This window comes from Bos taurus, chromosome 20 (assembly GCF_002263795.3).
Source record: "Bos taurus isolate L1 Dominette 01449 registration number 42190680 breed Hereford chromosome 20, ARS-UCD2.0, whole genome shotgun sequence".
In the NCBI taxonomy this organism is placed as follows: domain Eukaryota; kingdom Metazoa; phylum Chordata; class Mammalia; order Artiodactyla; family Bovidae; genus Bos; species Bos taurus.
The window spans coordinates 24,289,102-24,361,190 of NC_037347.1; the positions used below are offsets into that span (position 1 = coordinate 24,289,102).

General features: G+C 41.3%; 1 protein-coding gene and 1 non-coding gene across 12 annotated transcripts; one reads left to right on the plus strand and one right to left on the minus strand.

The window, feature by feature from the left end:
- Positions 1-3,259: 3,259 nt before the first annotated feature.
- On the minus strand, positions 3,260-53,948 carry LOC101908144 (craniofacial development protein 2). Of its 11 annotated transcripts, none has more exons than XM_059878879.1 (6): positions 51,695-51,782; positions 40,646-40,728; positions 38,383-38,494; positions 19,997-37,942; positions 16,621-16,669; positions 3,260-4,745 (listed from the first exon to the last, which is right to left on the minus strand). In XM_059878879.1, exon 4 carries the CDS (start codon positions 30,581-30,583, stop codon positions 28,760-28,762), a length of 1,824 nt encoding a protein of 607 aa, XP_059734862.1. In that variant the 5' UTR covers positions 30,584-37,942; positions 38,383-38,494; positions 40,646-40,728; positions 51,695-51,782; the 3' UTR covers positions 3,260-4,745; positions 16,621-16,669; positions 19,997-28,759. The 11 variants fall into 11 exon arrangements, with proteins under 11 accessions (XP_059734862.1, XP_059734856.1, XP_059734859.1 ...); XM_059878873.1 differs by having other exon boundaries at positions 16,621-18,190; XM_059878880.1 differs by lacking the exon at positions 3,260-4,745 and adding an exon at positions 6,159-12,034.
- LOC112443081 (small nucleolar RNA SNORA43) lies at positions 42,964-43,097 on the plus strand. The gene has a single exon (XR_003031351.1). It is a non-coding gene; the product is annotated as a small nucleolar RNA SNORA43 (small nucleolar RNA).
- Positions 53,949-72,089: the final 18,141 nt, after the last annotated feature.

Here is a 72,089-nt window from a genome sequence, read left to right on the forward strand (position 1 = left end):
ACAGGAAAAACCATAGCCTTGACTAGATGAACCTTTGTTGGCAAAGTAATGTCTGCTTTTGAATATGCTATCTAGGTTGGTCATAACTTTCCTGCCAAGGAGTAAGCGTCTTTTAATTTCATGGCTGCAGTCACCATCTGCAGTGATTTTGGAGCCCAAAAAAATAAAGTCTGACACTGTTTCCACTGTTTCCCCATCTATTTGCCATGAAGTGATGGGACCAGATGCCATGATCTTCGTTTTCTGAATGTTGAGCTTTAAGCCAACTTTTTCACTCTCCTCTTTCACTTTCATCAAGAGGCTTTTGAGTTCCTCTTCACTTTCTGCCATACGGGTGGTGTCATCTGCATATCTGAGGTTATTGATATTTCTCCCGGAAATCTTGATTCCAGCTTGTGTTTCTTCCAGTCCAGCGTTTCTCATGATGTACTCTGCATAGAAGTTAAATAAGCAGGGTGACAATATACAGCCTTGACGTACTCCTTTTCCTATTTGGAACCAATCTGTTGTTCCATGTCCAGTTCTAACTGTTGCTTCCTGACCTGCATACAAATTTCTCAAGAAGCAGATCAGGTGTTTTGGTATTCCCATCTCTTTCAGAATTTTCCACAGTTTATTGTGATCCACACAGTCAAAGGCTATGGCATAGTCAAGAAAACAGAAATAGATGTTTTTCTGGAACTCTCTTGCTTTTTCCATGATCCAGCGGATGTTGGCAATTTGATCTCTGGTTCCTCTGCCTTTTCTAAAACCAGCTTGAACATCAGGAAGTTCACGGTTCAGATATTGCTAAAGCCTGGCTTGGAGAATTTTGAGCATTACTTTACTAGCGTGTGAGATGAGTGCAATTGTGCGGTAGTTTGAGCATTCTTTGGCATTGCCTTTCTTTGGGATTGGGATGAAAACTGACCTTTTCCAGTCCTGTGGCCACTGCTGAGTTTTCCAAATTTGCTGGCATATTGAGTGCAGCACTTTCACAGCATCATCTTTTAGGATTTGAAACAGCTCAGCTGGAATTCCATCACCTCCAGTAGCTTTGTTCGTAGTGATGCTTTCTAAGGCCCACTTGATTCCAGGATGTCTGACTCTAGGTCAGTGATCACACCATCGTGATTATCTGGGTCGTGAAGATCTTTTTTGTACAGTTCTTCTGTGTATTCTTGCCATCGCTTCTTAATATCTTCTGCTTCTGTTAGGTCCATACCATTTCTGTCCTTTATCGAGCCCATCTTTGCATGAAATGTTCCCTTGGTATCTCTCATTTTCTTGAAGAGATCTCTAGTCTTTCCCATTCTGTTGTTTTCCTCTATTTCTTTGCATTGATCGCTGAAGAAGGCTTTCTTATCTCTCCTTGCTATTCTTTGGAACTCTGCATTCAGATGTTTATATCTTTCCTTTGCTCCTTTGCTTTTTGCTTCTCTTGTTTTCACAGCTATTTGTAAAACCTCCGCAGACAGCCATTTTGCCTTTTTGCATTTGTTTTCCATGGGGATGATCTTGATTCCTGTCTCCTGTACAATGTCACGAACCTCATTCCATAGTTCATCAGGCGCTCTATCTATCAGATCTAGGCCCTTAAATCTATTTCTCACTTCCACTGTATAATCATAAGGGATTTGATTTAGGTCATACCTGAATGGTCTAGTGGTTTTCCCTACTTTCTTCAATTTCAGTCTGAATTTGGCAATAAGGAGTTCATGATCTGAGCTACAGTCAGCTCCTGGTCTTGTTTTTGCTGACTGTATAGAGCTTCTCCACCTTTGGCTGCAAAGAATATAATCAATCTGATTTTGGTGTTGACCATCTGGTGATGTCCATGTGTAGAGTCTTCTCTTGTGTTGTTGGAAGAGGGTGTTTGTTATGATCAGTACATTTACTTATAGCCATTCATCTTTTATTATGACCAATACTACAATAAGCATCTTTATACAGTATATCTTTGTACATCTGTCCTATAATTTCTTTAGGATAAACCACTAGAATTAGAAATATTAGCTCAAAGGCATGTACAAGAAATCTTTCAAATTGTTAATAGATTATTTTCTAGAAATGTTGCAGCAGTTTATACTACTAGAAAGTAGAATGAGAGTACCCATTTTTGCCATACCTTTGGACGCTGAATATTACCACTCCAATTGCTCTGAAAGGTTTAAATAAATCTTCAATCTTGCTTTAAAAAATTTGCATTTCTCTGTTTATTATTGAATTTAAGCAGTTTCTTTTCAGATAGTGGTAATCATTTGTATTTTATCTAACTGAGTGCTTAATTTTTGCCCATTTTTCTTTTGCTTATGTTTTATAACTGATAGATAAAAGTTCTATATATTTTATAGATCTTAAACCTTTGTGATATACATTGAAAATATTTTATAATGCATTTTATTAGTTTCTCATATTGAAAGACTTGATTTAAAATTTTATGTACTTCTGTAAAAGCAAAAGTCACAAAATTAATTTTCTGCTTTAATGTTTCTGGCTCTGTGACATGCTTACAAAAGCCCTTTCTACCTCAAAAGTATAAAAGTTTTCTACATTTCCTTCAAGTACTTCTAAATGTAAAAACAAAAGAACTTATGAATATTCTCTCATCATATAAAAAATATTTCTCCAAAATGGAGTTAACATATTTCTTTACCCAGTATATAACCATCATTTCAATGCTACATAATGAAATGTGAAACATTGAAATACTCCAGTTATTTTAAAATTCATCTGTAGGTTTTAAATATAAAAACAAATTATATGTGTGTGGATTTTAACTTAGACCCTATATTCTGTTTCATTGGTCTCTTTTTCCATACTTAATTCAAACCCAGAGTGTTTTCATTGCTGTGGCTTTAAAGTATGTCTTGATATTTAGAAGGACAGATTTCCACTCATTAATTTTTTTGTGTATTTATTCTTTCAAATGAAAGTTAGAATCAATGTAACTGATTTTAACTTTTTGATTCTTTCAAACTGCTATTAGAACTTTATTAGAATTGTGTAAATTTATAAATTAATTTAAAAGGAATTGAAATTTATATGAGATTGAATCTTCCTAAACAGAAATGCAATATTCAGTTCAGTTCAGTTCAGTCACTCAGTTGTGTCCAACTCTTTGCAACCCCATGAACCGCAGCACGCCAGGCCTCCCTGTCCATCACCAACTCCTGGAGTCCACCCAAACCCATGTCCATTACAATATAGAAATCCATTTATTTAAATCCTTCCTGTTTTTCAGTAAAGTTTTTTCTTATGGACATCTTAGGAAAATATAAATATTTAGTAATTCCTAAATTATTTCTGCTATATTAATAATTGTTTGATATTTAAATATTATCTTGCTATATGATTGTCTTACTAAACTCTCTGTTATTAGTTCTAGTTGTTTTTGAGGTATAATTGTATTACAAACAATGACCACTTGTCTCTTCTTTCCTTATATTTCAACTTGTCTTATTGAATTTGTTAGAACCTTCACAAAAATGTATAATATAAATGATCATATTTACCTTATTTCTGATGGAATGTACAACACTAAAAGTAGTTCCTGTTAAGTATGTGTTATCTGTTGACAAAATGTTGTCAAATAAGGAAACTTCCTTCTATATCTGGTTTTAAAAATTCATTATATTTATGTATTTGCAACTGCTCTGTCAGTAAAGAGTCTGCCTGCAATACAGGAGATCCGGGTTGATTCCTGGGTCAGAAAGATCCCCTGGAGAAGGAAATGGCAACCATGCCAGTATTCTTGTCTGGAGAATCCCATGGACAGAGGAGCAGTCTGTGGGATCACAAGAGTCGGACACGACTTAGCAACTAAATACCAATTAAGTACACAGCCCACACATGTATATTTTACCAAGAATAGATGTTTAATTTCACTGACTGTCTTTTGACATTTATCCAGATAATTATATAGTTTTTTCATTCAATATAAAATACAATGAATTCTATTAATTGATTTTCCAAAATTCCTGGGATGAGTTAATTGATTAAGATGTATTTTTAAAATATATTACTGTATTCCATTTCTCATATAATATTTAGAATATTTGCCTGTACATTTTTAAGTGAGACTTAATCTATACTTTTCTTTATCGTGTGCCATTTTTGTCAGATTTTGAATATGTGTTATTCTGCCTTCATAGATGGCTTTGCAAATGACTTTTTCCTTTTAAAATGAATTTTAAAGATTACTCTGGGTCACATCCCAGAAACAAAGTGAGAATACTTTTTATTGAGCATGTAGCCCCTCTATATTAACAAATTAGTGCTTCCCAGGCGGCACTAGTGGTAAAGAACCCGCCTGCCAATGCAGGAGACATAAGAGGCTCGGTTCAGTCTCTGGGTCAGGAAGATCCCCTGAAGGAGGGTGTGGCGACCCATTCCAGTATTCTTGCTTGGAGGATCCCATGGACAGTGGAGCCTGGCAAGCTGCAGTCCATAGGGTGGCAAAGAGTCAGACACAACTGAAGTGACTTAGCATGCATGCATATAACATATTACCCCCAAACTTTAGTGGCTTAAGACAACAAACATTTATTTCCTCACAACTGTTATGAGTCAGGAACTCAGGAGCGGCTTAGCTAGATGGTTCTGGATCATGATCCCTCATGACATTATAATTAAGATGCTGACTTGACTGGAGCTGGAGAGTAAGACTGTTAGCTGGAGCCTCAGTTCCTTGCCATGAGCTTCTCCACAGAAGCCACTTGAGTATCCTCATGACATAGCAGTTGGCTTTTCCCGAGGTAAGTGATCTAAGAGAGACAGAAGCAATATCTTTTATGACCTAGCCTGATAAATTATACACTACCACTTCTGACATATTCTACTGGTCACATAGACAAATCCTGATAATTACACAAGGATGTAATTACAAAAAGACAGGACTCATTGGGAAACTATTTGGAGTCCAGATACCATATTCCATCTCTTGTCTATGTTTTGGTCATCCTTTTTGATACCCAGTGGTGTTAAAATTGTACCACTGTGGATACTAATTGTAACTAAAACTTTGTAAGTAAGATCAGATCTCATCTTTAGTAACAGGGGTAAATATGATACCACTCTAATGGCAGAAAGCAAAGAGGAACTAAAGAGCCTCTTGATGAGGGTGAAAGAGGAGAGTGAAAAAGCTAGCTTAAAGCTCAACATTAAAAAAACTAGGATCATAACATCCAGTCCCATACCTTCAAGGCAAATGGGGGAAAAGTGGAAGCAGTGACAGATTGTCTCTTTTTGGGCTCCAAAATCACTGCAGATATGACTGTAGCCGTGAAATTAGAAGACACTTGCTCCTCAGAAGAAAAGCTATGACAGACCTAGGTAGCATATTAAAAAGCAGAGACAGTACTTTGCCAACAAATGTCTGTATAGTGAAAGCTATGGTCGTTCCAGTAGTCATGTACAGATGTGAGAATAGGACCATAAAGAAGGCTGAGCACCAAAGAATTGATGTCAAACCATGGTGCTGGAGAAGACCCTTGAGAGTCTCTTGGACAGCAAGGAAATCAAACCAGTCAATCCTAAAGGAAATCAACCCTGAATATTCACTGGAAGGACTGATGATGAAGCTGAAGCTGAAGCTCCAATAGTTTGGCCACCTGATGTGAAGAGCTGACTCATTGTAACAGACCTTGATGCTGGGAAATAGTGAAGGCAAAAGGAGAAGAAGGTGGCAGAGGATGAGATGGTTGGATAACATCACCGATTTAACGGACATGAAGTTGGGCAAAATCTGGGAGATAGTGAGGGACAGGAAGGCCTGGTGTACTGCAGTCCATGGGGTTGCAAAGAGTCAACACAACTTCAATTCAGTTCAGTTCAGTCACTCAGTCGTGTCTGACTCTTTGAGACCCCATGAACCACAGCACACCAGGCCTCCCTGTCTATCACCAACTCCCGGAGTCCACCCAAACCCATGTCCATTGAGTCAGTGATGCCATCCAACCATCTCATCCTCTGTTGTCCCCTTCTCCTCCCACCCTCAGTCTTTCCCAGCATTAGGGTCTTTTCAAATGAGTCAGCTCTTTGCATCAGGTGGCCAAAGTATTGGAGTTTCAGCTTCAACATCAGTCCTTCCAATGAACACCCAGGACTGATCTCCTTTAGAATGGACTGGTTGGATCTCCTTGCAGTCCAAGAGACTCTCGAGAGTCTTCTCCAACACCACAGTTCAAAAGCATCAATTCTTCAGTGCTCAGCTTTCTTTATAGTCCAACTCTCACATCCATACAAGACTACTAGAAAAACCATAGCCTTGACTAGACGGACCTTTGTGGACAGAGTAATGTCTCTGCTTTTGAATATGCTATCTAGGTTGGTCATAACTTTCCTGCCAAGGAGTAAGTGTCTTTTAATTTCATGGCTGCAGTCACCATCTGCAGTGATTTTGGAGCCCAGAAAAATAAAGTCAGCCACTGTTTCCACTGTTTCCCCTGTTTCCCCATCTATTTCCCATGAAGTGATGGGACCAGATGCCATGATCTTCATTTTCTGAATGTTGAGCTTTAAGCCAACTTTTTCACTCTCCTCTTTCACTTTCATCAAGAGGCTGTTTAGTTCTTCCTCACTTTCTGCCATAAGGGTGGTGTCATCTGCATATCTGAGGTTATTGATATTTCTCCCAGCAATCTTGATTCCAGCTTGTGCTTCCTCCAGCCCAGCGTTTCTCATGATGTACTCTGCATAGAAGTTAAATAAGCAGGGTGACAATACACAGCCTTGACGTACTCCTTTTCCTATTTGGAACCAGTCTGTTGTTCCATGTTAAGTTCTAACTGTTGCTTCCTGACCTGCATACAGGTTTTTCAAGAGCCAGGTCAGCTGGTCTGGTATTCCCATCTCTTTCAGAATTTCCCACAGTTTATTGTGATCCACACAGTCAAAGGCTTTGGCAGAAACAGATGTTTTTCTGGAACTCTCTTGCGTTTTCAATGATCCAGCAGATGTTGGCAATTTGGTCTCTGGTTCCTCTGCCTTTTCTAAAATCAGCTTGAACATCTGGAAGTTTATGGTTCATGTATTGCTGAAGCCTTGCTTGGAGAATTTTGAGCATTACTTTACTAGCGTGTGAGATGAGTGCAATTGTGCAGTAGTTTGAGCATTCTTTGGCATTGTCTTTCTTTGGGATTGGAATGAAAATTGACCTTTTCCAGTCCTGTGTCCACTGCTGAGTTTTCCAAATTTGCTGGCATATTGAGTGCAGCACTTTCACAGCATCATCTTTTAGGATTTGAAATAGCTCAACTGGAATTCCATCACCTCCACTAGCTTTGTTCTTAGCTTACTGAATAACAGCAACAATATGCATGTGTTCAATCCTGGTGATGAGAGACAAATTTCTACTTGACAAATATGGATTGCTGGTTGTGAATATGACAATTCTAGTACTTTTTAATGACCCTCATCTTCTGTCCAGAAGTTACTTGAAAATATTGTTTGGAAAGGGTGATGTGTCTGTTAAGAATTTCCCCCAGATTCTTCTCTACTACCACATTTTGCTTTAAAAAGAATAAAGAGTTAAATATAAAACTGGGTACTTCAGGGGTGGGACAGCTAAGGTTAGATATATATAAAACTTGTCCATTTTGGAAAAATTGCCTTGTGTACATCCTCATTCAGAACACAGAAAGAAAAGAAGCATTTACTCTAATGGCATGACTTCTGAGGCCAAGTCATAAAAGGCATTGTTACTTCTCTGTCTTGGATCACTGGAGAAGGCAACTGCTATATCACTAGTCTGTGTGTGTGTGTGTGTGTGTGTGTGTGTGTGTGTGGTTGGGAGGAAATTTCTTCAGGGTGAGGGGAAAGTGTCATGCTATTTTAGTTGAACTTGGCATTTAGTCCCATCTTCTTTCCTCTCTCCACTAAAAATATCACAGAATTAGAAAAACATTGTTTATTTTATTTTTTCAATAGTAAAAGATGCTTATCAGTTTTCACAATCAATAGTCAGACAAAAAATAAAAGATAATTGCACTTGCAAGCCATATGGAAACATGATCAACTTAACAATATAAAATAATTACATACAATTTTGGGGGTTAAGTAGAGTGATGCATTAAGTGGAAGTGCATACATGCACATGTTCTCATCTGCCCAGCCAGTTGATGCTTTTTGGTTGGTGCTTGTAATCCTTTTATAGTTAAGGTAATTATTGATATGTATGATCCTATTACCATTTTCTTAATTGTTGTGGGTGTATTTTGTGTAGGTCTTTTCCTTCTCTTGTGTTTTCTGCCTAGGGAAGTTCCTTTAGATTTGTTGTAAAGCTGGTTTGGTGGTGCTGAATTCTCTTTTGCTTGTCTAGAAAGCTTTTACGATTTCTCCATCAAATCTGAAGAAGGGTCTTGGTGGGTAGAGCATTCTTGGTTGTGGGTTCTTCCCTTTCATCACTTTAAATATATCATGCCATTCTCTTCTGGCTTGTAGAGTTTCTGTTGAAAAATCAACTGAAAACCTTATGGGAGTTCTCTTGTGATTTGTCATTTTTTCTCTTGTTGATTTTAATATTTTATCTTCATCTTTAATCTTCATCATTTTGATTAGTATGTGTCTTGGTGTGTTCCTCCTTGGGTTTATCCTATCTGGGACTTTCTGTGCTTCCTGGAGTTGGTTGACTATTTCCTTTCCCATGTTAGAGAAGTTTTCAGCTATTATTTCTTCAAATATATTCTTGGGTCCCTTCTCTCTCTCTTCTTTGGGGCCCTCTGTAATGTGAATGCTGGTGCATTCAATGTTGTCCCAGATGTCTCTTAGGCTGTCTTCATTTTTTTCATTTTACCCCCCTACATTCTGTTTTGCAGCAGTGATTTCCATCATTCTGTCCTCCAGGTCACTTTTTTGTCCTTCTGCATCAATTATTCTGCTTTTGATTCCTTCTAGTGTATTGTTCATCTCTGTTTGTTTCTTCTTTAGTTCCTCTAGATCTTTGGTAAACATTTATTGCATATTTTCAATCTTTGCCTCCATTCTTTTTCTGAGATCTTGGATTATCTTTGCTATCATTATTCTAAATTTTTTTTCTAGAATGTTGCCTATCTCCATCCACTTCATTTTGGTTGTTTTTCCAGAGTTTTATCTTGTCCCTTCATCTGGGACAAAACCCTCTGCTTTTTCATCCTGATAAACTTTCTGTGATGTGGTTTTGGTTTTAGCCACTGCAGGATTGTGGTTCTCCTTCTTCCCATTTTCCATAGATAGATAGATAGAGATATAGCTATATTCCACTTACAAATAACCTCTCTAAGTCTGTGTCTATATAGATCCCTGTATTAGCTTGTTTGCCTGAACTGACATAAAAGATAGTTTTTAAATTAAGTTTTTATTCATTTATTTTTAATGGTACAGAGAAACTTTATCTTCTTCAAATTCTTTGGTCAAATACCTTATTCCTCCAACCATCCTATTCAGTTATTAGTCCAATAATGCAGGAATTTTTCCCACTTTGTCTACATTCTGAGAAGCATCTCTGAATTATTCTTGCATTGTGGAATGTATCCTATTTTATCTTTTTTTATCTCATCTGGAAGCTACTTTTTTTCTCTCATTTCCCTACTTTACCAATTTTGTTTTTACATCTACGTTTTCAACCTTTTTTAAAACACTATATTTGAACATTAAATCAGGAATGGAAGAAAGGTGGAAATTTGTGAAAGGGAGGCTTCAAAGAAGATCTACTGGGTAAGAAGAACTGAGATACAAGTGAAGTTTTCCTATTTTACTAAAATGTCTCCAGTCATGACAAAGGTCCTTTTCAGCTCAATTACTTTTATTCTATAATCTATGTCTGCCTTTGATGCAAAACCATTTTTTCTTGTAAAAGCTTATAAGTAGAGCAGATTAAGAAATATATGTCACTTTAATTGACAAACAATATAGAGTTTAGATTCTCACATACTGTTCTTACCCCAACTCCACACTGCCTTTCACTGTGACGCCTGGAGTTGGAAGAGGGAACTATTCCCCACAACTCCCAACAATCTGCAGAACATAGTTTAAAAATCATTGGACTAAATAGGCTCTGAGCCCTTGCTCTGAAGTTCTGTGTGTCCATAATTCTCCTTACCTTTCTTCTCCCCCTATTTAAATCATACTCAAAGCCCAGTCTACATCTCTGACCTCACCTAAATATATTTGTATCACCCTCTGTGTTCTTGCCCATGTTGTTCCTGCTTTGTCAACTTCCCTCCCCACCTTTTTTGGTCGTGAAGAAGTGTAGAATTTTAAGGCAATAAACTGTATTCTAGTTTGACTGGAGCATGGGACTTCTGAAGGAAAACAGTAAGAAAACTGGGTACGGATCATAGAAATAGTAACTGTCTGAGGTATTGTAGGTGTCTAGCCACTTAGGTCTAGAATAAGAGAATTACACAATATCAACCGACTTATATGACCTCACAGCTCCTTTCCCGTCTAGCATTCCTGACTTCTATGATCAGAGTTGTTTCTGGTCTGGCAGCAGGGGATGGAGTGAACTGGAGCAGGCAGGACCACAGGCACGGACATCATGTTCCATTCCCTGGTCTGTTAGTTCCGTAAATTAAAAGCCATAAAAAAGCAATATCCACCGAAGCATCTTTCTTTTGCCCCTCCTGTGACATGTCTAAGTGGGTCTTCCATTTCTCCACAGGATTGGGAAATCTGAAATCACCTTCAGTCAGCACTTCAATTGGCAGATGGTGTTTTGAACTCCTGGCTTCTCTTGGAATTTCCCTCACAATCTCCATTTCTCTATCCCTGTTTTTTGTTTAAACATTCATGTAGCATTCTGAACTCATTAAAAACATTCCACATCCACAATTTCATTTTATAACAACTTAGTAATGGAAGAAATTATCTTCATTTTACAAATGAGGAAACTCAGTGCCTGGCAGGTTAAATAACTTGGTAAGATCACTAATATTAGTGGCAGAACCATAACAGAAAAGTGATGAACTGGGAGCTAAGAGACCAGTATGACAAGTGTATGCTCATACTGTTAACACGATTTAGTGGGAACAGCTCCCTTCTTGCCACCATGCCCACTGCCAAGTTAGACCTAATCATCTCCGTGATGTCATGAACATCATTGACAATCTAGTCAATGTGAAAATCTCCACACAAAAGAAAATGCTTTAGACTAATCATCTTTGCTTTTCAAGATGTGGATTTGTGGGACACTCAACATTGTGGATGGCTTAAGAGTTGGCACAATTAGGACAAAGTAGGTTTTCAAAGTTGGTTGGAGGCAAATAGGCCCATGGAATATGGTAACCAGATTTTGCACATCTAAAATACATTCCTATTTAAGAAAGAGAAACTTTCTAAATCAGCTCATAGCAGTACAAGATGGAAATAAAAGTCTTATGCCAAAACTCCAGCCACCACAAAATCTGTTCAGTTCTCTCAGAGTCAGATTGGCAATGTGTCAGAACATGCCTCTCATCCCTGCCCAAAGGCTGGAATCCACCATTTCACAGGCAGAACTCTGGCACCTTTCAGAAGCTCAGTGTTTAGAGGGGAGAAGATACAGTGGGCTGGGGGGCTCCATGAGTACTGGGAGAGGGCGTGGGACCTGGTTACTATGTTCAGAGGCACCGCTGATGTCAAACCCTCACCTCCCTCCTGCTCAGACTGGAGCAAGCACACAGAAAACTCCCTTTTGCAGCTGTGCAAACTGTTCCTGTTGAACTGCAACACGCCCACTGCCCCCTACAGTCATTCCAAATCCACAGTTTCATTGGCCATATTCAGAGGGAAATTAAAAAAACCTGTCTATTTACCAGTTGGCCCTTTTTCAATCAGATGAAATTAAAATGAAGCCTGAAGTGTTTTAAATGAAATGCTCTTCCAGTTTATGCTCTGGAGTTTCCATGCTTCTTCCTCCTCTGCCTGATTAGGGCAAGCTGGCCAGCTGAGGGCTTTTCTTCCAGTGTCTCCTAAGGAACATTCTGAAAAGTTGGCTATAGGGCTGCATTTCTGTCTAATATGCATCTGCTTCAGGCTTCATTCTACCTTCCCTGGTGGAATGTGGGACGTTAGGATTGGATTCTAAAGGCTGGCCCTGTAGAGGGAAGAGGGGCGGGGACAAAATTACTCAGATTTGCCACAGATCTTATGAGAGCCCATTGTCCCCACTGGTCCTGCAATACACAGTCTTCCCAGCTCCGTGTCCTACCCCAGTCTGTGGGGAAGAAGGTTACTTTCCTTTGTGGAAATAAATGATGAGATCTGCCCCTTTCAATGGAAGCTCAGGTGGGAAGGGGTAAAACATCTCTTCCAAATCCCTGTAAACTGTACTTCTAAGAGTTTGACATCAAAAGTGGTGTTAGAATTAAGAGGTACAAACAACTGCGTAAATATGAATAAGCTACAAGCATATGTTATACAGCACAGGGATTATAGTTAATATTTTATAATAACTATCAAAGGACTGTAGGCTTTCCTGGTGGCTCAGAGGGTAAAGAATCTGCCTGCAATGCGGGAGACCTGCATTTGATCCCCAGGTTGGGAAGATCCCCTGGAGGAGGGAATGGTAACCCAGTCCAGTATTCTTGCCTGGAGAATCCCCATGGACAGAGGTGCCTGGTGGGCTACAGTCCATGGGGTCACAAAGAGTTGGACACAGCTGAGCAACTAAGCACAGCACAGCATAAATGGAGTGTAAACTTTAAAAATTATGAGTCACTATGTTGTACACCTGAAACTTACATAATGTACTTCAGTAAACAAACTCATAGAGAAAGATAGAAATTTATATTACTACAGGGAGGTGGGGGTTGGATAATTGCATGAAGGTGGTCGAAATGTACAAAATGCCAGATATAAGATAAAGAAGCATTAGGGATGTAATGTACAACACGATAAATACAATTAACACGGCTGCATATTATATATTGAAAGTTATTATGAGAGTAAATCATTAGAATTCTCACCACAAGAAATGTTTTTCTGTTTTTTAAATTTTATATCTGTATGAGTGATGGATGTTTGTTAATCTTATTGTCATCATTTTATGATGCACGTAAGTCAAATCATTATGCTATACACCTCAAACTTATACAGTGCTGTAGGTCAGTTATATCTCAAAACCAGAAGAAAAAAAGTGAAAATAAAATACTACTAAATGAAGATAAATGAGTAAATACATAAATAGATGGTCAAATTTTTTAAAAGTTGTTTTAGAGGTTTGGGGACAGAGGGAACATGGACCTCTTTTGTTACCTCTATCCCAAGTGCAATGCAAATCCCAGTGGTTCTTGGATATGTATTGGAGTCATCTCTGGAGCTTTCTAGAAATATAATTGTCATGCAATGAGCCCAAATATTCTAATTCAGTAGCGAGGGCACTGCAGCATCTCAGCCCTTATGTAGTTTATAAGGTTTTACAGTGATTCTCCTGCAGATGGTTTCATATATTTGCCAGTTTTCTCATCTGAAATGTGTATCAAAACCACCCTAAGGGTGGAATTCTAAAATCACTGGGAAAAAATTCTAAGTGGAAATCCGTAGCACACGGGTAAGGAGACAGCCAGTTTAAAATGACTGGAGGATATAAAAGTAGGAAGATTTATAGGATACAGCAATAAATGCCCCATTTGTAGACAAATGGAGTAAGGCTGTTTTTTCTAGAAAGACTACCTTGGCCAGCAGCAATAGTCACTAAAATTAATTGTGCTCTAGCTGCAGAGGTAGTACCTAGCTGACGGTGGAAAGAATAGAAAGTCTCATCCTTGGAGGTTGGCTTGTTTGTAGTTGTTTAATCACTGAGTCATGTCTGACTCTTTGCGACCCCATGGACTATACCCACTCAGCTCTTCTGTCCATGGGATTTCCCAGGCAAGAATACTGGAGTGGGTTGACATTTCTTTTTCCAACGTATCTTCCCAAACCAGGGATCGAAACTACATCTCCTGCATTGGCAGGTGGATTCTTTATCACTGAACCACCAGAGAAGTCCCAGAGGTTGGGTAATATTAGACTCATCCATCCTCAAGGAGAAGGGATACATGTGGATAATCACCACATGCCTCAGGGAAAAAACATAGGTCAGTTATCTTCAAAATTTTGAGCTCCCATTTCTAGTGGTTTTAGATATCTTGAATATGTTCTGTTTATCAAGACTTCTTTTTTTTTTTTTAACAAGTAATGCTGAGGTGTTTTTTTTTTTTTTTTAATTTTATTGATTTACAATGTTGTTAGTCTCAAATGTACAATAAAGTGATTCAGGTAAACATATACATATATTCATGCTTTTTCAGATTCTTTTCTCATATAGATTTTTACACAATATTGAGTAGAGTTCCCTACACTATACAGTAAGTCCTTGTTGATTGCCTATTATATAACAGTAATGTGTGTATGTTAATTCCAAACTCCTAATTTATCCCGCACTCCACATTTCCCCTTTGGTAACCATGAGTTGGTTTTCAAAATCTGTGAGTCTGTCTCCATTTTGTAAAAGTTCATTTATCAGTATCAGTTCAGTTCAGTCTCTCAGTCATGTCCGACTCTTTGCAACCCCATGAACCTCAGCACACCAGGCTTCCCTGTCCATCACCAACTCCGGGAGTCCACCCAAACCCATGTCCATTGAGTCAGTGATGCCATCCAACCATCTCATCCTCTGTTGTCCCCTTCTTTTCCCACCCTCAATCTTTCCCAGCATCAGGGTCTTTTCAAATGAGTTAGCTCTTCACATCAGGTGGCCAAAGTATTAGAGTTTCAGCTTCAGCATCAGTCCTTCCAATGAATATTCAAGACTGATCTCCTTTAGGATGGACTGGTTGGATCTCCTTGCAGTCCAAGGGACTCTCAAGAGGCTTCTCAACACCACAGTTCAAAAGCATCAATTCTTCGGTGCTCAGCTTTCTTTATAGTCCAACTCTCACATCCATACATGACCACTGGAAAAACCATAGCCTTGACTAGGTGGACCTTAGTTGACAAAGTAATGTCTCTGCTTTTCAATATGCTGTCTAGGTTGATCATAACTTTCCTTCCAAGGAGAAAGCGTCTTTTAATTTCATGGCTGCAATTACCATCTGCAGTGATTTTGGAGCCCAGAAAAATAAAGTCAGCCACTGTTTCCACTGTTTTCCCATTTGTTTGCCGTGAAGTGATGGGACCGGATGCCATGATCTTCGTTTTCTGAATGTTTGAGCTTTAAGCCAGCTCTTCCTCTCTCCTCTTTCACTTTCATCAAGAGGCTCTTTAGTTCTTTTTCGCTTTCTGCCATAAGGGTGGTGTCATCTGCATATCTGAGGTTATTGATATTTCTCTTGGCAATCTTAATTCCAGCTTGTGCTTCTTCCAGCCCAGCGTTTCTCATGATGTACTCTGCATAGAAGTTAAATAAGCAGGGTGACAATATACAGCCTTGAAGTACTCCTTTTCCTATTTGGAACCAGTCTGTTGTTCCATGTGCAGTTCTAACTGTTGCTTCCTGACCTGCATACAGGTTTCTCAAGAGGCATCTATTTTAAAATGAGATTCCACAAATGAATGGAAATATCATATGGCGTTTGTCTTTCTCTGTCCGACTTACTTCACTTAGTATGATACTCTCTAGGTCCATCCATGTTGCTGCAAATGGCATTATTTTGTTCTTTTTCATGGCTAATAGTTCATTATTAAGACTTTCATTTTATTCTTTCACTAAATATTATTGACCACACCGATATGCCAGTCATTCACTCAGTGCTAGATTCTGGAGGGCAATGATATTGCCGTCAGAACTTTTTTTCTCTGATCCTTTCTCTTCTTGCCTTATTGTTACTTGATCTTAGCTTTTCATTTAGACTTTTTCTACATGGTAGAGAAGTTGACTTCTGCTGCCCTTGATTTACACCCTTCTGCTTAGAAACTCCAAGAAAAGGGAGCTTCTTTCTTTCAGCATCTGTCACTCTTAGGGAAATATTTGGAATGGCTCTGCTCGTGTCACATACCCAACCATGGCAGATGATGTTTTCATTGGAGAGATGATGATCACATCAATACATTCATTCTTCATTCTAGATAAGCATCTTACAACATAGTTGATACTCCTTCTACCAAGTGAGAGAAGGGGACAGGGATTGGTGGGGGTTCCTATATTTCCCTTTCTTCTATTTGGGTGGGGACTGTCATGGTTCCAACCAACAGAGTACTTTAGAAATGGTGACATGGAACTCTTGAGGACAGGACATCAAAAGAATATCAAAAAGACGTCAGAAACACTTTATGGCTGGCATCCACGCTCTCTCTCTTGGGATACTCATCTTTTGATCCCAGCCTCCATGTTGTGAGGAAGCCCAGGCCACATGGAGATGCAACATCAGCATCAACATGCAGAGATGTTTGTGAGTCTGCACCTGATTTCAGCCCTAGACTTCAGTTCTTCCGGCTGTGACCCCAAAGACTGTGTAACAGAGATGAGCCATCCTGCTCTGCCCTGTCTAAATTCCTGACCCACAGCACCCATGAGCTATAATAGATCATTACTTATGTTTTAAGTCACAAAGTCTTGAAAATTTGTTGTGCAGCAAAAGGTGCTTCCCTGGTAGTTCAGTTGGTAAAGAATCTGCCTGCAATGCAGGAGACCTGGGTTTCATCCCGGGGTCAGGAAAATCCCCTGGAGAAGGAAATGACTACCCACTCCGGTATTCTCACCTGGAGAATTTCGTGGACAGAGGAACCTGGTGGGCTATGGTCCATGGGGCTGCAAAAGTTGGACATGACTTAGTGACTAAATCACCACCACCATACGACTGATAAGTAAATAGTTGTCCATTGAGCTGATCTCTGTTGCCCTGCGATTGGAACATTATGATTAGGGGAGCAGATGTGTTACTAAAGAGGAAGAGATGTGAAAGGTTGCTGGGTAGACAAGATGAATAGATACCACCACTCAGTATGATCATTCTAGGATAAGTTAATTTCCCATGAGTGTATAAGTATACATGTATATAAACAATTGAAGCCAGAGTCATTATTATAAACAGCAAATGGAAAAGGATCCTGATTTTACTAATTCTATTTGCTACACCATGAGCAGTCTAGTATTATCCAGGTAACATATGTCTGTTTTCTCTGATTTATTACTTAGGCAATGATTCTCAATTCAGTAAAGCTTAAGACCAAAATTTCAGAAGTGTTACAAAGAAGATTTTGGGTACAAGTTAAAGTTCCACCTTGTAAGTTGGGAGACTGAGTTTGAAAGCTGGTTTAAGAAACAGGTTCTACAGTGGCGTTTAAGAAGAGACCACACTCTGGGTGGGATGGGGGATCACTTTCAAGAAAGAATGCTTGTTTTCCAGCACAGCTTCCCTCTACCTGCTTTGCTCTGAGCAATTCAGGAGTTTGTCCATTTGTCTTCTCAGTTCAGTTCAGTTCAGTCGCTCAGTCGTGTTTGACTCTTCGCGACACCATGAATCGCAGCACGCCAGGCCTCCCTGTCCATCACCAACTCCCGGAATTCACTCAGACGAATGTCCACTGAGTCAATGATGCCATCCAGCCATCTCATCCTCTGTCGTCCCCTTCTCCTCCTGCCCTCAATCCCTCCCAGCATCAGAGTCTTTTCCAATGAATCAACTCTTCGCATGAGGTGGCCAAAGTACTGGAGTTTCAGCTTCAGCATCATTCCCTCCAAAGAAATCCCAGGGCTGATCTCCTTCAGAATGGACTGGTTGGATCTCTTTGCAGTCCAAGGGACTCTCAAGAGGCTTCTCCAACACCACAGTGCAAAAGCATCAATTCTTCGGTGCTCAGCCTTCTTCACAGTCCAACTCTCACATCCATACATGACCACAGGAAAAACCATAGCCTTGACTAACGACCCTTTGTTGTCAAAGTAATGTCTCTGCCTTTGAATATGCTATCTAGGTTGGTCATAACTTTCCTGCCAAGGAGTAAGCGTCTTTTAATTTCATGGCTGCAGTCACCATCTGCAGTCATTTTGGAGCCCCAAAAAATAAAGTCTGACACTGTTTCCATGTTTCCCCATCTATTTCCCATGAAGTGATGGGACCAGATGCCATGATCTTCATTTTCTGAATGTTGAGCTTTAAGCCAACTTTTTCACTCTCCTCTTTCACTTTCATCAAGAGGCTTTTTAGTTCCTCTTCACTTTCTGCCATAAGGGTGGTATCATCTGCATATCTGAGGTTGTTGATATTTCTCCCGGAAATCTTGATTCCAGCTTGTGTTTCTTCCAGTCCAGCATTTCTCATGATGTACTCTGCATATAAATTAAATAAACAGGGTGACAATATACAGCCTTGACGTACTCCTTTTCCTATTTGGAACCAGTCTGTTGTTCCATGTCCAGTTCTAACTGTTGCTTCCTGACCTGCATACAGATTTCTCAAGAGGCAGGTCTGGTGGTCTGGTATTCTCATCTCTTTCAGAATTTCCCACAGTTTATTGTGATCCACACAGTCAAAGGCTTTGGCATAGTCAAGAAAGCAGAAATAGATGTTTTTCTGGAACTCTCTTGCTTTTTCCATGATCCAGCGGAAGTCGGCAATTTGATCTCTGGTTCCTCTGCCTTTTCTAAAACCAGCTTGAACATCTGGAAGTTCACCGTTCACATATTGCTAAAGCCTGGCTTGGAGAATTTTGAGCATTACTTTACTAGCATGTGAGATGAGTGCAATTGTGTGGTAGTTTGAGCATTCTTTGGCATTGCCTTTCTTTGGGATTGGAATGAAAACTGACCTTTTCCAGTCCTGTGGCCACTGCTGAGTTTTCCAAATTTGCTGGCATATTGAGTGCAACACTTTCACAGCATCATCTTTCAGGATTTGGAATAGCTCAACTGGAATTCCATCACCTCCACTAGCTTTCTTCGTAGTGATGCTTTCTAAGGCCCACTTGACTTCACATTCCAGGATGTCTGGCTCAAGGTCAGTGATCACACCATCATGATTATCTGGGTCATGAAGATCTTTTTTGTACAGTTCTTCTGTGTATTCTTGCCATCTCTTCTTAATATCTTCTGCTTCTGTTAGGTCCATACTATTTCTGTCCTTTATCGAGCCCATCTTTGCATGAAATATTCCCTTGGTATCTCTAATATTCTTGAAGAGATCTCTAGTCTTTCCCATTCTGTTGTTTTCCTCTATTTCTTTGCATTGATCACCGAAGAAGGCTTTCTTATGTCTTCTTGCTATTCTTTGGAACTCTGCATTCAGATGCTTATATCTTTCCTTTGCTCCTTTGCTTTTTGCTTCTCTTCTTTTCATAGCTATTTGTAAGGCCTCCTCAGACAGCCATTTTGCTTTTTTGCATTTCTTTTCCATGGGGATGGTCTTGATCCCTGTCTCCTGTACAATGTCACAAACCTCATTCCGTAGTTCATCAAGCACTCTATCTATCAGATCTAGGCCCTTAAATCTATTTCTCACTGCCATTGTATAATCATAAGGGATTTGATTTAGGTCATACCTGAATGGTCTAGTGGTTTTCCCTACTTTCTTCAATTTCAGTCTGAATTTGGCAATAAGGAGTTCATGGTTTGAGCCACAGTCAGCTCCTGGTCTTGTTTTTGCTGACTGTATAGAGCTTCTCCATCTTTGGCTGCAAAGAATATAATCAATCTGATTTTGGTGTTGACCATCTGGTGATGTCCATGTATAGAGTTTTCTGTTGTGTTGTTGGAAGAGGGTGTTTGCTATGACCAGTACATTTTCTTGGCAAAACTCTATTAGTCTTTGCCCTGCTTCATTCCATATTCCAAGGCCAAATTTGCCTGTTACTCCAGGTGTTTCTTGACTTCCTACTTTTGCATTCCAGTCTTCTCAAGGTCATGGTTAATTTGTATAACTGAAAACAGAACCTTAATTCCTCACTAGCAAAAGAAAGTATACTCTCTGGAAGCTAGGAGATTGTTTTTTTCAGTTTTACTTTTTTTTTTTTTTTTACAGTGAGTTAGCCAGAGTATATTCTCAAGGTTTATTGTGTGTAATTATTTTTTATAGACTTTTGATTTTAAAAAAACTTTTTTCCTTAATATATTTATTTTATTGAAGTATAGTTAACTTACAATGTTCCAGGTACACAGCAAGGTGATTCAGTTAAACAAATGGGCTTCACTGGTAGATCAGCTGGTAAAGAATCCACCTACAATAGAGGAGACCGTAGTTCGATTCGTGGGTCAGGAAGATCCCCTGGAGGAGGGCATAGCAACCCCCTCCAGTATTCTTGCCTAGAGAATTCCATGGACAGAGGAGCTCAGCAGGCTATAGTCCATGGGGTTGCAAAAAGAATAGTTGACTTATTAATGTTTCAGGTGCACAGCAAGGTGATTCAGTTATACATATACACACATATTACTTTTCAGATTATTTTCCATTATAGGTTATTACAAGATATTGACTATAGTTCTCTGGGCTGTTCAGTAAACCTTTATTGCTTGTTGCTTATTTTTTTCAAATTAGAAATTGTATAGACTTCTGATTAAAAAAAAAACAAACTCCAGTTTTGAAAACTCAAAACACAGAGGGGAAATCATAAATAAAGCAATATCTAAAATACGCTCTTTCTCACAGAAAGAGAAAAAATTTTACTCTGCAGTGAGTTTAAATGAGAGCCAGAGGCCAAGAGACTGGGTTCAGGATTAGGGACTAAGATATGACATTAAAACACCTGCATCAAGGCTCATCTTTAAAGGAAAAACAAAACAACAGACATTTTGATGTTATGTCTCTGAGAAAGGCAGGCTTTGGGGAAGAGGAAAAAGGTGAAGTTCGTTGGCCCCCAGCTCTCTATCATGGGGCTCACAGAATGAAATGCATCCTCAGGCTCTACTACCTTTCAGAGAGTGACTGCCAGTGAAGGAGGGCACATTTTGCCCTGTCCCTCCCCGAAGTAAAGTTTTTTCATCTAAATCCACATGGTAACTGATGAGATTCAGTCCATCTCAGAATTCAGCAGGACTGGATCTGCTTTCTGAACTTATGAGTGTTGAATTATGTGAATATTGGGGAAGATTTTGTTTAAATTCTAGATTTAAAAAAAATGATGGTAATGTCATGTGAGTGTATGTTCCTCGGTTCTTTGTCTCGTCACAACAAAGATTTGGAGCGACGGACATTGAAGGCCTCGGTGCGTCACAGCTCTTGGGTCTTGGACAAACCGTGCTACAGCTCTTAGGCAAATCAGTGTTACAGCTCTATTTTATTTAGAAGATAGCAGGAGAGAGAGAGAGAGAGAGAAAGGGAGAAAGAGAGAGAGGGAGAGAGAGAGAGTGCGCGGGTGCACGCATGCACGCGGGACAGAGAGTCGGAGAGAAAGCGCTTCGGCTCCTCCTTTTATATGTTTTTTCCTCCACCTGGGCCTGCCCTATGCAAATTGGGCTTAGCCAGGAGTGCTGTTTGTTCTGCCTGAAGTCTTCACTCTGGTCCTCGGACCTTCCTTGTCTTTTAGCCACCGCCATTTTGAACTCCTTTTCCCTATTCTACCTACCTAACAGTAACATTTACATAACAAAAAAATCTACCATTTTAACCATCTTAAGTATACATTTTAATGACATTAATGCTGAACATTCACACTATCATGTAACCATCACTGCCATCCTTCTCCAGAAATTTCTCACCTTTTCAAATGGAAATTCTATACTCATTAAACAAAAATTGCCCACCCCCCTCCCCCAAGGCCTTGGTAATTAGCAGTCCACTTCCTGTCTCTTGGAATTTTACTATTTCAGGCATCCTGTATAAGTGGAATACAATATTTGTCCTTTTGACAGACTTATTTCACTTCGCATATACAAGTTAAAGCATATGTCAGAATTTCCTTCTTTTTAAAGGCTGAATAATATCCATAGGATGTATAAACCACATTTGGTGAGTTTTTTTAAGGGGAGGGATTATTTTCTCTACTGATAATCTTCAGGATAGCCTTCCTGGTCTGTATCATCTTTTCAACATTAAACATTAGTTTAAACATGAGGTTTTTTCTTCTATGTTTTATCATCATATCCAGTGTAGGGGAAGAAAATTTGCTGCCCTCAAATATGTCTCATTTCCATGAGGATTAATTTAGCCTGATTATTTTTTGGACTCAAAAGCCTCAGGAAAAACCTTTGACTTTCCCCCTAACTGCCTAAAAAATGTAGATAGAAGACCTGTTCCTGGGAGGGAACTATCACCATAGATAACTATAGTATGAACTAGGCGTGCAGACAGGGAGGAACCTAGCAAAGTCTGTTTGTAAAAGCTCCTTTCTGTATCCCATTGTCTCTGCCTGGCTTGACAAACATTTGTTTTGTAAACGTTTGCTTTTTCATCTCCACATAAATTGTCTTGCTCCCCTTTGAAGTCCCAAATGCCTACCCTTAGCATGCTCTTTTGCCCTGAGCTGAAGATTGAATTTAAGGTGAGGGCTTCAGCCATTTTGGTAAACGACTCAGTTTTTCTGGGTTTCTGCCGTGTCTGTGTTATTAAATTTTTGTTTGATGTTCTCTTTTCAATCTGGTTGTGTCAATTTAATTCTTAGGCCTGTCAGAAGAACCTAGAAGGATGGAGGGTAATTTCTTTCTCCTCCATAATGATATCCGTTTACTCCTTACCTCACTTTTTTCCTTTGTCCCTTCCTCCCTCCCTTCCTTTCTTCCTTTCTCCCTGCCTTCTCTCTCTTCTTTGCAGTAGCTGCTGCTACTGCTGCTAAGTCACTTCAGTTGTGTCCGACTCAGTGCGACCCCATAGACGGAAGCCCACCAGGCTCCTCCATCCCTGGGATTCTCCAGGCAAGAACACTGGAGTGAATTGCCATTTCCTTCCCCAATGCAGGAAAGTGAAAAGTGAAAGTGAAGTCGCTCAGTTGTGCCGACTTGTAGCGACCCCATGGACCGCAGCCCACCAGGCTCCTCCGTCCATGGGATTTTCCAGGCAAGAGTACTGGAGCAGGTGATACATATTGCTTGTATCATAACACTTATATAATGTTGGTGGTGGTACTGTGCTCAGTCGTGTCTCTTTGTGACCCCATGACCTGTAGCCCACTAAGCTCTTCTGTCCATGGAATTTCCCAGGCAAGAATACTGGAATGGGTTGGAATGGTTTGCCATTTCCTACTGGGAACCTAAAAATTTTACTGATGTGGCCCTCCCTAGAATCTGCAAAGGATTTATCTCACATTCTCTAGAGTGTGTGTGTCTCACCAAGGCCTCCAATGAACTAAGCAGCCACTGTGCTCCTCTAGTCTGATTAATATGATTCCATCAACAGAGTAGACCAAATGGAGTTCAGTGGGACATCCAGGTTTTTCCAGACTGTATTTTTATGAGAGAGTGAGAGAGTTCACACAGACCTAGGGAAAGACAGTAGACACATACTATTGTATATTCCACATAAATGTGAAGCATCTAACCTTTTCTGATCAAAAAGAATGTCTAACTCCATCCCATGAGCCTGAAAACACACTCATCTGCTCTAACTGTAGATGTCACAGTAGCTGCAGCTGGGGCTACTACTTAGTTGAGTTTGCACTAGGCCACCGCCTGCTTCAGTGTCTGTCTGGTTTCTGCAGGGGAAGACTCGTGCATTACCTGGAGATATGATGACCATTATTGCTGCAAAGGGTGAAATACAAAGGTGATAAGAGAAAGTTTATTGATTTGGGAGCACTTCTCCAGGATACACCCAAAATAAACCAGAGAAGGTCCTGGAAATTGTTGACCTAATGAAGTGAAGTAAAAAGGTCAGAGATTGCTGTGGGAAGCAGAGGAAGGGGAAGCAAAACTTTCAGAGAAGGAAGTTTGTGGATATGCTATGTAAAGCTGGAAAGCCCAATTATGTTATGACTTAATTCTATCTATTGGTTTGGTGGCAGGAAGGGAGTAGAGGCAGATTCAGGGGTAAGGGAATTGCATAATGTCTTATGAGAGAAAAACATCTGAGTTTTCTTGTCTATCATAAGTAAATACTTCAAAACAGAGCACCTTGATCTAACTTCAGGAACAGCTTATTTCAGGAAAAATCCTTCCCCAGAAGCCTCTTCTGAAATAAATTTCGATCCTTGACCTTCATCTTGTTGTAGCCAAGCATTCAGGCAAACAAACTCACTCAGAAGGACAATACAGATAGTGGAGTGCAGTTTATTACATTGGCGGGCCCAAGGCAGAGTCTCCTCTTAGCCAAGGACCCCGACCAATTTTTGAAAACCTTATATACCCTAAGTGTACGTGCCCAAACCCACCTCCCCAAGTCCCCTGAAACTAGTCTCAACAAAGGAAAAGAAACATACAAAGTTAACCCGTGATTCATATGACAATTATCAATAGGCCTGTGGTCATACCCCAATAAGCATAATAGAATTTATGATTCTATTCGGTTACACAGATAATTAGGGTATCGTTTTAGGCAACGGAGAGTCTAGGTACAAGCCATGGGGTCTTCCATCTGGGGGGTCTGGTTTTCCAGTTGGTATGTTATTTCCATAGATCCTGGGCATATAGCTCAAAGCCCACAGTCCGGCCCAAGATGGAGTCCTGCTTTCAATGGAGCCTGTTCTGTCTGTTTCCTCCTTCAGTCTCACTGGGGAAGCAGAACCCTTTGGTAGGCAAGTCATCATTGAATGATGTTTGTTAGATTCCTACCGTGTTCTCAGTCATTCCACTCAGCATAAAAAGAGAAAAAAGAAAATCTTACAGATTTCTAAATACATCTTCAAAGAAACATAAATAACTTTTGTCACAATTGCTAATATTTAGACTGAGCTTTGAAGTAGTAATCCCACTGCTATTAGAAGGTCAAAGAATTTGTTTTGTTCATGAAGGGCATTGCTTAGCCTTAGCAAAATTTTCAAATAATCTGAGGTTTCTACTAGTAGGTACTCTTGAGCAGGCCAAAGACTTTGATCAAATATACACTGGCCAGCATTGGGCCCTGGGAGAAAGTCTGGAATACCAGTCTCAATTCCTCTAGCTTCTTGCAAAACTAGGGAGTGAGTGTAGAACTGTTTCCTAGGGACTTTCAAGGAGCCAGATGTCAAGTCCAGGAATTCCTTCCTCTCCTTGCACTAATTTTATTGTTCTCTGATGCAGCCTATTGCTACACCATCCCTCACTCTGAAGCACAGTGGCCCGCCTGGCAACTTGGGATGGGGAAGGAGACAGTGTCCTCTGGGGTACCTGCTGGTACCTCGGCCATTCCAGGAGACAGTGACCACACCAAGGAGACCTGGGAGTGCCTCTTTCTTCTAAGCATATCACAGTTCTTTACCTGGTGGATTTGTTCCAAGTGGGGAAAGAGTTCTGGAGTCATGAATATTCATTTTCTACAAAACTGTCATTTGACCATATTGTTGTGCCTGCTTCTGACCGAATGAAGTTTGACCCATTGCTTTTAGCTGGATATGTTTCTCCTAATAACTTGGACCCCTTTCCCTTTGGCCTTCCCACTGTCTAATTATATGAAAACATAGAAGAAATAACTATTCAAGTCATCCAAAAATATTAAGACAAAGATCTCTCTATCTCTACTCCTGTCCTCACCCACCTCATTTCCAGTACTGTTACTCAGAACATTCTTGATGCCTAGTAGGTAAGGTACTTTATGAAAATATCCAAAGTCTAGCCCTAAAGTCATTGCAAGTAAAGGAATTGAGAAGAGAATGAAGAAGAAAATAACCACATCAGCTATTTCAGTATTTGTAAGAATCTTTGAATAAAATGAGTAAATACATGTAAAGCATTTAAATAGTATTTATTGCATGCCTACTATATACTAGAAACTGTTCTACTTATTATTTTACATATTGCTACTATGGCAACTGCCATATTATCATTTCCTCTATAAGCATATTAAAATCTACCAGGTAATGGGCTGTGCTTGTTATTCAGTTAATTATAGCATAACTGATTTCACATACTTGGATGCCAACTTGATAGGTTGTTGCTGCCTATTGTGTAAAAAATAAACTAGAAAGTTGCTGATGACTTATTTACGTGTGTTTAGAAAGTATGTGAATGGTTAGCTACAGTACTCATTTCTTAGAATTTTATAATTTTGTGAAAGGAATGCATTACTTACTGTCTCAGAGGTATTTGGGGCCTGAGGCTAGCACCCATCTCCCAGAGGGCTTAAATTATAAGATAAAGCCACTTTTGTCAGAGCAACTGTGTGGGAGGGTCTGAAGGTAGAACCAAGAAACTGGATAGACCTGCCTGAGATCTACCACCTATAAGCCATGGGATCGTGGCCATGTTTCTTGAACTCTGAGATTTCATTTATTCATCTATGAAAGGGACTTGGAAATACTTACTGCAGTATTACTATGAGGATAGAGTATGAAAACTGTATGTAAAATATACAATAAATAGAAGATATCTTTACTGTTATTTATGTTATTATTAGCTGAGATTCCCTGAAGTACTTGCAGGAAAGAATTATTTTCTAGTAAACTAGTCCTTTTCTGCATCTCTAATTCCTCGTCCATAAAATGTGAATAATTATGGTATCTAGTCCAATGGCTTTTGTGAGGATTAAAAGAATTAATACATGTAAACCCCTTAGAATAGTGTTTGGCATACGGTAAGCCTTATTGAAGTTCATGCAATTTCAATTTACACTTTAACCAAATATAAAGATATAAACTACTTTTCCTCCAAAGGGATGTTTGATTTAGTCAAAAATATTATATCATTTTCCCCTCATTAACTGCAGACTTCTCTCTGTAAAAGGCCTTTTCTTATTAACTGGAAGAGACAAAGTAAGCTGGTTTTGTTAAAAAAAAAAAAAAGAAGTGCCAGGCTTGGCTAGTAAGTAGTGGAGGGTGGTTCCAATGTGGCCTTGGAGAAGCCATGCTCAGACTTTCAGTTTTCTCATCTGAAAGATGGAAATAACATCCTCTCCAAACTACCTGAACACCTCCTCCGGTGATTTAAAGATCATATGAGATGAAAGAGATTCTTGCCCCCTTGCCTCTTGTGATATTGCTAGTGTTAATGAATAACGCTTGGCTTCTCCCAGTCCACATGATTGACTGCTAGACTTCTTCCTTGGCTATTGGGTTGGATGTAAATGAGGTAGCTATCTGACGGTGCTCCTGGGATTCACTAAGGATGCTAACTCTGAGGAACAGTGTTCAAGCCACCGAAATTTAACACTTAAAATACTTCAGCAAATACCACTGAAGAAGACTTAATCACTTCATACAGAAACACTGGACACTGAAGGTTAATGATGTGAAGGATTTTAGAAATAGTGTCTATTATGGGCAGAATTACGTCTCTCTAAATTCATATGTTTAAAAAAATAAATAAATAAATTCATATGTTGATGTGTTAACCCCTAATGCTTCAAATGAAGTCATTAGATCAGACCAGATCAGTCGCTCAGTTGTGTCCGACTCTTTGAGACCCCGTGAATCGCAGCACGCCAGGCCTCCCTGTCCATCACCAACTCCTAGAGGTTACTCAAACTCATGTCCATCGAGTCACTGATGCCATCCAGCCATCTCATCCTCTGTCATCCCTTTCTCCTCTTGCCCCCAATCCCTCTCACATCAGAGTCTTTTCCAATGAGTCAACTCTTCACATGAGGTGGCCAAAGTACTGGAATTTCAGCTTTAGCATCATTCCTTCCAAATAACACCCAGGGCTGATCTCCTTCAGAATGGACGGTTGGATCTCCTTGCAGTCCAAGGGACTCTCAAGAGGCTTCTCCAACACCACAGTTCAAAAGCATCAATTCTTTGGCACTCAGCCTTCTTCACAGTCCAACTCTCACATCCATACATGACCACAGGAAAACCATAGCCTTGACTAGCGGACCTTTGTTGGCAAAGTAATGTCTCTGCTTTTCAATATGCTATCTAGGTTGGTCATAACTTTCCTGCCAAGGAGTAAGCATCTTTTAATTTCATGGCTGCAGTCACCATCTGCAGTGATTGTGGAGCCCCAAAAAATAAAGTCTGACACTGTTTCCACTGTTTCCCCATCTATTTCCCATGAAGTGATGGGACCGGATGCCATGATCTTCCTTTTCGGAATGTTGAGCTTTAAGCCAACTTTTTCACTCTCCACTTTCACTTTCATCAAGAGGCTTTTTAGTTCCTCTTCACTTTCTGTCATAAGGGTGGTGTCATCTGCATATCTGAGGTTATTGATATTTCTCCCGGAAATCTTGATTCCAGCTTGTGTTTCTTCCAGTCCAGCGTTTCTCATGATGTACTCTGCATAGAAGTTAAATAAGCAGGGTGACAATATACAGCCTTGATGTACTCCTTTTCCTATTTGGAACCAGTCTGTTGTTCCATGTCCAGTTCTAACTGTTGCTTCCTGACCTGACCTGCATACAGATTTCTCAAGAAGCAGATCAGGTGGTCTGGTATTCCCATCTATTTCAGAATTTCCCACAGTTCATTGTGATCCACACAGTCAAAGGCTTTGGCATAGTCAAGAAAGCAGAAATAGATGTTTTTTGGAACTCTCTTGCTTTTCCCATGAGCCAGCGGATGTTGGCAATTTGATCTCTGGTTCCTCTGCCTTTTCTAAAACTAGCTTGAACATCAGGAAGTTCACGGTTCACATATTGCTGAAGCTTGGCTTGGAGAATTTTGAGCATTACTTTACTAGCATGTGAGATGAGTGCAATTGTGTGGTAGTTTGAGCATTCTTTGTTATTGCCTTTCTTTGGGATTGGAATGAAAACTGACCTTTTCCAGTCCTGTGGCCACTGCTGAGTTTTCCAAATTTGCTGGCATATTGACTGCAACACTTTCACAGCATCATCTTTCAGGATTTGGAATAGCTCAACTGGAATTCCATCACCTCCACTAGCTTTGTTCGTAGTGATGCTTTCTAAGGCCCACTTGATTCCAGGATGTCTGACTCTAGGTCAGTGATCACACCATCGTGATTATCTGGGTCGTGAAGATCTTTTTTGTACAGTTCTTCTGTGTATTCTTGCCATCGCTTCTTAATATCTTCTGCTTCTGTTAGGTCCATACCATTTCTGTCCTTTATCGAGCCCATCTTTGCATGAAATGTTCCCTTGGTATCTCTCATTTTCTTGAAGAGATCTCTAGTCTTTCCCATTCTGTTGTTTTCCTCTATTTCTTTGCATTGATCGCTGAAGAAGGCTTTCTTATCTCTCCTTGCTATTCTTTGGAACTCTGCATTCAGATGTTTATATCTTTCCTTTGCTCCTTGGCTTTTTGCTTCTCTTGTTTTCACAGCTATTTGTAAGGCCTCCTCAGACAGCCATTTTGCTTTTTTGCATTTGTTTTCCATGGGGATGATCTTGATTCCTGTCTCCTGTACAATGTCACGAACCTCATTCCATACTTCATCAGGCCCTCTATCTATCAGATCTAGGCCCTTAAATCTATTTCTCACTTCCACTATATAATCATAAGGGATTTGATTTAGGTCATACCTGAATGGTCTAGTGGTTTTCCCTACTTTCTTCAATTTCAGTCTGAATTTGGCAATAAGGAGTTCATGATCTGAGCTACAGTCAGCTCCTGGTCTTGTTTTTGCTGACTGTATAGAGCTTCTCCACCTTTGGCTGCAAAGAATATAATCAATCTGATTTTGGTGTTGACCATCTGGTGATGTCCATGTGTAGAGTCTTCTCTTGTGTTGTTGGAAGAGGGTGTTTGTTATGACCAGTGTGTTTTCTTGGCAAAACTCTTTTAGTCTTTGCCCTGCTTCATTCCGTAATCCAAGGCCAAATTTGCCTGTTACTCCAGGTGTTTCTTGACTTCCTACTTTTGCATTCCAGTCCCCTATAATGAAAAGGACATCTTTTTGGGGTGTTAGTTCTAAAAGGTCTTGTAGGTCTTCATAGAACCGTTCAACTTCAGCTTCTTCAGTGTTACTGGTTGGGGCATAGACTTGGATTACTGTGATAGTGAATGGTTTGCCTTGGAAATGAACAGAGATCATTCTGTCGTTTTTGAGATTGTATCCAAGTACTGCATTTCGGACTCTTTTGTTGACCATGATGGCTACTCCATTTCTTCTGAGGGATTCCTGCCTGCAGTAGTAGATATAATGGTCGTCTGAGTAAAATTCACCCATTCTAGTCCATTTCAGTTCGCTGATTCCTAGAATGTCAACATTCACTCTTGACATCTCTTGTTTGACCACTTCCAATTTGCCTTGATTCATGGACCTGACATTCCAGGTTCCTATGCAATATTGCTCTTTACAGCATCGGACCTTGCTTCTATCACCAGTCACATCCACAGCTGGGTATTGTTTTTGCTTTGACTCCATCCCTTCATTCTTTCTGGAGTTATTTCTCCACTGATCTCCAGTAGCATATTGGGCACCTACTGATCTGGGGAGTTTCTCTTTCAGTATCCTATCATTTTGCCTTTTCATACTGTTCATGGGGTTCTCAAGGCAAGAATACTGAAGTGGTTTGCCATTCCCTTCTCCAGTGGACCACATTCTGTCAGATCTCTCCACCATGACCCGCCCATCTTGTGTTGCCCCACGGGCATGGCTTAGTTTCATTGATTTAGACAAGGCTGTGGTCCTAGTGTGATTAGATTGACTAGTTTTCTGTGAGTATGGTTTCAGTGTGTTTGCCCTCTGATGCCCTCTTGTATCGGCCCTAATCCAGCATGTCCTTCTAAGAAGAGGACTTCCTTGGTGGCTCGGATGGTTAAGCATCTGTCTACAATGTGGGAGACCCGGGTTCGATCCCTGGGTCAGGAAGATCCCCTGGAGAAGGAAATGGCAATCCACTCCAGTACTATTGCCTGGAAAATCCCATGGACAGAGGAGAAGAGGAAACGAGCACACACATGTGCACAAAAAAGACAATGTGAAGACACAGCCGTTTAGACATCGGGGTGTGCCCAGGATTGCTGGCAACACCAGAAGCTAGAGAGAGGCAAGGAAGGTGCTTCCTTTTAGGGCCTTCAGAGAAAGACTGATCCTGTTGACACCTTGATTTTGGATTTTTAGCATCTAGAACACTGAGCGATTGCATTTATATTGTTTTGTTGTTGTTCAGTTGCTGAGTTGTGTCCAACTCTTTGCAACCCCATCGACTGCAGCATGCCAGGCCTCCCTGTCCATCACCATCTCCCAGAGCCTGCTCAAACTCATGTCCATTGAGTCGGTGATGCTGTTCAACTATCTTGTCCTCGGTCATCCCCTTCTCCTCCTGCCTTCAATCTTTCCCAGCATCTGGATCTTTTCTAATGAGTTGGCGCTTCATATCCGGTGGTCAAAGTATCAGAGCTTCAGTTCAGCATATTGTTTAACCTACCCATTTTGTGATGCTTTGTTCTGGCAGCCCTAGGCAGATGATCACAGTGTCCCAACAGCCTTCTAGGCAGCTCTAAGTCTGTGGAGCCTGGAGCCTGAGGGAGGGAGTGAGGATTAAGGAGGAGACAGGGTCCACTCTCCTTTTCTTCAACCATTGCAACTCTTTGTTTATCAATATTAGTTATTGAACTTCCAAGAAGAGTTTTGTTTCTACTAAAAAATTGTAGTAAAAAACAAGTTTGGAAATTACTGCTCTAGTGTAAGAGGCCCTGTCAGTATTCCAGCCCATGAGTCCTTCACTGTTCTTCTCTGCCAGGCTCTCTGGGTGCTTTCATCCCAACAGCCTGAAACTGGACCATTGGTTGAAGGCAGCCCTCAAGCTGATGCCAGGGTTTTCTTCACCTGCACATAGAAAATTGGAACAAGGGAGGCCTGTAACCAGTGACTGAGCTATGGGGGTATAAATACTGCAGCTCCCTCATGCCTGATCAGGACAACTCTGAGGTGGGACCTACACTGTCTCCAGAGCTTCCTGTGGGACTTGGCCTGCACCTTACCCGTCTAGGCCTTCTACCTTTTAATCTGCTTCTTTCCCTTCTTTCCTAGAGGAAAAGGAAAGGTGGCCAAAGTATTAGAGCTTCAGCTTCAGCATCAGTCCTTCCAATGAATATTCAGGAATGATTTCCTTCAGGACTGACTGGTTGGATCTCCTTGCTGTCCAAGGGACTCTCAAGGGTCTTCTCCAGCACCCACAGTTCAAAAGCATCAATTCTTCAGCACACAGCCTTTTTTATTGTCCAGCTCTCACATCCATACATGACTACTGGAAAAACCATAGCTTTGACTAGACGGACCTTTGTCGGCAAAGTAACGTCTTTGCTTTTTAATATGCTGTCTAGGTTTGTCATTGCTTTTCTCCTAAGGAGCAACCATCTTTTAATTTCATGGCTGTATTCATGGTCCCCAGTAATTTTGGAACCCAAGAAAATAAAGTCTGTCATTGTTTCCATTGTTTCCCCATCTATTTGCCATGAAGTGATGGGACAGGATGCCATGATCTTCACTTTTTGAATGTTGAATTTTAAGCCCAGCTTTTCCACTCTTCTCTTTCACCTTCTTCAGAAGCTCTCTAATTCCTCTTCACTTTCTGTCATAAGGGTGGTGTCATCTGCATATCTGAGGTTATTGGTATTTCTCCCAGCAATCTTGATTCCAGCTTGTGCTCATCCAGCTTGACATTTTGCATGATACACTCTTCATATAAGTTAAATAAACAGGATGCCAGTGTATAGCCTTGACCCACTCCTTTCCCAATTTTGAACCATCCATTGTTCCATGTCTGATTCTAATTGTTGTTTCTTGACCTGCATAGAGGTTTCTCAGGAGGCAGGGATGTGGTCTGGTATTCCCATCTCTTGAAGAATTTTCCACAGTTTGTTGTGATCTACACAGTCAAATTCTTTTTATAATTTTGAAATGTAGTTTTGTGGTTTTTGAGTCTAGTAATAAAAATAGGGACTAATTTTAATTGTCCTTTTAATTTAATTTTTCAGCAATTTATTTCTTATTGTATTTTGTAAAAAACTGACTTTCTCTTCTGCTATTGTTTAGTCACCAAATTGTGTCTGACTCTTTGCGACCCCATAAACTGCAGCACACCAGGTTTCCCTGTCCTTAACTATCTCCGTGAGCTTGCTCAAACTCATATCCATTGAATCAGTGATGCCATCCAACCATCTCATTCTCTATCGCCTCCTTCTTCTCTTGCCCTCAATCTTTCCCAGCATCAGGGTCTTTTCCAATGAGTCAGTTCTTTGTTCTTCACATCAGTTGGCAAAGTGTTGGAGCTTCAGCTTCAACATCTGTCCTACCAATGAATATTCAGAGTTGACAGGTTTGATCTCCTTGCAGTCCATGGGACTCTTAATAGTCTGCTCAAATACCACAGTTCAAAAGCATCAATTCTTGTGCGCTCAGTCTTCTTTACAGTCCAGCTCTCACGTTAGTACACGACTACTGGAAAAACCATAGCTTTGACTATATGAACCTTTGTTGGCAAAGTAATGTCTCTGCTTTTTAATATGCTATCCAGGTTGCTCATAGCTTTTCTTCTAAGGAGCAAGCGTCTTTTAATTTCGTGCCTGCAGTCACAGTCCACAGCAATTTTGGAGTCCAAGAAAGTGAAATCCATCACTGTTTCCCTTTTTTCCCATCTATTTGCCATGAAATGATGGAACTGGGTGCCGTGATCTTAGTTTTTTGAATGTTGAGTTTTAAGCCAGCTTTTTTACTCCCCTCTTTCACCTTCATCAAGAGGCTTTTTAGTTCCTCTTCACTTTCTGCCATTAATGTGCTATCATCTAGATATCTGAGGTTGTTGATATTTTTCCTAGCAATCTTTATTCCAGCTTGAGTTTCATCCAGCCCAGCATTTTACATGATGTATTCTGCATATAAGTTAAATAAGCAGGGTGACAATATACAGCTTTGACATTCTTCTTTACCAATTTGGAACCAGTCCATTATTCCACGTCCGGTTCTAATTGTTGCTTCTTGTTCTGCATACAGGTTTCTCAGGAGCCAGGTAAGGTCGTCTGGTATTTGCATCTCTTTAAGAATATTCCACAATTTGTTGTGATCCACACAGTCAAAGGCTTTAGCGTAATCAATGAAGCAGAAGTAGATCTCTTTTTGAATTGCCTTGCTTTTTCTATGGAGAAGGCAATGCAAACCCACTCCAGGACTCTTGCCTGGAAAATCCCATGGACGGAGGAGCCTGGTAGGCTGCAGTCCATGGGGTCGCAAAGAGTCACACATGACTGAGCGACTTCACTTTCACTTTTCACTTGCATGCATTGGAGAAGGAAATGGCAACCCACTCCAGTGTTCTTGCCTGGAGAATCCCAGGGACGGTGGAGCCTGGTGGGCTGGTGTCTATGGGGTCACACAGAGTCGGACATGACTGAAGCGACTTAGCAGCAGCAGCAGCTTTTTCTATAATCCAACAGATGTTGGCAATTTGATCTCTGGTTCCTCTGCCTTTTCTAAATCCAGCTTGTACATCTGGAATTTCTCAATTCACATACTGCTGAAGCCTAGCTTGAAGAATTTTTAGTATAATCTTGCTAGCATGTGAAATGAGTACAATTGTAGGGTAATTTGAACATTCTTTGGCATTGCCTTTCTATGGGATTGGAATGAAAACTGACTTTTTTGACTCCTGTGGCCACTGCTGAGTTTCCCAAGTTTGCTGGTATATTGAGTGCAGCACTTTAACAGCATCATCTTTTAGGATTTGAAATAGCTCAGCTGGAATTCCATCACCTCCATTAGCTTTATTTGTGGTAATGCTTCCTAAGGCCCATTTGATTTCACACTCAGGATGTCTGGCTCTAGGTGAGTGACCACACCTAAAATCATCCCCAGTATGGAGGCCTTAAAAATAACTGAGAAAAGAAGAGAGGTGAAAGGCAGAGGAGGAAGGGAAAGATATACCCAACTGAATGCACTGTTCCAGAGAATAGCAAGGAGAGATAAGAAAGCCTTCTTAAGTGAACGATGAAAAGAAATAGAGCAAAACAATAGGATGGGAAAGACTAGAGATCTCTTCAAGAAAATGAGAGATACCAAGGGAATATTTCATGCAAAGATGGCAAGGACAGAAATGGCAAGGACCTAACAGAAGCAGAAGAGGTGGCAAGAATACATTGAAGAACTGTACAAAAAAGGTCTTAATGACCTGGATAGCCATGATGGTGTGATCACTCACCTAGAGTCAGACTTACTCTGGATTGGAAGCAAAAAAAAAAAAAAAGCTGGTTCCAAATCCTAGATGCTTTGAAAAGTACTATGCTGATCACAATGCTAATATTTGGGGTTGTTATGGGCCCTCCACTCTGGCTTTTCTAGTCTCCCCTAAGTGATGAGAGTGGGGAGCTTGGCCTACAGCTGCTCAGGACCTTCCTGGGGTGTATGGGGGAGAGTTGAGGGGTAGGGGGAGTCGGGTCCTCAGACATGTCATCTTCCCCAAGGGCAAATCTTCACCGTTCCTCTTTCCAGTCATACCCCAATGCCTTACCATTTCCACCTTCTCTCTTTCCCTTCACTAAAGGATTTTCAAAGTTTATTTTAACTTTTTGTTCTCTTCCTTTGGTCGGTTTTTTTGAGAGTGCATGCCCCCCACATATTTCACATGGCCTGCATTTTTATGAATCCAAGAATAAATGCATTTTTGGCCAACTACTAAGAAATATTTTTAGACACATAGGGCTATATTTTTGTCTTTTGCAGAGTATAATTTGAAGCAGATTCAGTTGCATGCAGAGCTCTTAATTCTGAACCCCATTTCAGATGTCCTATTGACATTCTACATCCCTTGAGAAATATGTTAACGCTTTAATGAAAACTCATCTGTTATGAGGAGAAGGAAATGGCAACCCACTCCAGTGTTCTTGCCTGGAGAATCCCATGGATGCAGAAGCCTGGTAGGCTGCAGTCCATGGGGTCGCACAGAGTCCGACACGACTGAAGCAACTTAGCAGCAGCATCTGTTATGAAGTATCTTAGTTTAGAGGGATGAGCCATTCAAAGAATAAGGAGATGGGGTTTTGCTTGTACCTTCAAACTGTTTTGGCTCAGCTGCCATTTGACTTTTGCTTTGCTGAGAAGAAGGGATTTTGCTATGGAGATGTTTAGCAAGCAAGTAGAAGAGATGATGGAGGGTGGTCAGTTCAGTCAGTTCAGTTCAGTCACTCAGTTGTGTCCAACTCTTTGTGGCCCTGTGGACAGCAGCACGCCAGGCTTCCCTATCCATAACCAACTCCTAGAGCTTACTCAAATTCATGTCCATAGAATTGGTGATGCCATCCAACAATCTTATCCTCTGTCATCCCCTTCTCCTCCCGCCATCAATCTTTCCCAGCATCAGGGTCTTTTCCAGTGAGTCAGTTCTTCGCATCAGGTGGCCAAAGTATTGGAGTTTCAGCTTCAGCATCAGTCCTTCCAATGAACACCCAGGACTGATCTCCTTTAGAACGGACTGGTTGGATCTCCTTGCAGTCCAAGAGACTCTCAAGAGTCTTCTCCAACACCACAGTTCAAAAGCATCAATTCTTCATTGCTCAGCTTTCTTTATAGTCCAACTCTCACATCCATACACGACTACTAGAAAAACCATAGCCTTGACTAGACAGAACTTTGTTAGCAAAATAATGTCTCTGCTTTTTAATGTGCTGTCTAAGTTGGTCATAGCTTTTCTTCCAAGGAGGGTGGTCAGAGTCGTGCTAAGTTTCAAAGCCCAGAGAGACCAGGGGGGTGGGAATCGGGAGGCAGATGAAACCTTGTGCAAACTAATCACTGTTGTTCCCCACCCGCCCCCCACCCCCCCACCACCCCCACCACTCAGAGTGCCATGATGGAGCAAGAACAGGTCCAGGAGGATTTGTGTGATAGAAAGACAGAAACCTACCAATCTGTCTCAATAATGGAATCTCCCACTTGTCAACAGATCTGGAAATAGCCTCTGTCATCATCTTGTAGCCTCTGTCATCATCTTGTACAAACTATATAGCTGTGCTCAAAGGCTCCATTTGGTTCTAACCTGGCTTTCTATAACTATCATCTAATTAGATGTCAAAAAGTTCTTTGAACAAGTGGTTGAATGAATGGAATTGAGACCCAGCAAAGGTTAAGTACCTTGTCCAAGATGACAGAGTTCAAAATATATCAGACTTATCTCTATACAGTCCAGCAGGCCTGCTGTCGGTACCAACAAAGAATAAGCATGCTCTTGTTGTGAACCAGACTTGGCACTGGTTTTCTCCTGGCTAGCTAAGGGTTAAACAAAATGTCCCAGCTGGATTTGACTGGCTTTAGAAGCAGGAATTCTATGCATTTTAAATCAAGAGGTCCTGGGTCCCAACAGCTGGAAAGTTTCTTGCGGCTGGAAGGGCCAAATCTGAGTGAACATTCTGTATTATCTTATTTCACCTTAGAAAGTAGAAGCTAGGTTATGGAGGGTTGGCCATGGTTGAAATTTTTTTTCATTTCTACTATGATCAGAGCCAAGTGGGCATATTTACCATTTTCCCAGTAAAATAAAGAGCAAAGTTTGCCGCCCCCCCCCCCACCCCCGCCACCAACAATCTTCCAAGTGTTGCAGATTTAAGCATCTATTAGAATCAAAATCAAGGAAATATCAACAGCATTCTGTGGCTAAAAACCCATCTTACTTTTTCTGAAAACATCATTCAGAGTTTGGGAATAACTCCAGAGAGAATAAAAGACATGTAACTAGGATGCTCGTCTGTCAGTATCTGACTGGCAAAAGACTAGCCTGGAAAAGAGACCATGAGCTTCGCCTCACAGATGGGCAGTGCGAACAATGAACAAAAGCTGTGATGCAGCACAACAAGCCCGGCTGCTGTCAGAAGACTTGGGGCAGGTGATGTGCCTGCTCGAGCTTTGTTTTCTTCATATGAAAATGATCGTAACAATACTTCTCACAGAACTGCTGTGATGAGGGTGATTAGGAGAAGGCATTTGGGCAGGCTAAGTCGCTTTAGTCGTGTCTGATTCTGTGTGATCCTGGGGACTGTAACCTGCCAGGCTCCTCTGTCCGTGGGATTCTCCAGGAAAGAATACTGGAGTGAGTTGCCATGCCTTCCTCCAGGGAATCTTTCAAACTCAGGGATCAAGTCTGTTATGTCTCCTGCATTGGCAGATGGGTTCTTTAACTCTGGAACCACCTGAGAAGACCTATTAGGAGAATAGTTTTATGTTAAGAATAACAGCTCAAATTTTTCTGTGTATGTGCTCAATTGTGTGTGACTCTTTGCAACCCCATAGACTGTAGCCCACCAGGCTCCTCTGTCCATGGGATTCTCCAGGCAAGAATACTGGAGTGGGTTGCCATGCCCTCCGCCAGAGGATCTTCCTGACCCAGGGATTGAACGTCTGTCTCCTGTGTCTCTTACATTGCAGGTGGATTCTTTACCCACTGAACCATCAGAGAAGTCCACTAGCACTTACTATATGCTAAGGCATTTTTCTGAGTATTTTTTCTTCAATACTGACTTATCTCAGAAGCAACTTGGGCAAATTTTTATTCTTTCTTAAGAATAAACCTCTGAAAATTAATTTTACTTACCTCAGAATTGTTGCAAAGATTAAATAAGTCAATCTAGGAACATACTTACTCAGGTATACAACCCATGGTAAGTCCTCAAAGAGTGTTAGCTATTCGGATCCATTATGTTATACGGCCTAGTGGTAATTAACAATATAATATTGAGTCCCCATGAATATTGCCTGCATGAGGAGGGAGAAGAAGTGGACAATTAGGATTTTGGTGGCTGTGAGAAGTTTCCATTTTGTACCTCCATATAGACTCTCCTCCTTGCTCTGTTCCCAGGGAGGATAAGATATATGGGCTACATCAAGAGCCCATATATCTCACCCTCTGACTTCTGGTTAGCTCAGCTGATGCAGAGCCTGAGCAAAGAAGGAGGAGGGTGGGAGGAGAGTGAGGTCAAGGCATTCATTCCCTGCTTCTTCCCTGTAGGGTTCCTGTGGGCCATCTGGCTGCAGTCCTTGCTATGACCCTCTTCACACAGCTTTTTCTCTGGGGCTCTACATGGGACTTCCTCCCTTAGCCCCTTCAGGCCAAAGGATAGTAAGTGCCCTTTGTAGCTAGCTGACAGCACTTCGCTATCACTTGTGGTTTCCCTGTATTCTGCTCAACTTTGGAAACAGTCCCCTTATCACACTCTTCTTGAATTGCCCAAGCAAGGCCCATATCGTCTTCCTGGGTACTGTCTCTTGTGTTCACGCCTTTCCTGGGCTAACATCCAATACAGGTAGCAAACACTTTCTTCAGAGGAACAAGTTCAGTCATTTCCAAATTGGTCCCCCTGGTGTGTTTCTTTTACACATCTGTACTTATTCTACTCCCTTCCCATCTCACTCACATGGGAGGATTGTGACCCTGTTCAGATTTTCTACACAAGGCAGTGGAAGGACAGGGCTTGAGGACTCTGGAGTGTGGGTAAAAGGGTGCTGGATGAATTGGGGTTAAACAGTTTAAGAATGAGGCCAGGAAGGTGCTAGTAGACTGGAAGAAGATTAAAGAGATCCAGGGACTAATGATCTGCACGAGGCTGACGTTCAGGTGATCAGGGAGTGAAGAGAAGATATAGCTGAAAATATAAGAAGTTCTGTCTGAGGGTGAGATAGTAGGTTAACAGGGTTAAAACAATTATAAGAGATGACAAGAGCCACAGTGTGTGGTGGGATTATGTGGACTAAGTGGAACAAATGTGTCAGCCACCGTATTTGAGGAGTTCCAGGAAATGGACGGCAAGGTGAAGGATGAGTTGCCCATGTGGTCACTTGAAATCAACAAGGATGAGGTCACTAACACCAGACTGGTGCTGGAAGGACAATGAGCTACGTGCTGAAGATGTCAGTGAAACCTGGGAGGGAACCAGGGGGTTAATCAGTTCAGTTCAGTTCAGTCGCTCAGTCGTGTCCGACTCTTTGTGACCCCAATAGATGACAGCAATAGAAGGGACAGCTATGTGGCACAACGTCTCGAAGGAGTAACTCCAGGGCAGTTATTCCCATTTGTGAATGTCAATGCCTCTAGACCCTAAGGAAGATTTATGGGAGAATAAACAACCCCCTGTATAATTTGACTCATAGCAGAAAATAGATGGCACACTTACTAATATTTTGGGTAAAACATTTTAGGACAGTGGGAAATTAGAGTAAGAGATGAAGGATTCCCACTTGGAGAGGAAAGAGATCATGACAAACATGTTTATTTAAATGCTGACCTAAATCTCTAAAAATCTCAAACATTCTTTCCCATAATTTTACCTTCCCAATAGAAATGTTTTCATACTCATTTTTTAGCATTTGTGTAATATGTTCTTCCTTTAAATACTGTAGTTTTGCAAGAATTTCCTGGTTTAACAATAAATAAGTCCCGCAAAGTTACACAATCCATTTCTCATAGTTTGCTTGAAAAATGAGAAGAAAAAGAACAAAAGGTCTAGGATATGAGATTAGTTTCCACTTGATTTACTGTAAAATACAATTTTCCATTTCATTTGGTGTTTTATCTCTAGAATCAATTTTAAACTTTTTGCAAAGGAAAGACTGAAAATAAGAGGAATATTTAAACAATACAAATACATTTCTTGAGGCCAACAGAATTCTTCATGGTCACTTTTGGTCTCTAGCTGTTCAACTTTTGCTTCTCTTTTTAGAGAGAAGCCGAAGTTTACTTTAGTTTTGCACTTAGAGAGGGCAGGATCCTATTTCAGGCTATATGGCACGTTGCCTATTTCCCCCACCATCCACTTTCTCTTCTTTTCCATTTCCCTGGATTTATCACTGGACTACGACCACCCAGAATAGAGGTAGTATTTCCCAGCCTTGGTTGGCTTGACCACATACCTGTTTCAGCCCATTTGATGTATTTGAATCCGTTGATGAACAAAGTTCACTGTTCAGGTTGCTATGAGTTCCACAGAATTTGCCTTGATGGATAGGAGCATAGAAATTAGCATCTTTTTCTGCACACATCAGGTGTATCATGTGGGAGCATTGCCTAACCTCTTGCTGTTGTTGTTGTTTAGTTGCTAGGTCATATCCAACTCTTTTGCAACCCCATGGACTGTGGCCACCAGGCTCCTCTGTTCATGGGGTTTCCCAGGCAAGAATACTGGAGTAGGTTGCCATTTCTATCTTCAGGGGATCTTCCCCGTCTGGGGAATCAAACCCACATCTCCTGCATTGCAGGTAAATTCTTTACTGCTGAGCCACCAGGCATGTCCTAACTTTGCTGCAATCTGTAAAATGAGAATAATATATCCACCTCATGGGGTGATTGTGAAGATAGGGGGAAAAATGATACTAAAAAACAGTATTTAACTGGGCACTTCCCATGTGTCAGGATCTAGGTACATGAATTCTGTATCACACATTTAATAAACGCCAGCACAAGGCTCCCAGCCTCCTACCCACACTGTGCTGCCCTAGACTCCCAAACAAGTCTACATGCATCGTGGCCCCAGGGCTCTTCCCCGCAGCACACGGGTCAGAATTCACAGGGACTTTAGTCTCATGGGACAATCTGAGTGAAAACAACACTTCTGTGTTCAAAATAGTTCCTTTCCTACCCTTGACCCTGATATATTGTAGTTAAGCCAAATAACATGAGTCACCCCAAATTGTTCTTGTCTCTCATGCAAAGGAAGGAGGGAAGAAAATGTGCCAGATATTCCTTGCAATTTTGTTTAAGTTCCCTGGATATGTCTAGGCATGTCTGAACCCTGGGGTGAACAGTTTCCAGTTGAGACCTATTCACCCTCTCTCCACCACACCCCTGCAGCAAACACTGTGCAAATCACTCCCCAAAATGCAGGGTTGGGATACTAATATCTCTTGACATGTTACTGCGGTACAGTTGTCACCTTTTGGGGACAAGAGGGTCTCTGAGCTCAGGAGATTGTTTCCCCCCAACATGTGGGCTGGAATTCAAAGACAGACAGTCAAGAATCACATCAAAAGACTAAGAGCTGCTACCCTCAGCAATGTGGGCCCAGGTCATTTCACCCTGTGGGTCAGATCCAACATTATTATTGAGAAGCTGATAAAACCAGCGGGATGTGTCAGTAATCATTACATAACAGCTTTCCTAGTGGCTGAGTGGTAAAGAATTCACCTGCCAGTGCAGGAGATGAAAGTTTAACCCCTGGGTGGGGAAGGTCCCCTGGAGAAGGAAATGGCAACCCACTCCTGTATTCTTGCCTGGAGAATCCCCATGGACAGAGGAGCCTGGTGAGCTACAGTCCAAGTGGTTGCAATTAGTTGGACATGACTTAGCAACTTAAACAAAAACTGCCAAAGAGCAGATAACTTACATTCTGATCTGTCTTGGTGGTGACTGGAGACAGCTCAGCTTTTATGGGATGGTTTTGTCCCCACAAGATGCCCTGGGCCTACTAGCTTGAATACCAAATCCTGGCCCAAAGACCCACAAAACCCAAAGCAGGGGGAGAGGTGCGGCTGTACTGCTGGCCTTTTCCTGCAGTGCTGCTGCGGAGGGCTGCCAGCGGGACGGTGGGCATGCAAACTGGCCCTGGCCGCTCAGTCTGCCAGGGATCATCGGCCAAGTCTAGGTTTTCAGAAGGAAGCCTGGGGTACTTGGCAGCACACAGGGTCACTTGGGGTGTCAGGAGAAAGGGCTAAAGAGAGATTTAACAATTTTGTGAGGAAGCAAATGAAGCTTCTATTAGAAGACATTCTTTGATCAGTATTTTAGTTTTCTGCCAGTTTAAAATGTGTGACTATATGGTGTTTTGTGTAAGTGTGCTGTATGTGTGTGTAGTGTAGAGTGTGTATGTGTGTGTGTGACTATATGTGTCTGGGAGCCTGCATACAGAACAGTGCATTTCCACCCTCTACCCCTGGGGAAAGCTTCTATGAAAGCTTTTTTCATAAAAAAGCCTTTTTTTTTTTTTTTCACAGCTTCTATGAAACTAACCTTACAGGGACTTTTTGCCATGGGTGTTCTGAGACAACCACTATTTCAAATATTTGGGTCAGAACACACTTTCTGAATCAGATAACAGGACATGTGTTCTTGGTGTTTAATGTCATGTGTTATTAAGATGTTTCATCAACTACCCAGTTTTCTCTAAAATACTCATCAGTGCCCCGTCCCCAGTCTCCAAAAGCATCATTTAAAGTTTATCAGAGACTGCCCTGCAGATGCCGGATTTGCCGGCACCACAGGTGTGGCCGCCCTGCTGCGCCTGTGCCGTTGGGGCAGAGAGGAAGCGGCTATTTCTACGCTCAGTGCTCAGAACCGTGGGCACTAAGAATGGTTTGTAGCCGAACATCAGTGGAAGAAAAAAAAAAAAAAAAAAAAAAAAAAAAAATAAAGTTTATCAGAAAACACATTTTTACCCTCCTCAAAATGTTTTTATTGAAGTTTCCTCATGCTTTCAACTTTGATTCTGGAAACACTGTCCTTTTCTCTGTTTGCCACAAATGTCGTGAAATGGTATATTTTTTTTTAAAAAGTGGGATTAGGGTTGGGGAGGTTGGAACACCAAGAAAAAATGGAGAGGAGGACTAGACTTCAAAAATATATTAAACATATACACTACCATATGTAATATAGGCAGTCAGTGGGAACTTGCTGTGTGACTCAGGGAACTCAAATTGGGCTCTGTGACAACCTAGAGGGGTGGGATGGGGATGGATGGGACATATATACCTATGGCTAATACATGTTGATGTGTGGTGGAAACCAACACAATATTATAAATTATCCTTCAATTAAAAATAAATTTCTTAAAAAAGAAAAAAACATATATATATATATAAATATATATATATAAACATTTCTGCTTTGCAACTGTTAGATATGGAGTTTAACTAAAAAGCCACCTCTAACTCTGTAGTGCTGATCCTCAGCATAAGGCAATTAGGTGGTTGTTCTCACCAGATAGTTTGTAACCATAAAATAGCAGCCTTAGAATTGTCCATATTCATTTGCTACTCAAAGTGAAGTTCAAGACCTGGAAGCTCTGTCAACAATTGGGGGCTTCTTAGGAATGCAGCTAGAATCAACATAGCTGGGAGAAATGTCAATAACCTCATATATGTAGATGACACCACCCTTATGGCAGAAAGTGAAGATGAACTAAAGAGCCTCTTGATGAAAGTGAAAGAAGAGAGTGAAAAAGCTGCCTTAAAACTTAACATTCAAAAAACTAAGGTTATGACATCTGGTCCCATCACTTCATGGCAAAGAGATGGAGAAATGATGGAAACAGTGAGAAGCTTTATTTTGGGGGGCTCCGAAGTCACTGCAGATGGTGACTTGCAGCCATGAAATTAGAAGATGCTTGCTCCTTGGAAGAAAAGCTATGACAAACCTAGACAGCATATTAAAGAGCAGAGTCATTACTTTACAATACTCATGAAACTATGAGCCATGCCATGTAGGGCCATCCAAGACAGACGGGTCATGGTGGAGAGTTCTGACAAAACATGCTCCACTGGAGAAGGGAATGGCAAGTCATTTCAATATTCTTGCCTTGAGAACCCCGTGAACAGCATGAAAAGGCAAAAAAGACATGATACTGAAAGATGAACTCCCCAGGTCGGTAGGTGCCCAATATTCTATTGGAGAAAAGTAGAGAAATAACACCAGAAGGAACGAAGAGATGGAGCCAAAGTGAAAACAACACCCAGTTGTGGATGTGACTGTGATGGAAGTAAAGTTTGATGCTATAAAGAAAAATATTGCATAGGAATTTGGAATGTTAGGTCCATGAATCAAGGTAAATTAGAAGTGGTCAAACAGGAGATGGCAAGTGGTCAAACAGGAGATGGCAAGTGGTCAAACAGAAGACAGCAAAAGTGAACATTGATATTTTAGGAATCAGTGAACTAAAATGGACCGGAATGGGTGAATTTAACTCAGATGACCATTATATCTACTGCTGTGGGCAAGAATCCCTGAGAAGAAATGGAGTAGCCATCATAATCAACAAAAGAGTCTGAAATGAAGTACTTGGATGCAATCTCAAAAATGACAGGATGATCTCTGTTCATTTCCAAGGCAAACCATTTAATATCACAGTAATCCAAGTCTATGCCCCAACCAGTAATGCTGAAGAGGCTGAAGTTGAACAGTTCTATGAGGACCCACAAGACCTTCTAGAACTAACACCTAAAAAAGATGTCCTTTTCATTATAGGGGACTGGAATGCAAAATTAGGAAGTAAAGAGATACCTGGAGTAACAGGCAAATTTGGCCTTGGAGTACAAAATGAAGCAAGGCAAAGGCTAACAGAGTTTTGCGAACAGAATGCACTGATCATAGCAAACACCCTCTTCCAACAACACAAGAGAAGACTCTACACATGGACATCACCAGATGGTCAATACCAAAATCAGATTGATTATATTCTTTGCAGTCAAAGATGGAAAAGCTCTATACAGTCAGCAAAAACAAAACCGGGAGTTGACTGTAGCTCAGATCATGAACCCCTTATTGCAAAATTCAGATTTAAATTAAAGAAAGTAGGGAAAACTAACAGACCATTCAGGTATGACCAAATCAAATCTCTTACGATTATACAGTGAAAGTGAAAAGTAGATTCAAGGGATTAGATCTGATAGAGTGCCTGAAGAACTACGGACGGTGGTTAATGACATTGTACAGGAGGCAGTGATCAAGATCATCCCCAAGAGAAAGAAATGCAAAGAGGTGAAAGGGATGTCTGAGGAGGCCTTGCAAATAGTTGAGAAAAGAAGAAAAGTGAAAGGCAAAGGAGAAAAGGAAAGCTATATCCATTTGAATGCAAAGTTCCAAAGAATAGCCAGGAGAGATAAGAAAGCCTTCCTTAGTGATCAATGCAAAGAAATACAGGAAAACAATAGAATGGGAAAGATCTCTTCAAGAAAATTAGTGATATCAAGGGAACATTTCATGCAAAGATGGGCACAATAAAGGACGGAAATGGTATGGACCTAAGAGAAGCAGAAGATATTAAGAAGAGGTGGCAAGAATACACAGGAGAACTGTACAAAAAAGATCTTCACAACCCAGATAACCACGATGGTGTGATCACTCACCTAGAGACAGACATCCTGGAATGTGAAGTCAAGAGGGACTTAGGAAGCATAACTATGAACAAAGCTAGTGGAGATGATGGAATTCCAGTTGAGCTATTTCAAATCCTAAAAGATGATGCTGTGAAAGTGCTGCACTCAATATGCGAGACAATTTGGAAAACCCCAGCAGTGGCCACAGGACTGGAAAAGGTAAGTTTTCGTTGCAGTCCCAAAGAAAGGCAATGCCAAAGAATGCTCAAACTACCACACAATTGCACTCGTCTCACACGCTAGCAAAGTAATGCTCAAAATTCTCCAAGCAAGGCTTCAACAATATGTGAACCATGAACTTTCAGATGTTCAAGCTGGATTTAGAAAAGGCAGAGGAACCAGAGATCAAATTGCCAACATCCGCTGGATCCTTGAAAAAGCAAGAGAGTTCCATAAAAACATCCATTTCTGCTTTATTGACTATGTCAAAGCCTTTGACTATGTGGATCACAACAAACTGTGGAAAATTCTTAAACAGATACGAACACCAGACCACCTGACCTGCCTTCTGAGAAATCTGTATGCAGGTCAATAAGCAACACTTAGCAATGCATATAATTAACTTATATGCATAGTATATCAAGCGAAATGCTGGGCTGGATGAAGCACAAGCTGGAATTAAGATTGCCAGAAGAAATATCAATAACCTCAGATATGCAGATGACACCACCCTTAGGGCAGAACACAAAGAAGAACTAAAGAGCCTCTTGATAAAAGTGAAAGAGGAGAGGGAAAAAGTTAGCTTAAAACTCAACATTCAGAAAACTAAGATCATGGCATCTGGTCCCATCACTTCATGGCAAATAGATGGGAAAGCAATGGAAATACTGACAGACTTTATTTTTCTGGGCTCCAAAATCACTGCAGATGGTGACTGCAGCCATGAAATTAAAAGATGCTTCCTTCTTGGAAGAAAAGCTATGACCAACCTAGAAAGCATATTCAAAATCAGAGACATTACTTTGTTAACAAAGGTCCATCTAGTCAAGGCTATGGTTTTTCCAGTAGTCATGTATGGATGTAAGAGTTGGACTATAAAGAAAGTTGAGCACTGAAGAACTGATGGTTTTGAACTGTGGTATTGGAGAAGACTCTTGAGAGTCCCTTGGACAGCAAGGAGATCCAACCAGTCAATCCTAAAGGAAATCAGTCCTGAATATTCATTGGAAGGACTGATGTTCAAGCTGAAACTCCAATACTTTTGCCACCTGATGTGAAGAACTGACTCATTTGAAAAGACCCTGATGCTAGGAAAGATTGAAGGCAGGAGGAGAAGGGGACGACAGAGGATGAGATGGTTGGATGGCATCACCGACTCAATGGACATGAGTTTGAGCAAGCTCCCAGAGTTAGTGATGGACTGAGAAACCTGGTGTGGTGCAGTCTACGGCATCGCAAAGAGTCGGACATGACTGAGCTACTGAACTGAACTGAACTGAACTGACATTACTTTGCTGAAAAAGGTCCATCTAGCCAAAGCTATCGGAGAAGGCAATGGCACCCCACTCCAGTACATCTTGCCTGGAAAAGCCCATGGACGGAGGAGCCTGGTAGGCTGCAGTCCATGGGGTCGCTGAGGGTCGGACATGACTGAGTGACTTCACTTTCACTTTTCACTTTCATGCATTGGAGAAGGAAATGGCAACCCACTCCAGTGTTCTTGCCTGGAGAATCCCAGGGATGGGGGAGCCTGGTGGGCTACTGTCTATGGGGTCACACAGAGTCGGACACGACTGAAGTGACTTAGCAGCAGCAGCAGCAGCAGCCAAAGCTATGGTTTTGCCAGTAGTCATGTATGGATGTGAGAGTTGGACCTTAAAGAAGGCTGAGTGCTGAATAATTGATGCTTTTGAACTGTGGTGTTGGAGGAGACTCTTGAGAGTCCCTTAGACTGCAAGATCAAACCAGTCAATCCTAAGGGAAATCAGTCCTGAATATTCATTGGAAGGACTGATGCTGAAGGTGAATCTCTAGTACTTTGGGCCGCCTGATGCAAAGAACTGACTCCTTAGAAAAGACCCTGATGCTGGGAAAGATTGAAGGCAGGAGAAGGGGACACAAAGGATGAAATAGTTGGATGGCATCACAGACTCAATGGACATGAGTTTGAACAAGCTCTGGGAGTTGGTGATGGACAGGGAAGCCTGGTGTGCTGTAGTCCATGGAGTTGCAAAGACTGAGTGACTGAACTGAATTGAGCTAGGAGTGCAGAAGCCCAGGCTCTGAGTCTTCCCCACTAAAAAGGATCTATATTTCAACAGGATTCCCGGGTGGCCTAATGCAGAACAACAGTTGAGAAGCACTAGTGTAGAGATTATCCTGCTTCACAGGTGTGGAAACGGGTCCGGAAATGGCAAGGAATGTATCCTAGAAGTCTTCCTTTGTGGTAAGTCTGCAAAGACGACCTTATCTCCCTGCCACTGAACCTGGATTTTGAGCCCAGATTTCTTTCCTGTAGAAGAAATATTATGCTTGCTAGTCAGGATAACTTGGCAGTTGTGGATGTTTTCAGTCTTGTGGGTTGGAACTGGAGGAAGGCATTAAGAATCCCTGTGGACAGAAGAGCCTGGTGGGCTACTCTTTTCTCCTAACTTCCTGTGCAAGAGCGATCTTCAGCTCTGGAATTAGAGAGGCAGTGTAGGGCTGCCAGGGACAACTGTATTGTTTGCTCTTCACAAAGTACCTGGAACCAGAGGCAAATGAGGCTGAAATACCTTCCTTGTGTTCACTCTCCAGGTTAGAGCCCTTGCTGGGGGCAGTTCTGTATGGAAGAAGAGGTGTCTTTTGCTAATTCACACAAAATTTCCTGGACAGGACAGCTTAGCAGAGGCCCTGGTTCAGGGCTCCATGGTGATCCCCAGTAGAGAACAGCATGTACAGAGAGAAACCTCATCTCCCCGTGTCAGCTGAATGGTCCTGCAGGGACTGACTGACAATTCAGAGAAGCTGAGATAGCTGTGCAAAATTCATCCAGAGAGCATTTTTATGATCTTAGGGTCTGGAGAGCTTATGGATATGAAAGAATGCAAGTTCCTCTCTGGGTTTTTGCATTTCTTTGCTTCTTAATATACATACATGTCTTTTTCAAGGGACTTTAATCAACCGATAATCCCAAGTGTGAATCTCAATCTCTTTGAGCAGATCACAGAATTAGGAAGTTTATAATTTGACCTTAAAGGGTAGAGGTCATCTTCTTAAAGTTGTGATATCTATTAGGTAGCAACTAGAAGTAGGATAAGATACATTCCGCCAGGGTCTCATGCCCCTGGCCAGGTCATCTGAGTTTGGTCTAATTCAAAGACAAGCAAACTGAGAAAGTTATCCCTAAATATAGTGTGGGGAGGTACAGTAGTCTCCTTAGTGGAAACAGGGAGGTTTGGAATTGCATACAAAAATGTTTAAGGATACCAAGCAATAATATTGATGTTTTATATTAATGCATACAAATGTTTATAATGTTTAGGAGCTGGGCTTATTAGAATAAAAGATCAGCCTTATAACTCCAATTTGAAATTTATAACTGAGTAATTGATTTTAATATATTATTTTTTCTTAATATATATATTTTATTGAAGTATAGTTGACTGACAGTGTTAGTGTATTACTTCTACCCTTGATCTTAGCCAGAAGTCTAAGAAGTGATAACATTATTTTTAAGTGAAAATCTTACTGTTCTGTTTTTTCTTGGGACGTTAGAAAATTGAAGTGGAAATAAAGCAGAAAGTTCGTGAAGTGGAAATAAACATATTAAAATATAACATCATTTGAAATATTTGAATGTGTTTAGCTTCATAAAGGGAACCAAACATTAAGCAAATTTCTCCCCCAAAACAATGACCTGAATAATATTTGCAAGACCAGCAAACTTTATTCACAAACTTCTCTTAAAAGCTAAAGGTAGGGCCAGGTTTTTAAATGTGAAACCTTAATAAATCAGTTGCTAATTTAAAAACAGCAAAGCAAACCTCAAAACAGTTGCCTCTGCAAAGCTACAATTATGGGCATGCTGCTGCTGCTGCTAAGTTGCTTCAGTCATGTCCGACCCTGTGTAACCCCATAGACAGCAGCCCACCAGGCTCCTTTGTCCCTGGGATTCTCTAGTCAAGAATACTGGAGTGGGTTGCCATTTCCTTCTCCAATGCATGAGAGTGAAAAGTGAAAGTGAAGTCACTTAGTCGTGCCTGACTCTTCGCGACCCCATGGACTGTAGCCTACCAGGCTCCTCCATCCATGGGATTTTCCAGGCAAGAGTACTGGAGTGGGGTGCCATTGCCTTCTCTACGGGCATGAGAAACAGCTATCAATGAGCTGGGCTTCACTGCTAAGGTCCTTAGTTCAGTTGGGCATAAGGCTACATTACCCTGACCCCAGAAGATACTTTCTGAGAGAGCTCGCAGTGCTCTCCATGGTCAGGATGGGGTGGGGTGGGATTTCCTACAGCTGCCCAATGCCCATGTCCCCAGACACTACATTCAGTCTTTCTTATTCTACCACTCAGTCACCGTGGTGGTCAAGAGCTTCTTTATGGAGCAGCATCTTTTCTGTGGACCAACATCTCCTGAACTACATCTGGGCAGAAAGACCCAGCTCCCCTCTGCCCTGGTACCCTCCTGTCCTGCGTTTCTTCCCCCCTTCACTGCAGGCTTTTTACTCAGGAGAAGCTAGGGTTCTCACCACCTTTCTCATGGAGCCACACACATAGCTCACTCTTTACATCTTCTTCCCTCATTGGGAAGCTTCTGCCTCAGAAAGGCAGAAATCTAGCTTTTCATCTGGCCTCTTCCAATTCATTGTTTAATGCTTTATACCCTCTTCTTCAGGTTCTGGGTCATGATAGACTGTATTTTCCACAATGGCCACAGCAATACTTTCGCTTCACAGGCTTGTCTCCCTTATTTAGGTGAGAGAAGGCTCCAGATCCCTCTAGCTTACTCCTCTGAGTTAGAAAACAGAAGCAGTAAAGGCAAAAGTGGAAATGTTGTCCAGAGGGGAGAGGAAGCAAGGACATGACATGCTGGATGTTTATCAATTCATTCAGCCATTCATTCAACAAACCACTGGCAGAGAGTATCAGATTGCATCCTTGGAACAATAGGAACAACAATCTTGCACTACCATGGTGCTAGGTTCTGTTCTGAACACTGTACACATATAACATTAAATCTTCACAACAATCCTGTGAAGTGGATGTTGTCATGAACCCATCTTACTGATGAAACAACTTAGGTACAGAGTGATTTAGCAAGGTCCCACAGCGAGTAAGTGATGAAGCTGGGATTCAAACCCTGCTAAGAACAGGGTCCTGGCAGGAGGCATCAAAGGACAAGGAGTACCCACTCGCTTGCTCAGCAAGCATTTATGAAGCACCTGCTGCTGCTAAGTTCTGGGGGATAAGGATGAACTGAAGCCAGTCCCTGCCTTCCTGAAGCTTACAGAATGTTGGGGAAAACTGACACTGAAACAGACACTAAAATTCGGTGTGATAGTTGTGGGGATTCCAAACCCAGCTCTTGGAGATCAGGCAAGGCTTTTCCAGGGAAGAGGGGAAGAATAAATGGAACTCTGAAGGAGGCATGCAGCTGGCTTACCCGGTGGGGTAAAGGGAGAGGAAGAAAAGCCACATTCGTAGACAGAGCAGCAGGGCCATGGCTGGAGAGGGAAGCGAGGTGGGAAAAGTCCAGAACCCAGATGCTCTTTAAGGCGATTAGACACGTGAAGTTCTAACCCCACTAGAAGGCCACTGAGGGGGACAGGAGGCCTGACTTTAGGTAGGGAAATAGTGTTGCCAGAGGAGGTAGTAAAGCACAAACCACAGACCTTGGGCTTCACAGAGACAAAGATTCTCTCCTTGACTGACTCGAGGCGGACTCCTCTGATCCCTCTTCTCAGCTGGGCCTCAGCCTTGGCCTAAAAAACCTGAACAGACACGAACACGCCGGGGGAAGGGATAGTTAGGAAATTTGGGATCGGCATGTATACTCGGCTATATTTAAAATGGTGTATGTCCACATGTAGACCTACTGTATAGCACAGGGAACTCCTCCCGATGTTTTGTGGCTGCCTGGATGGGAGGGCAGTTTGGGGGAGAATGGATACATGCATATATATGGTTGAGTCCTTGAAACTATCACCACATTGTTAATCAGCTAAACTTCAATCTAAAATGAACAGTTTGAAAAAAAAAATTCTGACAGCTCAAGGCCACACTACCAGAATGACTCTCGCTGCCCTTAAAGTGCTTGCCTGAGGAAACTCAAGAATTTACTGTCTGTTCCAGCTACTAGCACCCGAGACTGAGCCCTGACCACCCTTTCTTAGAGCATTTACTGGAAAGGGATTGCCATTGTGAACCTTTCCTCTGTCCCTTTGAGATACACACGTGTCTCCTACAACTCACGAGTGTCCTTCTCAAGGACCTGGAAGCCATTCCTTACAATGTGATCATCAGGAAGAACAGGGCCTCTGTCTCCCAGTCTTTGTGGGAGGACAGAATTCTAACTCTGATATAACTGTCAGCTAACAGACGCTGCTGATCTAATGGCAGCTACAGCAACCACGCATCTGTGATCTTTCACTTCCCTGATTCTACTGAGCACCACCCCTCCTCCCCACCCAGTCATTCTGCTGTTAAAACACCCAGTCACCTCTGAACAAATTGAAGTTCAGTTCAGTTAACTTGGATTCTTCTCCCTAGTATGATCGTATATTACTGATTAAAATCTGCCCTTTCCACTTTAACTAGAATCCGGCTTTGGTTATCTTTAATGATAGTTCAGCTCCAAACCAGATGCAAAACCAAACTCACTGGGCAGAATTATTTCAGCTTGTGTCCGGCCACATACAGTGTAAGTATCTGTTTGCACAGTCCCCAAGGCCTGATGCACAGAAGCCCATGTACACTGGGCCATTCACAAAGCTCGTCTGACCTTCTGGGCCTGACGTGGTCGGTTATACCTCCGTGTAGAACAAGAAACCGCTGACTCACAGAAAACAGAGCGCATTTATAAACAGGAAGCTGAGTGTGTGACCACAGACATTCAGCATCTGATAGCAATTGCTGGATGTGGCAAAAAAAAAAAAAAAGTTTCAATTAAAAAAAAAATCTGTGCCACTAAATTAGAATTCTCTGGTTCATGGAAATACAATCCTACTATTGATCATTTATTTAAGACTTAAATATGGCAAGTTCTTATTTGGTCAGCCCAAGCTGGTGAGTCAGGCAGCCTGCAAATATTGATTGAATCCCTTTGAGCATGTGGTTTTCCCATTTTTCATTCTCCTCCCTTCCCAAGCAGAGCAAAAAGGCTCCTTGATGAAGTTCTCGTGGTCTGTACAGAAGGGATTTGTTTTCCCTTTGACTCTGAAGCCTGCTCTGCAGGCTCTGTGAGCACTGTCGCCACCAGGGGGGGCCCCAGAAAGGATGCACAAATACTGGCACTTAAAACCTGCTGTGCAGTGACACCCACAAAGCATTGAGTGGCTGGTGCTGAAGTGCAGACGTGCTGGGAGCCACCAGAGCAAAGTATGTCAGAAGATTTGTTCTTTCTCTATTTCAGCAGCAGAGAAGCTGCTCATTTTCCCTCTCATTCATGGTGGGGTTGGCTTTGAGCAAACTGACCCAAGAAGGCTGAATTCAGTGGCCAAGGAAAGAGCTAGGTGATGATCCCACAAAGTCTTCCAGGAACTGGCACCATTGCCACGTTTGTCCTCAGGGCAAAAGTACCTGAGTGATATTTGGAATCTCTGCACTTCCTGTCTGGAATATCATGCTCTGGGTAATAATAGACCAGTACCCGCTACATATGAAGTTATAGGGAGTAGCTAAGGGCTTTATGTGCACAGTGCGGTTTAATCTGCACAATAGCCTTAGGAGAGAAGTATTGGCAGCCCCGTTGGGTGAATCAGTAATAACAGCTCTGGGGAACCAGTGAATGGCCAGGAGTTGGGATTCTGGCTCAGGTGTGCCTGGTTTCAGCACACAGCCATTTGTCTAACTTAACGCTAAAGTTTTAGAGCAGGATTGTGTCCCTTACTTTATATTTATACTATAATTAGAAGTACTGATCTTCCAGTATTACCTACAAAGAAAACATTTGTTTGGTTTTCAGCTTCCCACGGAGCAGAAAGCACTGCTTCTTTATTATTTACAAAGAAAATGCTCTTAGAATTTGCAAGTAGTAGTGATGTGGCCTGATGACTTTGTGGTAAAGAATTCGCCTACAGGAGATGCGGTTCGATCCCTGGGTCAGGAAATCCCCTGCAGAAGGAAATGGCACCCACTCCAGTATTCTTGCTGAGAATTCCCATGGACAGAGAGGCCTGGAGAGCGACAGTCCATGGAGTCACAAAGAGTTAGACATGACTTAGCGACTGAGCATGCAAAAAAAAAAGAAAGAAAAGCACATCCAAATACCTTGGACAACCTGTAAATATTGATATTTATAATAACTAACATTTATGGAGTATTTTTTACAGCATTAATTTCCATTTTTATTTCATGAAAAATACAGATTTTTTTCTGGAGTCTTCTAATTTTTTTCCAAATCTTTTACTATTATGTTTCCCAGGTTTAATTTAATTGTTTTTATTTTATTTTTATTTTAATTGGAGGCTAATTACTTTACAATATCGTATTGGTTTTGCCATACATTGACATGAATCAGCCATGGGTGTACATGTGTTCCCCATCCTGAAGCCCCCTCCCGCCTCCCTCCCCATCCCATCCCTCAAGGTCATCCCTGAGCACCCTGTATCATGCATCAAACCTGGACTGGCGATCTGTTTTGCATATGATAATATACATGTTTCCATGCTATTCTCTCAAATCATCCCACCCTTACCTTCTCCCACAGAGTCTAAAAGGCTGTTCTATACATCTGTGTCTCTTTTGCTATCTCGCATATAGGGTCATTGTTACCATCTTCCTAAATTTCATATATGTGTGTTGGTATACTGTATTGGTGTTTTTCTTTCTGGCTTACTTCACTCTGTACAATAGGCTCCAGTTTCATCCACCTCATTAGAACTGATTCAAATGTATTCTTTTTAATGGCTGAATAATACTCCATTGTGTATGTACCACAGCTTTCTTATCCATTCATCTGCTGATGGACATCTAGGTTGCTTCCATGTCCTGGCTGTTATTATGGAACATTTATTCTGTGCTGAATAGTACACTTTTTTGTTAGCTCCATTTTAAAGATGAGGAATCTTGAGGCTCAGAAAGGCTAGGCAGGATTTTAATGCAAGCATGCTGACTCCAGAGCCCCTGGTCTCAGTCATTTGCTATACTGGGAAAGAGCTATGTCTGGAACTGGGGTTATATTTATATAAGGAGCAAGCTACTACTTCCTCATTTCATTAAAGCCTGAAGTAAGTGTTCCTTGAGCAATGACAATGACTACAGACTTAGACTGGAGTTGCCAGAAGCAGACACTGAACCCAGTCCTTCTACAAGTGACCATAAGGAAGTGCTCCCATAATGAGTCCAGTAAAAAGTAGAGGAAACAGGAGAGAAAGGAAGAGTGAAAAAGCTGGCTTAAAACTCAACATTCTAAAAATGAAGATCATTGCCTCATGGCATCCCATCACTTCATGGCAAGTAGATGGGGAAATAATGGAAACAGTGAGAGACTTTATTTTCTTGGGCTCCAAAATACCTGCAGATGGTGAGTGAAGGCATGAAATTAAAAGATGCTTGCTCCTTGGAAGAAAAGCTATGACCAACCTAGATAGCATATTCAAAAGCAGAGACATTACTTTGCCAACAAAGGTCTGTCTAGTCAAAGCTGTGGTTTTTCCATGTATGGATGTGAGAGTTGGACCATAAAGAAAGCTGAGCACTGAAGAATTGATGCTTTTGAACTGTGGTGTTGGAGAAAACTCTTGAGAGTCCCTTGGACTGCAAGGAGATCCAACCAGTTAATCCTAAAGGAAATCAACCTTGATTATTCATTGGAAAGACTGATGCTGAAGCTGAAACTCCAATACTTTGGCCACCTGATGTGAAGAACTGATTCATTGGAAAAGACCCTGATGCTGGAAAAGATAGAAGGCAGGAGGAGAAGGGACAACAAAGGGTGAGATGGTTGGATGGCATCACCAACTCAATGGACATGAGTTTGCACAAGCTCCAGGAGTTGGTGATGGACAGGGAAGCCTGATGTGCTGCAGTCCATGGGGTCTCAAAGAGTCAGACATGACTGAACACATAGCAAGTCCAGTAAAAAGTAGGGGAAACAGGAGAGAAAGGAAGAGCAAGCCTAGCTAAGGTGCACTATCAGGCGATATTAGTCCTGAAGAGGGGATACTCTTCAGAACTGGAGCAGGATGCTATGGGATGTGTGCAGATGGAGCTCCCTGGGGGCTGTACCAACTACTTATGATCAGTCTAGTTCTGCTGAGTCACAACAAACTCCATCTCCCAGAAACAGTATAAAAGTCTCTCTCCTATAAACAAAGCCTAAAGATGAGAAATTTGGAACCGTAGTGGGCTATAGCAGTTGGCAAACCCCACCCCCATTAATGCGGGCCCACTGCCTACTTTCAAGAATTGATTTTATATTTCTAAATAGTTGACAATACCATTTTCCAAAAAAAGTGTACAATTTTGTGACATGAAAATTGTATGATTCAATGTCAGTGTCCATAAGTAAAGTGGTATTGGAACTTATATTGAAACACACTGGAATTCATTCACTATATATTACCTGTGGCCATTTTCACTCTAACAGGGCATTATTGACTACTTGTGACAAAGAGCTTAGGTCTGCAAAGCTGAAAATATTTACCACCTGGCCCTCTACAGAAGAAAAATTTCTACAGTATCAGGAATCAGGATTCTTCTATTTTGTTGCTTTGTCATCCTCAACATGCATTAGTACCTCATGGCCTGAGATGGCTGCTAAAGTTCCAGCCACTGGTTCTGCTTTCCAGGCAGTACAGAAAAGAACAGACAGAGGAGAGTTCATTTTTTCCCTGTAAGAAAACTTCTGAGAATTATACTCTTCATTTCTGCTTTGTCTAGCCAGAAATTTTTCTCCTCACCTTACCTAGCTATAAAACATTATTCCAATATGCTATGAGACCAGCAAAAAAGGTGGTATTCCATTTTGAGGAAACTTTGTGTCAGGCATGATTGGCAATTTTGCCTAATGTAGTTAATTAAGGCAGTTTTGAAACAAGAGAACTTAAGAGTAGTATACAATAATATAAAGCACAAAAAAACACCAAATTGCCCTTTTTTATACTTAAATAATATTTCTTCTCTCATTCTCAACATTCATTTCAGGCCTTAACAAGATTAGCAAATTAGATAAGTACTCTATTTTCCTTTCTTCTAGCCAGCTCTTATTCCTGAAAGAATGCATTCTTCTCAGAAACTTTCTTTTATTTATTGTGAAATTCATATGTTCCCAGAAAAGAAAATGTGAGGGCTTTTTGGGGAGTGACTGAAACCAAGTCTAGGGCAGAAAACCTACAAGAGGAGTCTATAGCATCTCCTCAAAGCAGAAAGTAAGCAAAGACTCTGGGGCAACAAGAAAGGAATCCAGGAGCTACCTTGATGGGTTCCCACTGACAAGAGAGGGAATACATTTAGCATCAATAAGAAGATCTGGAAGAAAAGTTTTGTAAAACAATTATCTTTCAACTAAAAAATTTTAAAAAAAAGAACATCTGAAGCAGATTAAAATACATCAAATAAGTCTAAATCTATGATTTCACAATGAAAAACATACACATTTGTCACCTTTGCAGGTTCTAATAATAAAAAGGGAAGCAACTCATTATTTTGAAAACTTTACAGTAAAGAAATCAGGCATTTACTTTCCCTTTCCTATATTAATTATTCCTCAAGTAACCAAATAATTGATAAATGAAAGTTTCTCCATATCAAATTATTTCAGCTAATAAAACAAGAATGATAGGAAGCATCACTACAAACAAAGCTAGTGGAGGTGATAGAATTCCAGTTGAACTGTTTCAAATCCTAAAAGATGATGCTGTGAAAATGCTGCACTCAATATGCCAGAAAATTTGGAAAACTCAGCAGTGGCCATAGGACTGGAAAAGATCACTTTTCATCCCAATCCCAAAGAAAGGCAATGCCAAAGAATGCTCAAACTACTGCACAGTTGCACTCATCTCACAAGCTAGCAAAGTAATGCTCAAAATTCTTCAAGCCATGCTTCAGCAATATGTGCACTGTGAACTTCCAGATATTCAAGCTGTATTTAGAGAAGGCAGAGGAACCAGAGATCAAATTGCCAATATCCGGTGGATCATCAAAAGCAAAGGAGTTCCAGAAAAACATCTATTTCTGCTTTCTTGACTATGCCAAAGCCTTTGACTGTGTGGATCACAACAAACCGTGGAAAATTCTGAAAGAGATGGGAATGCCAGACCACCTGACCTGCCTCTTGAGAAATCTGTATGCAGATCAGGAAGCAACTGTTAGAACTGGACATGGAACAATAGACTGGTTCAAAATAGGAAAAGGAGTATGTCAAGGCTGTATATTGCCACCCTGCTTATTTAACTTATATGAAGAGTACATCATGAGAAATGCTGAGCTGGAGGAAGCACAAGCTGGGATCAAGATTTCTGGGAGAATTATCAATAACCTCAGATATGCAGACGACACCACCCTTATGGCAGAAAGTGAAGAAGAACTAAAGAGTCTCCTGATGAAAGTGAAAGAAGAAAGTGAAAAGGTTGGCTTAAATCTCAATATTCAGAAAACTAAAATTATGGCATCCGGTCCCATCACGTCATGGGAAATAGATGGGGAAACAGTGTCAGACTTTATTTTTCTGGGCTCCAAAATCACTGCAGATGGTGATTGCAGCCATGAAATTAAAAGATGCTTACTCCTTGGAAGGAAAGTTATGACCAACCTAGACAGCATATTGAAAAGCAGAGACATTACTTTGCCAACAAAGGTCTGTCTAGTCAAGGCTACGGTTTTTCCGGTAGTCATGTATGGATGTAAGAATCGGACTATAAATAAAGCTGAGTGCAGAAGAACTGGTGCTTTTGAACTGTGGTGTTGGAGAAGACTCTTGAGAGTCCCTTGGACTGCAAGGAGATCCAACCAGTCCATCCTAAAGGAGATCAGACCTGGGTGTTCACTGGAAGGACTGATGTTGAAGCTGAAGCTCTACTACTTTGGCCACCTGCTGCAAAGAGCTGACTCATTTGAAAAGATCCTGATGCTGGGAAAGATTGAGGGCAGGAGGAGTAGGGGACGACAGAGGATGAGATGGTTGCATGGCATCACCAACTCAATGGATGTGAGTTTGGATAAACTCTGGGAGTTGGTGATGGACAGGGAAGTCTGGCATGCTGCAGTCCATGGGGTCGCAAAGAGTCGGACACAACTGAGCGACTGAACTGAACTGAAGGATATTATCTTGCAAACCTCTAATCAAATAATGAATCTGTTTGTGTTCCTCAATAGCGGCAAGCACTATAAAGAGAGAAGGAACTGGTCATTATGTGTCTCCTGGTAGAAATTTGCCACGTTTGAACCTAAATCTGATTAAGACCTGGACTTAGGCACCAGCCTCAGAGAGAGGCAATGACATGCCAAAATAAGAGGACTTTAGATAAATCCCTGAGGAACTTTTCCATCAAAAGAATGGGTAAAAGAAGGAAAAACCCAAAGGGTACTAATAAAGAAGAGAAGTAGGAGAAAAACTCAGGAGTGCAGTGACATGAAAACCAGAAGATAGTGTTTTAGGAAGAAGGATGAGATAAAGAGATAAACATGTAAAAGGTTGCAGAGAGACTGGGAAAGGGCTGAAGAATTTTCAGTTGGAACCAGCAACAAGAAGGTGGTTGGTTGGTAGTTTTGATGAGAAAGCTACAGCAAAATAGAGGGCAGAGACATCAGTTAAATCCCCAGCGAGCTGAGGAGTGTGAGGCAGGTGAGGCAGTGGAGAGAGATAGGTGAGAGACTCCATCCAAGTTCAGTTCAGTTCAGTCACTCAGTCGTGTCTGACTCTTTGCAACCCCATGAATCGCAGCAAGCCAGGTCTCCCTGTCCATCACCAACTCCCGGAGTTTACTCAGACTCACGTCCATTGAGTCAATGATGCCATCCAGCCATCTCATCCTCTGTCGTCCCCTTTTCCTCCTGCCCCCAATCCCTCCCAGCATCAGAGTCTTTTCCAATGAATCAACTCTTCACATGAGGTGGCCAAAGTACTGGAGTTTCAGCTTTAGCATCATTCCTTCCAAAGAAATCCCAGGGCTGATCTCCTTCAGAATGGACTGGTTGGATCTCCTTGCAGTCCAAGGGACTCTCAAGAGTCTTCTCCAACACCACAGTTCAAAAGCATCAATTCTTCGGCCCTCAGCTTTCTTCACAGTCCAACTCTCACATCCATACATGACCACAGGAAAAACCATAGCCTTGATGAGACAGACCTTTGTTGGCAAAGTAATGTCTCTGCTTTTGAATATGCTGTCTAGGTTGGTCATAACTTTCCTTCCAAGGAGTAAGCGTCTTTTAATTTCATGGCTGCAGTCACCATCTGCAGTGATTGTGGAGCCCCCAAAAATAAAATCTGACACTGTTTCCACTGTTTCCCCATACATTTCCCATGAAGTGATGGGACCGGATGCCATGATCTTTGTTTTCTGAATGTTGAGCTTTAAGCCAACTTTTTCACTCTCCTCTTTCACTTTCATCCAGAGGCTTTTTAGTTCCTCTTCACTTTCTACCATAAGGGTGGTGTCATCTGCATATCTGAGGTTATTGATATTTCTCCTGGCAATCTTGATTCCAGCTTGTGTTTCTTCCAGTCCAGCGTTTCTCATGATGTACTCTGCTTATAAGTTAAATAAGCAGGGTAACAATATACAGATAATCACGATGGTGTGATCACTGACCTAGAGCCAGACATCCTGGAATGTGAAGTCAAGTGGGCCTTAGAAAGCATCACTATGAACAAATCTAGTGGAGGTGATGGAATTCCAGTTGAGCTATTTCAAATCCTGAAAGATGATGCTGTGAAAGTGCTGCACTCAATATGCCAGCAAATTTGGAAAATGCAGCAGTGGCCACAGGACTGGGAAAGGTCAGTTTTCATCCCAATCCCAAAGAAAGGCAATGCCAAAGAATGCTCAAACTACTGCACAATTGCACTCATCTCACATGCTAGTAAAGTAATGCTCAAGATTCTCCAAGCCAGACTTCAGCAATACATGAACCGTGAACTTCCTGATGTTCAAGCTGGTTTTAGAAAAGCCAGAGGAACCAGAGATCAAATTGCCAACATCCGCTGGATCATGGAAAAAGCAAGAGTTCTAGAAAAACATTTATTTCTGCTTTCTTGACTATGTCAAAGCCTTTGACTGTGTGGATCACAATAAATTGTGGAAGATTCTGAAAGAGATGAGAATACCAGACCACCTGACCTGCCTCTTGAGAAATCTGTATGCAGGTCAGGAAGAACATTTAGAAATGGAAATGGAACAACAGATTGGTTCCATCCAAGTTAGGGCTGCTTTAACAAAGAACCATAAACCGCTTGGCTTAAACAGCAGAAACCTCTTGCTTCTGGAGGCTGTAAGTCTGAAACCAAAGTGTCAGCAGGACTAGTCCCTTCTGAGGGCTAAAGCAGAAATTTGTACTATGCTTCCCGCAACTTCTAGTGGTTTGCCAGAAATCTTCGGTGTTCCTTAACTTCTGTGGTGTCACCCCAAGCTCTGCCTTCATCATCACATGTCATTTCCTACGTATATGTATATGTCTAAAGTTCCTCTTTTTATAAGAGTAACCGTCATACTGCATTAGGGACTGCCCTAAATGACTCCATTTTAAATTGATTACCTCTGCAAAGACCTTATCTCCAAATAAGATCATGTTCTGGGGTACTAGGGGTTAGGATTCAAAGGTATCTTTTTGAGGGGCTGAGTGGTGGACACAATTCAACCCATAACAGAGATGATAATTTTTTAAAGTGTAATATACGTTCACTGTAAAATTTTAAATAATACTAATATGGCTGGAGTAACAATCATAAGATTTTAATACTAAGTTAAAAGAAAGATGGAGAAGGAAATAGCAACCCACTCCAGTACTCTTGCCTGGAAAATCCCATGGATAGAGGAGCGTAGTAGGCTACAGTCCATGGGGTCGCAAAGAGTCAGACACAACTGAGCGACTTCACTTCACTTAAAAGACAGAAGTGGACTGTGAAGGATGAGAAAGACAGAAACAGCTATAGAGAAGATGGGTCTATGAAGGTCTTGCTTTAGTTCAGGAAGGAAGAGTTTTAAGCATGTGGGAATATAAAGGGAAAGAGCCAGTAGAAAGGAAGAAGCTGAAGACTGGAGATATAGAGTGGTGTGGTGTGGTATGGTGTGTGTGTGTGTGTGTGTGTGTGTGTGTTTTGTACAAAGAGCAGGGATCTTGCCTGAACCTGAAGAGAAATCTAGATCTATCAGGTTGTGTGGGGCTGGCTGCCCCTGAAGTGTGTTTGCATAAGTTTCTTTGTGTCGAGAATGGGGCTGTCAGGAGGAAGTCACGGCACAGATGCTGGGAGCAGCCTGGGAGAGGCAGAGAGGACAGAGGACAGTGTGAAAAGTGCTGACTGCTCCCTAGCTGGGCCTCGCGGAGAGAGGTACTAGAAAGATTAACCAAACAGGTCAGTTTTAGGAGGCTTTGTCATACTTGTGAGGCTCAGGCATGACTAGCGTAACACCCAAGCCCAGGGGGGACAGTGTTTAGAAGGGGGAACGTTTTTCCACTTCCTCATGGAACACCACACAGCTTGGTCTTAGCAAGGACTGAAGGATTGCTCCCTCTCCAATGTCAGAGTTTAGAAAGCAGTAGATCTAAGAAACAAGGTTCTAGACAGGGGAACATGACTTCCATGGGGGTCAGGGTCCCCTGATTCAAGGATGAGCTCCTGTGCTTTGAGGGGACCCAAAATAAGGAGCAGGACAGGAGACACTCCAGAAACTCCTGGTGTAAATAACCGTATGAGACTCAGCAAGGGAGTGTGGAACTCTCCCCTTACACACACATACATACATACACACACTAGTCACAAGTCTAGGTTGTCACCTGCACTCATGACCAAGAAGTTATTTTCAGTTGGAGGTTCCCATAACCCCCTCCTGAGGTTTGATTAATTTGCTAGAGTGGCCCACAGAACACAAAGAAAAATTTTGCTCATTAGATCGCTGGTTTGTTACTACAGGATGTAACTCAGGAACACCTGGATGGAAGAGATGCACGAGACAAGTATGGGGAGAAAGCTTGGAGTTTCCATGCTCTCTGGACACACTGCTCTTCCCCACATACATGTGTTCACCAGCCCAGAAGCTCTCAAACCCTTTCCTCTTGGGTTTTAATGAAGGCTTCATTACCTAGGCATGGTTGATTGAACCACTGGCCACTGGGGGATTGACGGCTTCATTACCTAGGCATGGTTGATTGAACCACTGGCCACTGGGGGATTGACTCAACCTCCAGGCCCTCTCCCCTCCCCAGAGGTCAGAGGGTGGGGCTGAAAGTTCCAACCCTCCAATCACAAGGTTGGTTCTCCTAGTTGCCTGAACCCAGCCTGAGAGGCTTTCCAAAAGTCATCTCACTGATGTAACAAAAGACACATTTATGTTCTCAATGTTTAAGAAATTCCAAATGATTTAGGAGCTCTGCTCCAGAAACAATGACAAAGACCAAATATGTACTTCTTATTACAAATCACAATATCACAGAAGGCCAGTGAGCCTATAAACTGATTTACTCATATAATGAAATCCTGTAGAAAGCTAAAATGAACAAAGTAGATCTACAAATATAAACATGAATTCATCTCAAAACGTGTTGCTAAGGAAAGAAAGTTACAAGAGGCAATGTAAAAAACTATATGTTTTCTAATATTTATATAAATGTTTAAAGCATATAAAAGAATGGTATATACATCATTTAAGGGATATATTAACATAATATAAGTATAAATATATATATATATGTGAAAAGGAACATACTATCTTTTGGGTGGCAGTTACCTATGGGGAGAGAGGTGGAAGATTTGTGCTTAATATTTTCTTTTTTAAAAAGAGAGAAAATTGAAAAACATTTCAAATAAAGTGAAATATTAACATCTGTTAATATAGGAGATCTGTACATAAGTATCTGTTAATATTTTCTATACTTCGCAGTATATTTGAAATGTCATCATTTAACACTTAAAACTTATTAAAAAATAAGACAATATGATTGCTTTTGTAAACAGAAAAAATTTTTCAATTAATTATGGTATTTTAAATTCAGTGTAAATACCACAGATATTATGATGCTAATTTTATTGTCTTTTAGCCTATCATAGCCTATTATCATTTATATAACCATGTTATCATTTAGCTGATAATATACTCCTCTTAAACGCTAGTAAGTTCAGTTCAGTTCAGTTGCTCAGTCGTGTCCGACTCTTTGCGACCCCATGAATCCCAGCACACCAGACCTCCCTGTCCATTACCAACTCCCGGAGTTCACCCAGACTCACATCCATCAAGTCAGTGATGCCATCCAGCCATCTCATCCTCTGTTGTCCCCTTCTCCTCCTGCCCCCAATCCCTCCCAGCATCAGAGTCTTTTCCAATGAGTCAACTCTTCCCATGAGTTGGCTAAAGTACTGGAGTTTCAGCTTTAGCATCATTCCTTCCAAAGAAATCCCAGGGCTGATCTCCTTCAGAATGGACTGGTTGGATCTCCTTGCAGCCCCAGGGACTCTCAAGAGTTTTCTCCAACACCACAGTTCAAAAGCATCAATTCTTCAGCGCTCAGCTTTCTTCACAGTCCAACTCTCACATCCATACATGACCACTGGAAAAACCATACCCTTGACTAGAAGGACCTTTGTTGGCAAAGTAATGTCTCTGCTTTTCAATATGCTGTCTAGGTTGGTCATAACTTTCCTTCCAAGGAGTAAGCGTCTTTTAATTTCATGGCTGCAGTCACCATCTGCAGTGATTTTGGAGCCCCCAAAAATAAAGTCTGACACTGTTTCTACTGTTTCCCCATCTATTTCCCATGAAGTGATGGGACCGGATGCCATGATCTTCGTTTTCTGAATGTTGAGCTTTAAGCTGCTTTTTCACTCTCCTCTTTCACTTTCATCAAGAGGCTTTTTGGTTCCTCTTCACTTTCTGCCATAAGGGTGGTGTCATCTGCATATCTAAGGTTATTGATATTTCTTCCGGCAATCTTGATTCCAACTTGTGTTTCTTCCAGGCCAGTGTTTCTCATGATGTACTCTGCATATAAGTTAAATAAGCAGGGTGACAATATACAGCCTTGACGTACTCCTTTTTCTATTTGGAACCAGTCTGTTTTCCATGTCCGGTTCTAACTGTTGCTTCCTGACCTGCATACAGATTTCTCAGGAGGCAGGTCAGGTGGTCTGGTATTCCCATCTCTTTCAGAATTTTCCACAGTTTATTGTAATCCACACAGTCAAAGGCTTTGGCATAGTCAATAAAACAGAAATAGATGTTTTTCTGGAACTCTCTTGCTTTTTCCATGATCCAGCGGATGTTGACAATTTGATCTCTGGCTCCTCTGCCTTTTCTAAATACAGCCTGAACATCTGGAAATTCACGGTGCATGTATTGCTGAAGCCTGGCTTGGAGAGTTTTGAGCATTACTTTACTAACTTGTGAGAAGAGTGCAATTGTGTGGTAGTTTGAGCATTCTTTGGCATTGCCTTTCTTTGGGATTGGAATGAAAACTGACCTTTCCCAGTCCTGTGGCCACTGCTGAGTTTTCCAAATTTGCTGGCATATTGAATGCAGCACTTTCACAGCATCATCTTTCAGTATTTGATGCTAGTAAAGTAATGCTCAAAATTCTCCAAGCCAGGCTTCAGCAATATGTGAACCGTGAACTTCCAGGTGTTCAAGCTGGTTTTAGAAAAGGCAGAGGAACCAGACATCAAATTGCCAACATCCGTTGGATCATGGAAAAAGCAAGAGAGTTCCAGAAAAACATCTATTTCTGCTTTATTGACTATGCCAAAGCCTTTGACTGTGTGGATCACAATGAACTGTGGAAAATTCTGAAAGAGATGGGAATACCAGACCACCTGACCTGCCTCCTGAGAAATCTGTATGCAGGTAAGGAAGCAACAGTTAGAACCGGACATGGAACAACAGACTGGTTCCAAATAGAAAAAGGAATACGTCAAGGCTGTATATTGTCACCCTGCTTATTTAATTTATATGCAGAGTACATCATGAGAAGCGCTGGCCTGGAGGAAGCACAAACTGGAATCAAGATTGCCAGGAGAAATATCAATAACCTCAGATATGCAGATGACACCACCCTTATGGCAGAAAGTGAAGAGGAACCAAAAAGCCTCTTGATGAAAGTGAAAGAGGAGAGTGAAAAAGTTGGCTTAAAGCTCAACATTCAGAAAACAAAAGTCATGGGATCCGGTCCCATCACGTCATGGGAAATAGATGGGGAAACAGTGGAAACAGTGGCTGACTTTATTTTTCTGAGCTCCAAAATCACTGCAGATGGTGACTGCAGCCATGAAATTAAAAGACGCTTACTCCTTGGAAGGAAAGTTATGACCAACCTAGACAGCATATTGAAAAGCAGAGACATTACTTTGCCTACAAAGGTCCTTCTATCAAGGGTATGGTTTTTCCTGTGGTCATGTATGGATGTGAGAGTTGGACTGTGAAGAAGGCTGAGTGCCAAAGAATTGATGCTTTTGAACTGTGGTGTTGGAGAAGACTCTTGAGAGTCCCTTGGACTGCAAGGAGATCCAACCAGTCCATTCTGAAGGAGATCAGCCCTGGGTGTATTTGGAAGGAATGATGCTAAAGCTGAAACTCCAGTACTTTGGCCACCTCATGTGAAGAGTTGACTCATTGGAAAAGACTCTGATGCTGGGAGGGATTGGGGGCAGGAGGAGAAGGGGATGACAGAGGATGAGATGGCTGGATGGCATCACCTACTCAATGGACATGAGTTTGAGTAACCTCTAGGAGTTGGTGATGGACAGGGAAAAGAGTCAGACACGACTGAGTGACTGAACTGAACTGATATCTCTTTTTATGTGCATCTCTAATTATAACTAATCTCAATACATTTTGCTAAAATTTTTTTCTTTTCCATAATAGCTGCAAATGCCTTATTTACCTGTAGACTTTGCATTTTCTTTAAGTGTGATCCCTGGGCTTCTAGTGTCCCCAGTTACAGCTACAGCAACTGACAAGCACAATTGACTGTTTCCTTGTTTCAGTAAACGGAGCCAGGCCAGCCCCTGGTATGCTTGCGAGGAATCACAGTCACATGTCTGAACAGTCACAAGGAACCTTTCTGGAGACAGTGCAACCACAGGCTGCAGGCCATCAAGGAGGCCCCCTGGTCTTTCTACAGTTTTCTAAACAAGGGAGCAAGGCTGGGAACAGCCCCAACATTGTTTCCCGCATTCCTAATTTTATCTTCAGTTTTGAAAGGACTTATTGTTTGAATTAAGAGCAGGGGTAAGAGGTGATGGATTATGGGAATGGCCTGAAAGTTACAGGAGATGAGCCTCATTACCCACAGTGGTGAGTGTGTTTATACAATCTCTATTGTGGTATAGGCCTAAAATTAATGCTATGTGCGGCCCTCTAAGAGGGGAGGGCCTCCAGTGGCCTCACTGTATCCCCCTAACCACTTTGCTCCCTCAGATAGGCTCTCCTAGCCAAACAAGCCTCCTTATCCCAGGGATGAGGCACAGTGCCTGCTTACCATGAGTAGCAGGCTTCAGTTCCCTGGCAGCCTGTGGAATTACTCAAACAGGCCAATCACATATGCTTATAAAAACCAGGAGTCACTTCACCCTCTCGTTACCCACCTCTACCCAGCCCCTGCTGGTTCACTGTGTTCCCAAGCACAACTCCTGTCCGCTCTGGTGGCACAGTGCCTTCCTTCCCTGGACAGTAAAATGCCATTGAGCTTCTGGTCTTGGGTATCACGTGTTCCACATCCTCATGACTCTAGGGTAGAATCCCTCCCTCACCAGCAGGTGAAGAAGGAACAATGGAAACACTGATCACTTTCACTTTTTCCCTCTTCAGACCAAACATTAGCTTTTTTTGCATGTCCTTTATTTCCAACCAATTTACTCTGGTCAGGAGGATGAGAGCGGAAAAAGGTGTAGGAAAAATGTGCTTCATGATCCATTTGTAGTTGAAAATTAAGACGTTTCTGCTTTAGTCATATGGAAAGTGAGGGCAGAGGCTGGCATGACTAAGGATAAAAAAATATTAGTCAGAAGATCGGATTTCCTGGAGATCTTAGCATGTTCAAGATGTTCAGAAACCAAACAATGATCACACAACCAAGATTTTATCACATGATGTAGAGTTGTTGTTCAGTTGCTAAGCTATATCTGACTCTAGAGTTAGACAGTAGCAACTCAATATTACATAGTCAGCCCAACATACAAATGATGAAAGGTTATTATGTCATGAACAGTATCACATCATGATGTCACTGCCATGGTGTCACTGGTTGTCTGTCCTTTGGTAAGTATTTGGCCATCGGGATATCACTGAACATCATACCACAGGCCACACAATGTAGCATATCATCCCTCAATTTATTAGCCTTGTATGCTTTTTTGCAGTCATAAAAACAACTGAGTTAAAATGTTAATGTTGTTTAGATGTTTTGGTGTTTAGAATCCTTAATATATATTTCTTTTGTGTTCTTTTAGTAATTTCTTTTGTGGCCTTGGGCAATTGTACTTTATGCTTCAAAAGTGCTTTCATGTTTATTTGATTTATTTTCACATCATAGATGAGTCTGGACTGATATCTATTCACCAAAAAATAGAGGTAGTAATGAAACTTAGAGAGGTTAAGTGATTCCCCCCCACCTTGAGTTTGCACAGTTAGATGTATAGATTCTTGACTCAAAAAGATTTTTTGGTTCTTAAATCTAATGTTCTTTCTACTACTGAGATTCTCTTAAGCTCTGCTTCTTTATATTTCAGTTCCTCATAAGTTGATTAGACTAAAAAAATGTCTGAGAAAAATAGAATGTTAGAGTTTAAAGAGGCTTTTAGAGATTATTTCAAGAATCAATGTACACAAAGAAGGAAGATATCAGGTGTCTTGAACAAGGACTGTGATTTTATTCAGGAATATTCATCAAAGCACATTGTAGATTTCTTAATATTCTACCTAGTCCCTTCCTGTATGATTAATAACATTCCAAAACTACACTTTGTTCCGCTTAATTTGCTCAAAATACTTTTTACACTGAAGCTCTAATTTGCAAAGTGTTTATTAAACAAGAACTAGAAAATGAAAAACATTTGTGGTTAGGAAAGTGGGTAGACATTGTCTCGGCATTTAAGATAGGAAAATTAAAATAGGCTAGAGTTTTAGAAGCTACTTGGTCTGATACAGCTGGCCAACGGGGCTTCCTCCCTGTCCATGAAGTGCTGGAGACAGTGTCTCTGGAACATATTCCCCTCGAATGCTTTTCCTATATGTACTTCTTGGGGCACAAAGGGACACCAGCTGTCCCTGGATATCTTCCCAAGACTAGAATGATAATCCTTAACAATACTACCCAACACTAGTTCAGAGCTCTTAGGAAACTATAATAACAGCTGTTCATTCAGACTTGTTGATGGCTCAGCGGCTCATTAGGACAAGCTTAGAGGATGAGAAGGAGGATTAACTTCCTTTCCTCTGTTCTTTGGTAGTAAAATTAAGTCAAGTTTTCTGTCTTCTAATTCTGTGGCAAGGTTTGGCACCATGACTATTTGCATCAAAAGGATTATAATCTATTCTGCAAGGACTTACATTTTTGATCAATACAGGGTAACAGCAACTAGACTTACCCTCCTACAGAGATAGTAGAAAAAATCTGAACAAAATATATAAAACAACAGTGCTCAAGATATTGGACATCAGGCTGCAAAGGACAATGATCACTGAGAGATGGCAAACAAACAAGATGAACTCAAAGATTGCTCACAATTTTTTCCACTACATGGCTACAGCACAGGGAGATAAAACCTAGGCAGAGCCCAGATGTTTTGCTGAATTGAGGACACAGAGTTCAGGATCCACAGAAACTAAGGAAAAAAGAGAGCTGCGCAGAGACAACTCCAGGTTTCTGAAGAGGGCCTTCTTGAGGATTCAGCTGAGTATTAATCAATGTGTGTACGTGAAAAAACTACCCAAAATCAGGAGAAGAACTACCTGAAAGGATTAGAGAAAATAGTCTTCAGACTTCACATAGGCCTGAAAAGAGTACCTTTTGGCAACAGCCCTAGTGCAAACCTCAAAGTTAACATAGAATTTAGAGAATTATGAAGAAATTCACCCCAGTAGCAGAGAAAAATTGATCCTAGAGTACAGGCAGCTCTTGTTGAGACCAGGAAGCTTGAGAGTAAGACCTGAAGGGTTAGATAATTTCCAAGGAAATTAATTGCATCCAGAACAAATCTCAATAACATTTACAAGAATAAAAAATATCCAGAAGTCAATGTGGTAAAATTCACAATATCTGGTTTTAATAAAAAATTATTAGACATGAAAAGGAACAAGAAAATATGACCCATAATAAGGAGAGAAATCAATCAAACTGACCCAGAAAAGACACAGGTGATAGATCCAATCAATAAGGACATTAAGACAATTATGATTGTGATTCATATGTTCAAGAAGCTGGAAAAAAGATTAAACATGTTAAGTAGAGACATGGAAGAAATTTGAAAAGACCTAAATTATAGAAAATCTAGAGGAGAATTATAATGCCTCAGACAAAAAATATACTAGATGAGATCACTAGCAGAATTGACACTGCAGAAGATTAAAAAAAGAAACAAACAAGCAAACAGGAAATATGACTAAGCAAAATAAACAGAGTTGTTGAACTGTGGGACAAATTCAGGCAATGACCATACATGGATTGTGAAAGTCTCCATTTGAGTGCTAGTGAGACTGAAAAACTATCTGAAGAAGTAATGGTCAATCCTTTTCCAAATGTGATTAAAACCATCAAGCACATACTTAGAAATCTCAAGCAGATGAAGCCTGAAGGAATTTGTACCTTGTCGTCGCTGTTTAGTCACTAAGTTGTGTCCGACTCTTTGTGACCCCATGACTGTAGCCCACCAGGGTCCTCTGTCCATAGGATTCCCCAGGCAAGAATACTGGAGTGAGTTCTCATTTCCTTCTCCAGGGGATCTTCCTGACCCAGGGATTGAACCCACATTGCAGGCAGATTCTTTTCCACTCAGCCACCCGGAAAGCTCACATCTATTCCTTGCTGTTGTTGTTGTTCAGTTGCTAAATTGAGTCTGACACTGTGACCCCATGGACTGTAGCATGCCAGGCTTCCCTGTCCTTCACTATCTCTTGGCGTTTGCCCAAACTCACATCCATTGAGTCGGTGATTCCATCCAACCATCTCATTGTCTGTCGTCCGCTTCTCCTCCCACCTTCAATCTTTCCCAGCATCAGGGTCTTTTACAATGAGTCAGTTCTTCTCATCAGGTGGCCAAAGTTTTGGAGCTTCAGCTTCTACATCAGTCCTTCCAGAGAACATTCAGGACTAATTCCCTTTAGGATTGACTGGTTTGATCTCCTTGGGTCATCTGGTGGCTCAGATGGTAAAAAATATGCCTGCACTGTGGGAGACTGAGGTTTAGTCCCTGGGTCAGGAAGACCCTCCCTGGAGAAGGGAATGGTTACCCTTTCCAGTATTCTTGCCTGGAGAATTCCATGGACAGAGGAGCCTGGTAGGCTACAGTCCATGGAGTCACAAAGAGTTGGACACGACTGCGTGACTAACACTTTCACTTTAAATCTTACCTTGGCACACCATAATCAAATTGTTTAAGTCCACTGATAGAAAATCATAAAGGCAACTAGAGAAAAGACAAGTTACAGAGGAACAAAAATAAGGATAACATCAGTTTTCTTCTTGGAAATAATGTGAACTAGAAGATAATGGGAAAACATCCCTTTTTTTCTTTTTTTTTAAATGGAGATAAAGTTGACTTGCAATGTCATATATGTTTCATATCACATCATGATTCACAATTTTTAAAGATCATACTCCATTTATACTTACTATAAGATATTGGCCATATTCCCTGTGCTGTACCACATATCCTTGTCGTTTATTTTATACAGAATAGTTTCTACTTCTTAATCTCCTACCCCCATC

Excerpts from the sequence above, each read along its gene's own strand:
- LOC101908144 (XM_059878876.1), bottom strand. The coding sequence starts at position 30,583 with ATGCTTAACCATCCGAGCCACCAAGGAAGTCCTCTTCTTAGAAGGACA.